Below are 60,948 nucleotides of genomic sequence, written 5' to 3' on the forward strand. Positions count from 1 at the left end.
CTAGAGGCTTGTGAGACTGGGTAGTATGGCCATTTGTGTAGCCTAGAGGCTTGTGAGACTGGGTAGTATGACCATTTGTGTAGCCTAGAGGCTTGTGACACTGGGTAGTATGACCATATGTGAAGCCTAGATGCTTGTGAGACTGGGTAGTATGACCATTTGTGTAGCCTAGAGGCTTGTGAGACTGAGTAGTATGGCCATTTGTGAAGCCTAGAGGCTTGTGAGACTGGGTAGTATGACCATTTATGTAGCCTATAGGCTTGTGAGACTGGGTAGTATGGCCATTTGTGAAGCCTAGAGGCTTGTGACACTGGGTAGTATGACCATTTATGTAGCCTAAAGGCTTGTGAGACTGGGTAGTATGACCATTTGTGAAGCCCAGAGGCTTGTGAGACTGGGTAGTATGACCATTTATGTAGCCTAAAGGCTTGTGAGACTGGGTAGTATGACCATTTATGTAGCCTAAAGGCTTGTGAGACTGGGTAGTATGACCATTTGTGTAGCCTAGAGGCTTGTGAGACTGGGTAGTATGGCCATTTGTGAAGCCTAGAGGCTTGTGAGACTGGGTAGTATGGCCATTTGTGAAGCCTAGAGGCTTGTGAGACTGGGTAGTATGACGATGTGTGAAGCCTAGATGCTTGTGAGACTGGGTAGTATGGCCATTTGTATAGCCTAGAGGCTTGTGAGACTGGGTAGTATGGCCATTTGTGAAGCCTAAAGGCTTGTGAGACTGGGTAGTATGACCATTTGTGAAGCCTAGAGGCTTGTGAGTCTGGGTAGTATGGCCATTTGTGTAGCCTAGAGGCTTGTGAGACTGGGTAGTATGACCATTTGTGTAGCCTAGAGGCTTGTGAGACTGGGTAGTATGGCCATTTGTGTAGCCTAGAGGCTTGTGAGACTGGGTAGTATGACCATTTGTGAAGCCTAGAGGCTTGTGAGACTGTGTAGTATGACCATTTGTGAAGCCTAGAGGCTTGTGAGACTGGGTAGTATGACCATATGTGAAGCCTAGAGGCTTGTGAGACTGGGTAGTATGACCATTTGTGAAGCCTAGAGGCTTGTGAGACTGGGTAGTATGGCCATTTGTGAAGCCTAGAGGCTTGTGAGACTGGGTAGTATGACCATTTGTGTAGCCTAGAGGCTTGTGAGACTGGGTAGTATGACCATTTGTGTAGCTTAGAGGCTTGTGAGACTGGGTAGTATGGCCATTTGTGAAGCCTAGAGGCTTGTGAGACTGGGTAGTATGACCATTTGTGTAGCCTAGAGGCTTGTGAGACTGGGTAGTATGACCATTTGTGAAGCCTAGAGGCTTGTGAGACTGGGCAGTATGGCCATTTGTGTAGCCTAGAGGCTTGTGAGACTGGGCAGTATGGCCATTTGTGTAGCCTAGAGGCTTGTGAGACTGGGTAGTATGACCATTTGTGTAGCTTAGAGGCTTGTGAGACTGGGTAGTATGGCCATTTGTGTAGCCTAGAGGCTTGTGAGACTGGGTAGTATGACCATTTGTGTAGCCTAGAGGCTTGTGAGACTGGGTAGTATGACCATTTGTGTAGCGTAGAGCCTTGTGAGACTGGGTAGTATGGCCATTTGTGTAGCCTAGAAGCTTGTGTATGGCCATTTGTGTAGCCTAGAGGCTTGTGAGACTGGGTAGTATGACCATTTGTGTAGCCTAGAGGCTTGTGAGACTGGGTAGTATGACCATTTGTGTAGCCTAGAGGCTTGTGAGACTGGGTAGTATGACCATTTGTGTAGCCTAGAGCCTTGTGAGACTGGGTAGTATGGCCATTTGTGTAGCCTAGAGGTTTGTGAGACTGGGTAGTATGACCATTTGTGTAGCCTAGAGGCTTGTGACACTGGGTAGTATGACCATATGTGAAGCCTAGATACTTGTGAGTCTGGGTAGTATGGCCATTTGTGAAGCCAAGAGGCTTGTGAGACTGGGTAGTATGACCACTTGTGTAGCCTAGAGGCTTGTGACACTGGTTAGTATGACCATATGTGAAGCCTAGAGGCTTGTGAGACTGGGTAGTATGACCATTTGTGAAGCCTAGAGGCTTGTGAGACTGGTTAGTATGACCATATGTGAAGCCTAGAGGCTTGTGAGACTGGGTAGTATGGCCATTTGTGAAGCCTAGAGGCTTGTGAGACTGGGTAGTATGGCCATTTGTGTAGCCTATAGGCTTGTGAGACTGGGTAGTATGACCATTTGTGAAGCCTAGAGGCTTGTGAGACTGGGTAGTATGGCCATTTGTGAAGCCTAGAGGCTTGTGAGACTGGGCAGTATGGCCATTTATGAAGCCTAGAGGCTTGTGAGACTGGGTAGTATGACCATTTGTGAAGCCTAGAGGCTTGTGAGACTGGGTAGTATGGCCATTTGTGAAGCCTAGAGGCTTGTGAGACTGGGCAGTATGGCCATTTATGAAGCCTAGAGGCTTGTCAGACTGGGTAGTATGGCCATTTGTGAAGCCTAGAGGCTTGTGAGACTGGGTAGTATGACCATTTGTGAAGCCTAGAGGCTTGTGAGACTGGGTAGTATGACCATTTGTGAAGCCTAGAGGCTTGTGAGACTGGGTAGTATGACCATTTGTGAAGCCTAGAGGCTTGTGAGACTGGGTAGTATGACCATTTGTGTAGCTTAGAGGCTTGTGAGACTGGGTAGTATGACCATTTGTGTAGCTTAGAGGCTTGTGAGACTGGGTAGTATGGCCATTTTTGTAGCCTAGAGGCTTGTGACACTGGGTAGTATGGCCATTTGTGTAGCCTAAAGGCTTGTGAGACTGGGTAGTATGACCATTTGTGAAGCCTAAAGGCTTGTGAGACTGGGTAGTATGGCCATTTGTGAAGCCTAGAGGCTTGTGACACTGGGTAGTATGACCATTTATGTAGCCTAAAGGCTTGTGAGACTGGGTAGTATGACCATTTGTGAAGCCCAGAGGCTTGTGAGACTGGGTAGTATGACCATTTATGTAGCCTAAAGGCTTGTGAGACTGGGTAGTATGACCATTTATGTAGCCTAAAGGCTTGTGAGACTGGGTAGTATGACCATTTGTGTAGCCTAGAGGCTTGTGAGACTGGGTAGTATGGCCATTTGTGAAGCCTAGAGGCTTGTGAGACTGGGTAGTATGGCCATTTGTGAAGCCTAGAGGCTTGTGAGACTGGGTAGTATGACGATGTGTGAAGCCTAGATGCTTGTGAGACTGGGTAGTATGGCCATTTGTATAGCCTAGAGGCTTGTGAGACTGGGTAGTATGGCCATTTGTGAAGCCTAAAGGCTTGTGAGACTGGGTAGTATGACCATTTGTGAAGCCTAGAGGCTTGTGAGTCTGGGTAGTATGGCCATTTGTGTAGCCTAGAGGCTTGTGAGACTGGGTAGTATGACCATTTGTGTAGCCTAGAGGCTTGTGAGACTGGGTAGTATGGCCATTTGTGTAGCCTAGAGGCTTGTGAGACTGGGTAGTATGACCATTTGTGAAGCCTAGAGGCTTGTGAGACTGTGTAGTATGACCATTTGTGAAGCCTAGAGGCTTGTGAGACTGGGTAGTATGACCATATGTGAAGCCTAGAGGCTTGTGAGACTGGGTAGTATGACCATTTGTGAAGCCTAGAGGCTTGTGAGACTGGGTAGTATGGCCATTTGTGAAGCCTAGAGGCTTGTGAGACTGGGTAGTATGACCATTTGTGTAGCCTAGAGGCTTGTGAGACTGGGTAGTATGACCATTTGTGTAGCTTAGAGGCTTGTGAGACTGGGTAGTATGGCCATTTGTGAAGCCTAGAGGCTTGTGAGACTGGGTAGTATGACCATTTGTGTAGCCTAGAGGCTTGTGAGACTGGGTAGTATGACCATTTGTGAAGCCTAGAGGCCTGTGAGACTGGGCAGTATGGCCATTTGTGTAGCCTAGAGGCTTGTGAGACTGGGCAGTATGGCCATTTGTGTAGCCTAGAGGCTTGTGAGACTGGGTAGTATGACCATTTGTGTAGCTTAGAGGCTTGTGAGACTGGGTAGTATGGCCATTTGTGTAGCCTAGAGGCTTGTGAGACTGGGTAGTATGACCATTTGTGTAGCCTAGAGGCTTGTGAGACTGGGTAGTATGACCATTTGTGTAGCGTAGAGCCTTGTGAGACTGGGTAGTATGGCCATTTGTGTAGCCTAGAAGCTTGTGTATGGCCATTTGTGTAGCCTAGAGGCTTGTGAGACTGGGTAGTATGACCATTTGTGTAGCCTAGAGGCTTGTGAGACTGGGTAGTATGACCATTTGTGTAGCCTAGAGGCTTGTGAGACTGGGTAGTATGACCATTTGTGTAGCCTAGAGCCTTGTGAGACTGGGTAGTATGGCCATTTGTGTAGCCTAGAGGTTTGTGAGACTGGGTAGTATGACCATTTCTGTAGCCTAGAGGCTTGTGACACTGGGTAGTATGACCATATGTGAAGCCTAGATACTTGTGAGTCTGGGTAGTATGGCCATTTGTGAAGCCAAGAGGCTTGTGAGACTGGGTAGTATGACCACTTGTGTAGCCTAGAGGCTTGTGACACTGGTTAGTATGACCATATGTGAAGCCTAGAGGCTTGTGAGACTGGGTAGTATGACCATTTGTGAAGCCTAGAGGCTTGTGAGACTGGTTAGTATGACCATATGTGAAGCCTAGAGGCTTGTGAGACTGGGTAGTATGGCCATTTGTGAAGCCTAGAGGCTTGTGAGACTGGGTAGTATGGCCATTTGTGTAGCCTATAGGCTTGTGAGACTGGGTAGTATGACCATTTGTGAAGCCTAGAGGCTTGTGAGACTGGGTAGTATGGCCATTTGTGAAGCCTAGAGGCTTGTGAGACTGGGCAGTATGGCCATTTATGAAGCCTAGAGGCTTGTGAGACTGGGTAGTATGACCATTTGTGAAGCCTAGAGGCTTGTGAGACTGGGTAGTATGGCCATTTGTGAAGCCTAGAGGCTTGTGAGACTGGGCAGTATGGCCATTTATGAAGCCTAGAGGCTTGTCAGACTGGGTAGTATGGCCATTTGTGAAGCCTAGAGGCTTGTGAGACTGGGTAGTATGACCATTTGTGAAGCCTAGAGGCTTGTGAGACTGGGTAGTATGACCATTTGTGAAGCCTAGAGGCTTGTGAGACTGGGTAGTATGACCATTTGTGAAGCCTAGAGGCTTGTGAGACTGGGTAGTATGACCATTTGTGTAGCTTAGAGGCTTGTGAGACTGGGTAGTATGACCATTTGTGTAGCTTAGAGGCTTGTGAGACTGGGTAGTATGGCCATTTTTGTAGCCTAGAGGCTTGTGACACTGGGTAGTATGGCCATTTGTGTAGCCTAAAGGCTTGTGAGACTGGGTAGTATGACCATTTGTGAAGCGTAGAGGCTTGTGAGACTGGGTAGTATGGCCATTTGTGTAGCCTAGAGGCTTGTGACACTGGGTAGTATGGCCATTTGTGTAGCCTAGAGGCTTGTGAGACTGGGTAGTATGGCCATTTGTGTAGCCTAGAGGCTTGTGAGACTGGGTAGTATGACCATTTGTGTAGCCTAGAGGCTTGTGAGACTGGGTAGTATGGCCATTTGTGAAGCCTAGAGGCTTGTGAGACTGGGTAGTATGGCCATTTGTGTAGCCTATAGGCTTGTGAGACTGGGTAGTATGACCATTTGTGAAGCCTAGAGGCTTGTGAGACTGGGTAGTATGGCCATTTGTGTAGCCTAGAGGCTTGTGAGACTGGGTAGTATGGCCATTTGTGTAGCCTAGAAGCTTGTGAGACTGGGTAGTATGACCATTTGTGTAGCCTAGAGGCTTGTGAAACTGGGTAGTATGGCCATTTGTGTAGCTTAGAGGCTTGTGAGACTGGGTAGTATGACCATTTGTGTAGCTTAGAGGCTTGTGAGACTGGGTAGTATGGCCATTTTTGTAGCCTAGAGGCTTGTGACACTGGGTAGTATGGCCATTTGTGTAGCCTAAAGGCTTGTGAGACTGGGTAGTATGACCATTTGTGAAGCGTAGAGGCTTGTGAGACTGGGTAGTTTGGCCATTTGTGTAGCCTAGAGGCTTGTGAGACTGGGTAGTATGGCCATTTGTGTAGCCTAGAGGCTTGTGACACTGGGTAGTATGGCCATTTTTGTAGCCTATAGGCTTGTGAGACTGGGTAGTATGGCCATTTGTGTAGCCTATAGGCTTGTGAGACTGGGTAGTATGACCATTTGTGAAGCCTAGAGGCTTGTGAGACTGGGTAGTATGGCCATTTGTGTAGCCTAGAGGCTTGTGAGACTGGGTAGTATGGCCATTTGTGTAGCCTAGAGGCTTGTGAGACTGGGTAGTATGACCATTTGTGTAGCCTAGAGGCTTGTGAGACTGGGTAGTATGGCCATTTGTGTAGTCTATAGACTTGTGAGAATGGGTAGTATGGCCATTTGTGTAGCCTAGAAGCTTGTGAGAATGGGTAGTATGATCATTTGTGTAGCCTAGAGGCTTGTGACACTGGGTAGTATGGCCATTTGTGAAGCCTAGAGGTTTGTGAGACTGGGTAGTATGACCATTTGTGAAGCCTAGAGGTTTGTGAGACTGGGTAGTATGGCCATTTGTGAAGCCTAGAGGCTTGTGAGACTGGGTAGTATGGCCATTTGTGAAGCCTAGAGGCTTGTGAGACTGGGCAGTATGGCCATTTGTGTAGCCTAGAGGCTTGTGAGACTGGGTAGTATGACCATTTGTGAAGCCTAGAGGTATGTGAGACTGGGTAGTATGGCCATTTGTGTAGCCTAGAGGCTTGTGAGACTGGGTAGTATGACCATTTGTGAAGCCTAGAGGTATGTGAGACTGGGTAGTATGGCCATTTGTGAAGCCTAGAGGCTTGTGAGACTGGGTAGTATGGCCATTTGTGAAGCCTAGAGGCTTGTGAGACTGGGTAGTATGGCCATTTGTGTAGCCTAGAGGCTTGTGAGACTGGGTAGTATGACCATTTGTGAAGCCTAGAGGTATGTGAGACTGGGTAGTATGGCCATTTGTGAAGCCTAGAGGCTTGTGAGACTGGGTAGTATGGCCATTTGTGAAGCCTAGAGGCTTGTGAGACTGGGTAGTATGACCATTTGTGTAGCCTAGAGGCTTGTGAGACTGGGTAGTATGACCATTTGTGTAGCCTAGAGGCTTGTGAGACTGGGTAGTTCGGCCATTTGTGAAGCCTAGAGGCTTGTGAGACTGGGTAGTATGACCATTTGTGTAGCCTAGAGGCTTGTGAGACTGGGTAGTATGACCATTTGTGTAGCCTAGAGGCTTGTGAGACTGGGTAGTATGACCATTTGTGTAGCTTAGAGGCTTGTGAGACTGGGTAGTATGACCATTTGTGAAGCCTAGAGGCTTGTGAGACTGGGTAGTATGGCCATTTGTGAAGCCTAGAGGCTTGTGAGACTGGGTAGTATGACCATTTGTGTAGCCTAGAGGCTTGTGAGACTGGGTAGTATGACCATTTGTGTAGCCTAGAGGCTTGTGAGACTGGGTAGTATGACCATTTGTGTAGCTTAGAGGCTTGTGAGACTGGGTAGTATGGCCATTTGTGAAGCCTAGAGGCTTGTGAGACTGGGTAGTATGACCATTTGTGTAGCCTAGAGGCTTGTGAGACTGGGTAGTATGGCCATTTGTGTAGCCTAGAGGCTTGTGAGACTGGGTAGTATGGTAATTTGTGGAGCCTAGAGGCTTGTGAGACTGGGTAGTATGGCCATTTGTGTAGCCTAGAGGCTTGTGAGACTGGGTAGTATGGTCATTTGTGAAGCCTAGAGGCTTGTGAGACTGGGTAGTATGGTCATTTGTGAAGCCTAGAGGCTTGTGAGACTGGGTAGTATGGCCATTTGTGTAGCCTAGAGGCTTGTGAGACTGGGTAGTATGGTCATTTGTGAAGCCTAGAGGCTTGTGAGACTGGGTAGTATGGCCATTTGTGAAGCCTAGAGATATGTGAGAACAAAAAGTAGCATGGTCCATATGTGAGGCCTAGAAGCCTGGAGCTTAGCGCTTGAGTAGACTGAGTAGGATGGACCAGTTTTGGGCCTACAGGCTTGAAAGACTGATTGGGATTGTTCACCTAAAGGTTTGTGTGATCAAAAATGACTATGGTTCATGGGACGGAGTAGGATGATCCAGTGTGGACCTGAGAAGCTTGTGAAACTGAGTAGGATTATCTACAAGGGGTTTCTGAGACTGAGAAGGATAGTCCACGTGAAGAGAGTAATAAAAACTAAGTAGGATGGTCTACGTGTGAAGCCTCAGGTGTTCATTTGTGAAGCCTATAGGCTTGTGAGACTGAGTAGGATGGTCCCTGAGTAGAGCTTTGAGGCCAATACGGTAAGTTGTCCGTTGTGGGCTGCTAGGAGATAGTGGGCTGAAGGCAAGACTGTGTCTTATAGTCTTCAGATTGCATCATATTGGGGACACTTGCAGGAGACCCTCAGGCAGAAGTTGTCACCATGACATCAAACCATACCTAGAGAATTATACAGCCGATGGCTTGCTGACCTGGAGGAATATTCCAGTGTAGGGTTGGAACAGGTTGTTGTCAAATGCTAAAGAACAATGAGACGTCAACAATGTCTGTAGCCTGAAGGTTCCTATTAAGTCAACACGGGGCTGAAGAATTTAGATGCTTATGTGTGTTCAAACTATGGCGCTATTTAGTTTTTAACATAGATGATGTAGATCTATCGTGCTTATTTGTGGACTTGACCTTTCGACTTCCTGATTACTGTCTCTTGGAGAAGTTCAGATGAGTCATCTAATACAGGGTGTAGACCTTTGACCTTATGGTCTCAATGGAGTGAGACACACATTTGTCAAATCAACCAATCTTAAGGACCGTTGTTGGATTGTCCAATAAGTTGGCCATACTGAACCTAATGTTCCTCATTGTGGGTCCTGATGAACTTCTTAATAGTTTTTGACCCTGGTATTATCTCCAGATGAGTTGATCGTTATGATATCCTTTTTGATGGATGAACTATGTATAACTGGACTTTCAACCCAATCTAAAAAACCTAGACAACCAACAATCACCTAAAGACCTAGACAACCAACAATCACCTAAAGACCTAGACAACCAACAATCACCTAAAGACCTAGACAACCAACAATCACCTAAAGATCTAGACAACCAACAATCACCTAAAGACCTAGACAACCAACAATCACCTAAAGACCTAGACAACCAACAATCACCTAAAGACCTAGACAACCAACAATCACCTAAAGACCTAGACAACCAACAATCACCTAAAGACCTAGACAACCAACAATCACCTAAAGACCTAGACAACCAACAATCACTTAAAGACCTAGACAACCAACAATCACGTAAAGACCTAGACAACCAACAATCACCTAAAGACCTAGACAACCAACAATCACCTAAAGACCTAGACAACCAACAATCACCTAAAGACCTAGACAACCAACAATCACCTAAAGACCTAGACAACCAACAATCACTTAAAGACCTAGACAACCAACAATCACGTAAAGACCTAGACAACCAACAATCACCTAAAGACCTAGACAACCAACAATCACCTAAAGACCTAGACAACCAACAATCACCTAAAGACCTAGACAACCAACAATCACCTAAAGACCTAGACAACCAACAATCACCTAAAGACCTAGACAACCAACAATCACCTAAAGACCTAGACAACCAACAATCACCTAAAGACCTAGACAACCAACAATCACCTAAAGACCTAGACAACCAACAATCACCTAAAGACCTAGACAACCAACAATCACCTAAAGACCTAGACAACCAACAATCACCTAAAGACCTAGACAACCAACAATCACCTAAAGACCTAGACAACCAACAATCACCTAAAGACCTAGACAACCAACAATCACCTAAAGACCCTACACTGTAGAACATATGACCAAACTGGTTGGGCTCACTAATAGGTGACTAAATTGTCTCTGAACTTGGGCGGTGAAGGTATGTCTATGGTCTCCAAGAAAAAATAAGGATGTATTGGACCTGACAATGACTATATTGCTGCTCATACCATCAGGAGGACATACAATCTAAGTGTCCCGTGAGCACCTAATGCTGGACTGTTGTGATGGTCCAATATGTATCTCTACAAGTTAGTGATCATTTGAAGATCTTTCCCGAATAGATGGTGGTGACCAAACCATCTGGTTACTGATAAAGAACTTGTTGTCCAAGTCTTCTACATCCATAGGTGGAGCAGCTCTTCATTGGTATTTTAGCAGGTTGAAGACAAATATATTTAGAATGGTTCTTCACCAAAATTGACCCTGAGTTTAAATCCACCCATTTTTCCCAGAGGAGAACCTCATGACTTGTAAGACATCTACAATGTTCATGGTTCTCTCCCAAATACAGCTTATGCTGGAGATACCTTGGTGGCGCTCCCATGGTAAGGTCAATCCTTTGCACTATACTATTCCTTGGACTACTAAGCTGGTGGTGGTGTTATCCTTCAGGTACTTCTCCTTGGTCTTCTGGTTGAGACCAAGTGTAGTATTCATTCCCTCTGGTAGATAGCCGGAGAACCATGTGGATGAGACCAGAGGCCTGAGTACTGTGAAAAGTTGAGTTGTAGAAGTGCCCCATGAGTGGTGACCCTACGTGCCTAAACTTTTACACTTGCTTCATTCTCTCACTTTACGAGCCCGCACCTCTGTTTACCAGGGCTTCTGTCTGGCTCACAGGAGGAATTTTTATAGATGTGGCGGGATGTCCAGCCTGTCATCACGGGACACGTCTCTGATAATATTTTTGTGTTTTTTCGTGGTGTGTTCATATCACATGTCAGGGTGTGGTTGGCCCTTTTGGGCAGACCCCTGAGTTGTGTGGCCATCACCCCCCTCCTGCAGCCTCAGGCGTACATCGAACTTTATTTGGTGAACACTTGGACTTAATTTTAAGTGGTGGCCAGGAACATTTTGTCCTTTCATGACCAACTATCCCTTATTGTACTGTACTTATTGTACCAGAAGTGATAAAAAACAAAGGGCATGTGACTACTGAGCCAAGCGAAGGCCGATTCAAGATGAGAGACAAGTCCAGCATTCAGGTCGAACCTAAAACTCTCTAAAACCCATGATGACATTGGGTGTTAGGAGACAATTTTTTTTAAGTGTCAGGTCCTGCTTTGTAGCAGGTGACTGCACCCTTGATGCCGCCCCTCATTTTGCTGCAGATGTTGCTGCCTGAGGCAATGGGGCAGATTTACTTACCCGGTCCATTCGCGATCCAGCGGCGCGTTCTCTGCGGAGGTTTCGGGTCCGGACGAGATTCACTAAGGTAGTTCCTCCGACGTCCACCAGGTGGCGCTGCTGCGCTGAAGTCCGCCGAGGCCCGCCTGAATGCACTCAAGTTCACCGGCCAATACCTAGTGAAGGTAAGTGCAAGTCTCGCGACCCTTTTTTTTTTTTTTAAATGCGGCGGTTTTTCCGAATCCGTCGGGTTTTCGTTCGGCCACGCCCCCCGATTTCTGTCGCGTGCATGCCAGCGCCGATGCGGCACAATCCGGTCGCGTGCGCCAAAATCCCGGGGCAATACAGGGAAAATCGCCGCAAATCGGAAATATTCGGGTAACACGTCAGGAAAACGCGAATCGGGCCCTTTGTAAATGACCCCCAATAAGTTCAACCCACCTCACAGCTGATGCTCTCCTGGTCCCATCACAGGAACAATGTAGGTACATCATATCTTCTGGTACTACCCTACTGGAAGCTCAAAGCCTGGTGAGCTACCACCAGAATCTGGTATGTATATTTGTAGACCAAAGCCGTCCCCTCCAGGGGTTTTTCTAAATGTCAAAAAAACTAATTTAATACATTTTTAACCATATATATCTGTATACGTTTAAGCTTTGGCGCTTAAAATAAGAACCTGCATCTCAACATTCTTGGCATAAGCTCTCTCTCGAAACCACAAGTCTCCGAGGTCTCTTTAGAAGATACTTGTTGTAAATCAGTATCTGTAAAGTTTATGAGCCATTTTCACACCCAGACCTTCAGATCGGCTTGTGCGGAGCTCCTGGGATCAGAACCGGGGCCACCAGTCCACCCAGTGTCCATCCCCCACAGGAGCTTCTACAGAAGCAGCGCCCCGGGACATGTACTAATCATCTTGTCATCTATTCTGCTGACTTAGAACTAATCAGGGATTACAGGGACTTTTACTAGACCTTCCATTACCTTCAAGGAATATAGAAGTTAATGAGGACCAATCACCAGCTCCACCTCTTTGTCTCCTTTAAAAGGTGTCGATCCTCTGATTCCAGCGCAGTTGGGATTTTTTCTCTAGCCCCTACTAATCCCGAGAAATTATTGCCGTTAGTTCATTCCATTATATGTTTATATGCTAATTAGGTCCTCTATTGTCAGGTGTGTCAGGCTCCTGCTGTGGAGCTCTGGTGCTCAGTATTATTTACATTATCTAGTCCCTGGTGGTCAGTGTTATATACTTTATCCAGTCCCTGGTGGTCAGTGTTATATACATTTTACAGTCCCTGGTGGTCAGTGTTATACACATTATCCAGTCCCTGGTGGTCAGTGTTATATACATTATCCAGTCCCTGGTGGTCAGTGGTATATACATTTTCCAGTCCCTGGTGGTCAGTGATATATACGTTATTTAGTCTCTGGTGGTCAGTGATATATACATTATCCAGTCCCTGGTGATCAGTGGTATATACATTTTCCAGTCCCTGGTGGTCAGTGATATATACGTTATTTAGTCCCTGGTGGTCAGTGATATATACATTTTCCAGTCCCTGGTGGTCAGTGATATATACGTTATTTAGTCTCTGGTGGTCAGTGATATATACATTATCCAGTCCCTGGTGATCAGTGGTATATACATTTTCCAGTCCCTGATGGTCAGTGATATATACGTTATTTAGTCTCTGGTGGTCAGTGATATATACGTTATTTAGTCCCTGGTGGTCCATGTTATATACATTATCCAGTCCCTGGTGATCAGTGGTATATACATTTTCCAGTCCCTGGTGGTCAGTGATATATACGTTATTTAGTCTCTGGTGGTCAGTGATATATACGTTATTTAGTCCCTGGTGGTCCGTGTTATATACATTATCCAGTCCCTGGTGATCAGTGGTATATACATTTTCCAGTCCCTGGTGGTCAGTGATATATACGTTATTTAGTCCCTGGTGGTCAGTGGAATACACATTATCCAGTCCCTGGTGGTCAGTGGAATACACATTATCCAGTCCCTGGTGGTCAGTGATACATATGTTATTTAGTCCCTAGTGGTCAGTGGTATATACATTAGCCAGTCCCTGGTGGTCAGTGGAATACACATTATACAGCCCCTGGTGGTATATACATTATCCAGTTCCTGATGATCAGTGATATACGTTGTATACGTTATTTAGTCCCTGGTGGTCAGTGGAATACACATTATCCAGTCCCTAGTGGTCAGTGAAATATACATTAGCCAGTCCCTGGTGGTCAGTAGTATATACATTATCAGGTCCCTGGTGGTCAGTAATATATACATTATCCAGTTCCTGGTGGTCAGTAGTATATACATTATCCAGTTCCTGGTGGTCAGTAATATATACATTATCCAGTTCCTGGTGGTCAGTAGTATATGCATTATCCAGTCCCTGGTGGTCAGTGTTATACACATTATCCAGTCCCTGGTGGTCAGTAGTATATACATTATCCAGTCCCTGGTGGTCAGTAGTATATGCATTATCCAGTCCCTGGTGGTCATTGTTATACACATTATCCAGTCCCTGGTGGTCAGTGTTATACACATTATCCAGTCCCTGGTGGTCAGTGTTATACACATTATCCAGTCCCTGGTGGTCAGTGTTATACACATTATCCAGTCCCTGGTGGTCAGTGGGATATTCCGTTTTTGGCTCCTAAAGATCTCCGGGTCTGTACAATTTTTTTTTTTTACGCAATATACACCTATTCTTTTCAATATCGTCATCTTCTTGCAAAGGTCACTAGTGATACGTGAACAGTCCCGATTTAGGCCAATTTACCCCATTGCATTGTGGGTAATGGGTCTATAAGTCATTGTCCATAGACTGGAGCAGTGTATTTGCTGAGGCTGCGCCCTGTATATACTGAGGCCCTTATCTCTGTGTATATACCTCTGCTATAGACCTCTTAGGGGCTGTCATCTATTTATAGTGTACGAGCTGGCACATACTGACACCCTTGTGATGCTTTCTCCGCTGTGTAAGTACAAGGTGTGTCTTATTGTGTAAACTTACCTGAGGTCATCACCTCTCTACATGAGCCGCTCAGATTCGGGAGGGGAGCGGCTGGTACTATTCATCTGGAATACTTTGTATCTGCCAACGCTTTGGTGGTTGAGAAGATTCTACTGGAGAACAATACATCAGAATATCAGTGCATTGTCATGTGGTCTACATACCGGCGCGCCATTGTTCTAAAGGACTATAGACAGGGATGACAGGAGCGGGGTCATGACCTCTCGTTAGTAATGGCACCAATTATATATTATAGGATTTACAGTAATTAACAAAGTAACTTGGCCGCCTCCTCTTACTGATAGGACAGAATAAATGGACATTATCTTCAGTTCATAGATGTCAGAATATCTGCAGTTATCCATTTTTATTAAGATGTGCTACTATGTTATGCCAAAATTTGTCAGAAATCTTGAAGATTTTGTGCTGAGCAGCTCCTTGTGGGGGGGACTATAGTATCACAGACAACACAGAGTTCATTCTTCGGGTCTTCTTATGCCACAGTCCTATTTGTTGGAGAACAGATTCATCTTGTACTGCTGAGAATCTCCTATTTAGAGTATTATGTAGTGCTAGATATCTAAATGGCTGAGCAGCTCCTCATGGGTGGGGCTATAGCATCAATGACAACACTAAGTTCATTCTACAAGGACTATGCTATGTTTGAGAACAAGGTTACATTTTACTGTCATGTTATTTAGTGTTAAATATCTACATGGATGTGCAGCTACTCATGGGTGGAGCTATAGCGTCACTGATAACATTGAGTTCAATCTACAAATCTTCTTCTGCTATGGCACTATTTGTTGGAGAACATTATCAGCTTTAACTGCTGGGAATCTCCTAGTTAAGAGTTTATAAAAAGTCTGTCTGCTATATGTTATGTAGCGCTAAGTGTTTGCATGGCTGTGCAGCTCCTGATGGGTGGGGCTACAGCATCACTTCAAGTTCAATCTATTTCAATCGACAAGTTTTCTTCGACTATGGGCCTATTTTTTGAAGAAAAGGATCAGCTTTTACTGCTGAGAATCTCCTATTTTAGAGTCTGTCAAATGTGTTACTTGTTATGTAGTGCTAAATGTCTAAATGGCTGAACAGCTCCTCATGGGTGGGGCTATAGCATCACTGACAACACTAAGTTCATTCTACAAGTCCTATGCTATGCCCCTATTTGTTTGAGAACAGGGTTACATTTTACTGTCATGTTATTTAGTGTTAAATATCTACATGGCTGAGCAGCTCCTCATGGGTGGGGCTATAGCATCACTGACAACATTGAGTTCAATCTACAAATCTTCTTCTGCTATGGCACTATTTGTTGGAGAACAGTATCTGCTTTAACTGCTGGGAATCTCCTATTTTAGGGTCTGTCTGCTATGTGTTATGTAGCACTACGTGTTTGCATGGCTGAGCAGCTCCTGATGGGTGGGGCTACAGCATCACTTCAAGTTCAATCTAGTTCAGTCCACAAGTTTTCTTCTTCTATGGGCCTATTTTTTGAAGAAAAGGATCAGCTTTTCCTGCTGAGAATCTCCTATTTTAGAGTCTGTCAAATGTGTTATATGTTAAGTAGTGCTAAATATGTAAATGGCTGAGCAGTTCCTCATGGGTGGGGCTATAGCATCACTGACATCACTAGCTTAGCATCACTAAGTTCATTATACAAGTCTTCTACTATGCCCCTATTTGTTTGAGAACAGTATTACATTTTACTGATGTGTATCTCCTATTTTAGAATCTGACAAATGTGTTGCGTAGTGCTAAGTGTTTACACTACTGAGCAGCTCCCCGTGGGTGGGGCTCTGGCATCACTAACAACACTGAATACAATTTACATGTTGTCTCTGCTATAGCTTAGTTTGCCAGATTTTACTGCTAGGGTTCTCCTATTTTATATTTTATAATCTTTTGAATATCTATGTGCTTTTTGATGCATACTACTAAGTAGCACCTCATGGGTGGGGCTGTACCATGATTGCTCTTAAACTATATGTCTTGTAATATGAGAGCCCTATATATTAGGCACATCTAGGTTTCTACCATTATAGTTTGTCAGATGTCTATAAGATTTTGGCCAAATCATGTTGCTGCCATTATTAACACTGCTGCAACAGCTCCTTGTGGGCGGGGCTATAACATGACATGTCTTTTAAAGCTGTAGCTCAGTTTGTTAAGAGTACAGGGTCAGATTTTACTGGTAGGATTCTTCCATCCTAGGGTCTGACAAATATCGCAAAGATATGTGCTGCATTGTTCTACGTACAGAGTGGCTCCTAGTGGGCAGGGCTATTACATGATTGACAGTACTGATCTGAATCTACATGTTTTGCAATGTCATAGCTCAGTATGTTGGAAACAAGGCTAACATTTTGCTTTCGGGATTTTCCCATGATATAATCTGTCAGATCTATTGCATCCATGTTTGATTCCCCTGTCTATGGACTGACCCTTTAAGGAACAGTTTTTACCTGCCAGGGTGTGGCTCTAAAAAAAGAAAAACTCCAATGTGTCAGGAGGATGTTTGTGTGCAGTCAGTCATCAGGCTGTTATGGGAACAGGTACAATCCTACAAGATCATCACCTGTACTGACGTCACTTGTACACACAGCAAGTCTCAACATGTGAAGGGTCACAAAGCAAAGACATAGAGAGGCCGTCCAAAAATAATAGTCATCAAACACGTCAGAATGAGACAGCACTCTATATATATCAACGTGACACACAATCATCTAACCTCTTATAAAATGTTTTCAGAAAAAACTTGATTACTTAAAGGAAATCTTTCCACTTACTCATAGATCCAGGCACCGTGACTGTGATAATCTTCTTTCATTTGTTATCCCTGGCCTCCTCCATTCTAAAATCAACTTTTATAATTATGCTAATGGGCATGAAGGGCTCTGTGGGCATTACCTGAGCCCCTCTCTGCTGTAACTTCACAGGCTGTTACACTGTCTCCCCTCCTCATGCTCTCTCACCACTTTACCTTCCTCTGACTGCTGTAATTTCACATGGAAGTGAAATTGGAGGATGGAAGTGCTTCTGCACAGTGTAACAGCCCGTGAAGTTAGAGAGCAGAGGTAACACCCCTCATAGCACTTCTGACTATTTTTAAAAGTTGAAGGATTGTAAATCAAGCACACTGACATACTGGCCTTGTTTTTAGAAAAAAAAGGTTTTAAAAATTATGCAAATGAGCCTAAGGGGCTCTGCGCTCCATTAAAGGGGTTTTCCCACAAACTACAGTTAAAGGGAACCTACCACCACGAATCTACCTATAAAGGTAGATCGGGTGGTAGGTGGATGTAAGGGACGTGAGGATAGCCCTTTTTAGAGCTAATCCTCACGTCCCCGCTAGCGTAGCATAAACTTTATTGCCCTAATATGTTAATTTAATTAAGCGGCTACCGGGGCGTGGAGTAGCCGGACACGAGGCTACACGGCGCGGCTACTCCACGCCCCAGTAGCTGCCGAAGATCAGAGGGTAGGCGGGGGAAAGCAGCTACTGGGGCGTGGAGTAGCCGCGCCGTGTAGCCTCGTGTCCGGCTACTCCACGCCCCGGTAGCCGCTTAATTAAATTAACATATTAGGGCAATAAAGTTTATGCTACGCTAGCGGGGACGTGAGGATTAGCTCTAAAAAGGGCTATCCTCACGTCCCTTACATCCACCTACCACCCGATCTACCTTTATAGGTAGATTCGTGGTGGTAGGTGCCCTTTAAGGGATAGGGCCTCACTTGCTGATCAATGGGGGTCTCAGTGCTGAGACCCCCATAGATTGCTAAAACGAGGAGTCCGATGGGGTCCCACGTACCTCCATCGGAACCCTTGTCGCTCCGTCAGACTTAGGGTAATGTCACACATGGCGTTTTTAGGCCGTTTTGGGGCCGTTTTTAGTTCATAAAAAACGCATGCGTTTTTGTCCATTTTTAATTGCTCAAATTCAGAAAACCGGACAAAAACGCATGCATTTTTAAAAAACGGATGCGTTTTTTACTATCTGAATTATCTGAACTATCTGAACTAAAAACGTCCCAAAAGCGGACTAAAAACGCCATGTGTGACATCACCTTAAGGCTGCGGTCACACGTGGTGTTTTGAACCCGTTTTTGGCCTGTTTTAAGCAGTCGGTCAAAAATGCATGCGTTTTTTGAAAACACATCAGTTTTTGATCGGTTTTAATTAAAATATTTGGGATTTTTAACGGACTGCTTTAAAAAGGGGCCAAAACGCCACATGTGACCACAGCCTAACGGAACAGAGGGCAGCGCATGACCGTTCTGCTCCATTCGTCTCTATGGAGCTGACGGAAATTGCGAACGGACGTCTGCTCCATTAGTCTGACGGAGCGACGAGGGGTCTAATGGAGGTACCTGGGACCCCATCGGACCCCTTTGACACCTATGGAGACTGGATTCCCTCAGTCTCATTTGCATAATTTTCAAAGCCTTTTTTTTGGAAAAGCACTATAAGAAGGGCAGATCCTAGAGGGGGCGCACACCAGTAAGTCAGTGTGCTTGGTTTACAGTCCTTCATCCTGGTGGTAGATGTCCTACAATAACCAATGAAATTAAAGTTAAGGCAGATAATGAATACAAGATGATGATTATAAGGTGATGATTACGGGTTGTTGAGCTCCATCAATCGCCTCTAATCTATTGAGAAGCAGGTGTTACGTTACCATACAGCTCCTCCGCAGGAGAAGTGAGGTATTACATGGTAACCATTGCTATGAATGGGATGTTCCTGTAATGTATAGATCTAGTTAATCTCTCATCATGTTTAAAATTCTATATTGTCGAGAGAGGAATTTTCGTCGTCGCCTACTGAGTAGGAAGGGGGAAGAGCGGTGACAATTAAATAGATATTACTAGTAAAAGTAGACAAAGCCTACAGTATATCAACATATTGCTCACCCAACATAAAGACCCCTTAAATGGGCGAAAGTTGGGGTGTCGTGTACCCCTCCCCCCCGTAAGACACATAGTATCCCCCACCTCCCCTAATTCCTACTTGGGTTGTAGCTAGGCTTTTGTTCCTATTGCTTGTACCCCCACCTCGCTACACAAGGGTCACATGCCTTGCCAGTCCTGCCAGTGAATATATTACCTACACAACAGATATAATCCTGCTGCTATATTTAGTAATATAGGTCTTGTCAGCCAGCTTTCCCAGACCCCTGAATGGCAGATCTGATGCAGCACAGTGTCGGTTATATTACTGTACCACCATATCTGGGAGTAGTGCTCCCTCTAGTGGCCATACTAAGGGACACACCCTGAGAGTTATATAGGATATAATTCGCGATAGAGCGGTATGACCTCCTGCGCCTGCCAATGGGATTCCGTTACCTTGCTCCTTGACCTATCCTGAGAGAGGGATAAGGGCCATACACCATCCTGAGAGAGGGTATAGGGGCATATGCCATCCTGAGAGAGGGATAAGGGCCATACACCATCCTGAGAGAGGATATAGGGGCATACGCCATCCTGAGAGAGGGTATAGGGGCATACACCATCCTGAGAGAGAGTTAAGGGGCATACACCATCCTGAGAGAGGATATAGGGGCATACGCCATCCTGAGAGAGGGTATAGGGGCATACGCCACCCTCAGAGAGGGTATAGGGGCATACGCCACCCTCAGAGAGGGTATAGGGGCATACGCCACCCTGAGAGAGGGCTAAGGGGCATACGCCACCCTGAGAGAGGGCTAAGGGGCATACGCCACCCTGAGAGAGGGCTAATGGGCTTACGCCACCCTGAGAGAGTGCTAATGGGCATGCGCCACCCTGAGAGAGGGCTAATGGGCATGCGCCACCCTGAGAGAGGGCTAATGGGCATGCGCCACTCTGAGAGAGTGCTAAGGGGCATGCGCCACTCTGAGAGAGTGCTAAGGGGCATGCGCCACCCTGAGAGAGTGCTAAGGGGCATGCGCCACCCTGAGAGAGTGCTAAGGGGCATGCGCCACCCTGAGAGAGTGCTAAGGGGCATGCGCCACCCTGAGAGAGTGCTAAGGGGCATGCGCCACCCTGAGAGAGTGCTAAGGGGCATGCGCCACCCTGAGAGAGTGCTAAGGGGCACGCGCCACCCTGAGAGAGTGCTAAGGGGCACGCGCCACCCTGAGAGAGTGCTAAGGGGCACGCGCCACCCTGAGAGAGTGCTAAGGGGCACGCGCCACCCTGAGAGAGTGCTAAGGGGCACGCGCCACCCTGAGAGAGTGCTAAGGGGCACGCGCCACCCTGAGAGAGTGCTAAGGGGCACGCGCCACCCTGAGAGAGGGCTAATGGGCACGCGCCACCCTGAGAGAGTGCTAAGGGGCATGCGCCACCCTGAGAGAGTGCTAAGGGGCATGCGCCACCCTGAGAGAGTGCTAAGGGGCATGCGCCACCCTGAGAGAGTGCTAAGGGGCATGCGCCACCCTGAGAGAGGGCTAAGGGGCACACGCCACCCTGAGAGAGTGCTAAGGGGCATATGCCACCCTGAGAGAGTGCTAAGGGGCATATGCCACCCTGAGAGAGTGCTAAGGGGCATACGCCTCTTTCTATCTACTATTACACCCCATGAAATAACAGTTGTGGATCTTCTTGAATTAAAACTCTGTTATTCCTCCTAGACATTTAAGAAGAGACTGACAACTAGGAGTTACCAGTTGGGGGCGTGTTCCTGCACAGTCTTGTACTATCCTTGATGAATGATTGGATATTTTCGAGACATTTACTTGATGGTTTCCTTTATTTGTTCTTAATTCATATCATATATGTACCTTCTTCTTCCATATGATGTCCATACATCGCTATAGGATACATTCAGCAGTATATACAGTACATATAAGTTACAAGATGCCTGTCAGGTCCAAAATGCCTCCAGTACCTATAAAAGTTCTATATAGGGGTCTTCAATCGGAGCAGATGGATTTAATTGTCATTAAATACCGATAAAGCAATGCAGAGATAATTATCTTTTTATGCATATGCAAATCAGTAAGCAAGTGCACTAGAGGCGGGGCCAGTTTATCAGACCTGACTACAGACAGCAGGTAAACGCACAAAATCATTGCTAAAGGGTGGCGATGGGTGGTGACTTCGTAGTGCACCGAGAGCACTTGTACTTTAAAATCACAAAATCAGGCCCCGCCCCTGGTGCACTTAACAGCTAATTTGCATATCCAGAAAAAGAGAATTATCTCAGCTTTGTGTCCATAAAGGTGTCTCATTAAAGGCCCTTATACTGCACTATTATTGATTTGGGAAATATTTTGGACCTTAGGAAACATATGGAGGTCCTATATTTGTATATGGTGATGACCTTTCCTTCATGCATGTTTTCGTATTCCGGTGGACATGCAGTCATCATGGGTAAGTGCTTGTTGGACAACAGGTCATTCTCCTGTGGTGGCATCTCTTCTCTCATATTGTCGTCGCCTGAGGGACCTCCATGGGCTTCAAAGAGTCGGAAAAGTTGTCAATTTGGACTTTCTTCCCCTCCATTGTGCGACGAGGTCGTTGCATCCCAAGGATCTCCTTCACCATATCCCGAAATCTCCTACTCACAAAGCAATACAGGAAGAAGTTGACGGCGGTGTTGAGCAAAGCCAACATATTCCCAATGTCCATCGCCAAGTGGACCCTCCAGTCCTTGTGGACAGAAGCTACATACATGTGAATGATGATGACGATGGTCCGGGGAGCCCACAGCACCGCAAACACCGTGGTGATGCCTATGAGAATGGCCGTGGTCTTGCCGATTCGGAGTTTGTACCTCTTGGCCTCGGATTTCCTTCTAAGCCTAAGGATGATGATGGAGTTGATGAGGAAGAAGAAAGTGCAAGGAATGAAGTAAATGATGAAACAATGGACCCATTTGAGGACCCGGTCCAGCAAACCTGGTGTTCGAGGGTCTCTCCAGACATCACTCCACCAATAGAAAGGGATGCCGGTGACAAACGATGCTAGAAAGACACTAATGATGACCTTACGTGTCCGTTCTGGGTAGGAGAGGGAGCGATATTGTAAGGGGAGGCACAGGGCCACGTATCGGTCTATTGTGAGGATGACGGTGATCCAGATGGACGCGTGGTTGGAGGAGAACTCAAGGACGCTGACCATGTGGATGAAGGCGTTGGGCACCTTGCGATGGAGGATGGCCGTCTGAAGAATGAAGCCTACAAAGATGATGAAAATCTGAGTCAAGATGTCAGAGGTGGTGAGGGCCAAGAGGTAGAAGTAGGAGGATTTCTTGCTCCTGGACGCCAGCTTTGACAGGGCCACAGCGGTCAAGATGTTCACTGTTGGAAGAGAAGAACATGGAGTAAAGATGACTTCCTTACATACGGTGTTGGCACAACTTCTCAAGCCTCATGTCTCAATGTCTGTGTAGTATGGCCTCCGCTAGTTCAGTGGAGTCTCCAGTAGACTCCACACCCAAGTCTACTAGACATTTTGGGGGTCATTTACTAAGGGCCCGATTCGCGTTTTCCCAACGTGTTACCCGAATATTTCCAATTTGTGTCGATTTTCCCTTTATTGCCCCGGGTCTTTGGCGCACGCAATCGGATTGTGGCGCATCGGCACCAGCATGCACGCGACGGAAATGGGGGGGGGCGTGACCAAACGATAACCCGACGGATTCGGAGAAACCGCCGCACGCGCTTACCTTCACCCGGAATAGGATTGTGAACTCCAGTGCGTTCTGATGCTCTTCAGCGCAGCAGCGACACCTGGTGGACGTCGGAGGAACTGCCTTAGTGAATCGCCGGAAGACCCGAATCCACCGCAGAGAACGCACTGCTGGATCGCGAATGGGCCGGGTAAGTAAATCTGCCCCTTTGAGTCTCGGGGTCAGATCGTCTTATTTTGAACCGTATATGTAATGGCCCTGCCAATGCATGATCCTATTAGATTGGTAACCGGTCATGTAGCCTGATCACCTCTGTGCGCCATCTACTGTCTATAACTGGTAATGCAGCTGCATAGAATCTCTCTTGCTGGGTTCCTGGGTTCAAGCCCCACCCAGGTCAACATCTGCAAAGAGTTTGTATGTTCTCTGCGCGGTTTCCACCCATACTGGTAAGTGGATTAGATTGTGAGCCCCATTGGGGACAGGGACTGATTTGGCAAACTCTGTGCAGCGCTGAGTAATCTGTGTGCGCTATGTATATAAAGAATTATTATTAACTCTCCTTCCAAAGAAAAAGATTCAAAATTTCTCTGTGGGAGGAAGATTCCAGATCTTTCTGTGAATGCTGAAGAACATAATACATCTCTACAAATGGGCCCTGATCTAGTACTGCCTATTTCTTCAACTGCCTTTATCTCTCGTTCTGTAGATCACAGAACTATCGCCTGATGCCATTTGAAAGATGACATTCTTATCTTTGATATGACACCAGCAACATGTTTCTAAGTACTATAGAATCAAAGATAGAGCATCTAAACTTGACTCACCATCTAATATGACTCTTCTCTGCTCATTTTCTCATGATTGTGGAAGATTTTTTTTTTTTTATAGATAAATGGGTGAGTTTTTACATAAAAAAAGGGAATTCTAGAATGGATGTTTAATATTCTACTTGAGGGGGCTGGTAGTTTAATGGGGGAAAATTCTAGTGACAGGTTCTCTGTAACTCCCTGAACTGGATGACGCCTAGAAAGTATTTAGATACACTGCTCACTACAGGAGAAAGAGTAGACATAAACCACAGAGGAACTGCTTTCCTTCATGAAGTGTATTACAAAGTTTACTATTATCATCTGCATCATTCATAATCTTTAAGGGTGTTCAATGAATCTCTTCTATTAGACATGTCTCTGCACATATATGTACCTGTGTCTTTGCCTCCTTTGATAGCTTTAGCCTTTCCCTGTTCTCCCCATGCTGCCCTCTGCATAAATACACAGCTTCCTCTCTCTCCCTGTTGTAGGCCGTCCTCATGGCGTCTCCCACTGTCTTTTATCACTGGCCGTCCTCCCTGACAGAGACAGGAAGAAGGGAGGGAGCAGGATGAGTCATAACTCTCCTGCTGCAGCTCCTTCTCTTCATCAGTGCTCATATATGTAAACATAGTAGCATGGAGAGCCTGCACACAGCACAAAAGTAATGCTGACTCACACGATGAACATTCAGAGATTTCTGCAGTAAAGGCACATTATGTAAAAGAGTGGCCAACCCCTTTAAGAGGCAACTCGTCATGATTTAAGGTCCATCAGATCGGTCCATATAGTGCCAGTCATAGTACATTATGAACATTGAGGAACAATGATAAGAATCCTGACTCCTTGGCAGGTGATGTGCACATTACGGTGTTAGCGTGTCCATGCATTAACATCCAGGCTCCATCCATTTCCTCCTGTCCACCATTGTGGCGTTGGTACACCGAGCATCTGTCGGGCCTGTGATCATAGTCACGTCTGCAGCACTCACTATGGAGATACAGCTATGGGCCGTTCTGGACGTCTTGTAAAGTAAATACGCACAGTGATAACCAATGTCCAAGACCAGGTACCCATGGAAAGATGGCAAACAGCTTGAGGACATCTGTGCACACTTGGCTGCATCGTACACCCATTAGGACCTATTAACGAGGACCATGCTTCTTACCTCCGATATATATGGAAAATTTCACGGACGTAATTAATAATAATCAATCTACCCGAGGCAATGGTCTTCCATCACCCCCCGGTCACTCAGTCCTATACTGCTGATACTTTTGTATAAGTAACAATGTAACAATGTATATGTTACTTATACAACACAATGGGGCAGATTTACTTACCTGGTCCATTCGCGATCCAGCGGCGCGTTCTCTGCGGTGGATTCGGGTCCGGCTGGGGATTCATTAAGGCAGTTCCTCCGCCGTCCACCAGGTGGCGCTGCTGCGCTGAAGAGCATCGGAACGCACTGGAGTACACCGAGCCGGGCTGAGTGAAGGTAAGCGCGTGCCGAGCGACAAATTTTTTTCTTAAAATGCGGCGTTTTTTCCGAATCCGTCGGGTTTTCATTCGGCCACGCCCCCCGATTTCCATTGTGTGCATGCCAGCGCCGATGCCGCAAAATCTGATCGCGTGCACCAAAATTCCGGGGCAATTCAGGAAAAATCGGCGCAAAACGGAAAAATTTGCGTAACCCGCCGGAAAAGCGCGATTCAAGCCCTTAGTAAATGATCCCCAATGTATATATGTTATATGACGTCCCACATCAGTTCTGGGGGTGTAACGGTGGTCCTCATCCACATTAATTATAGCAAACGCAAGAATAAAATTCCAAGTATCCATAAGTTAGACGTTCCCTACTGACCGGGCCCGGGGACATATATATTCACCCCACGCGTCACGGCCAATATATGTAATTTATAGGACAGCTGTCAGTGCTGCATCATATAACTGCATTACAGGAGAAAACTGAATCAGCAAGAACCGCGCGGAGCACGAGTTCTGCATCGCAAACCAGACAAGAAAGGCTTGTCCACGGTTACACCGCCTCAGGCTTGTGCTGTTCTTATACCTAAGTAGATTTGTGCTCAAGATTCATCAAGACGGCTGCATATAGGGCGATGAGAAGATATATAGCGATGTATAACGTCCGTACTATTAGCTTGTATGACGTCATCATCACTGGTAGGTCCCTTGCCAAAAATACGGATGGAATGGGTCTGACACATTCTTTTTGTGGGGTTTTAGATATTAGTAGCAGATCTAAACAATAAAGCAATGTATTCAGTATATCAGAATGCATCCAACTAGAGTAGAATCTATCTGTGCAGACACTGAACCATCAGGGGCTGCAGGGAAATGTGAATTCAGATCTATGAAAAAAAATATATGTATCCGGGGCTGTAAGAAAAAGGGAATTCAGGACCAAAGTTGATATTTGAATCTACAATTAAGCTTCCAGACTGACAACATACAGTCTCTAATGAACTGCGCAGATGCTGAACCATCAGAAGTTGCCAAGAGAGGTGAAGTCATAGCTATAGATCAGTTAGGAGCCTATAATTGAACATAGCAAAGCTTCAAAGGAAATGTACAATCTGTTGTCATGCATTGTGAACCAAACATACCTTGAGAATGCTGTAACAACACTGATGCAGAAATATATCTTGTTTAATCCCTAAAGTGAGTTGTTTTGCTCAAAAAACAATTATAAAATTCTGGACCTTGGAAAAGCTGGGCGCATGCTGCCTGCCGTTGATAAACACATTATGGAGCTTCATGAAATGTCCAGACAGGACTAATCAAACTGAGCTGAATGACTCATACACAGCAGCTGGGGGATGGGGCAGCGATTGATTACTTCTGCCTGTCAGGGACAACACAGTGATTAATAATTGGGATAAGAGGAGAAGCGCTGGAGCAGCTACAGGAGCGACAGAGCCTCATTATCATAATTTTATAAATGTTTTTTCAATAAAACCGCTCGGTTCAGGGATTAAAAAAGATATGTTTCTGCAACATTGTAGCTACTGTATTCTCAAGGTATGTTTGATTCACAATGCATGAAAACAAATGGTAGATTCCTTTCAATATGCCAGTGCCTGACATAAACACTATGGGGCTCATTTACTAAGGGTCCATGGAGTGCATTTTCGGCGGGTTTTCCTAAGATTTCCGATTTGCGCTGCATTTAAAAGAGGTTTTTGGTGCACATGATCGGATTGTGTCGCATCGGCGCCGGTTTGCATGCGACACAAATCGGGGGGCGTTGACTTCGGACAACCCGACGGATTCTGACAAACTGCAGAATTTTAAAAGGAAATTGTGTCGCAAGATCAGCACTCACATGCACCGGGAAGAAGAAGGTGAACTCCGGCGGACCTCAGCGGGGAAGCGACGCATGCAGGAAATTGGACGCACGACCTTAGTGAATCGCGGCAGCTCCAAATCCTTGTTGGACAACGCGCGGCGAGGATCGCGACGGGACGGGTAAGTAAATGTGCCCCTATATTGTGTATTTTCAACAAGATCCTTTCTGTGCAGAGCCTGAAACATAAGGGGTTGCAATAAAAAATGGGGTGCGAAGAGACACGAGGTCAGAGTTACAGTAAAGATTAGAAGTATCATACAGCGCCTAGCATGAATACAACTCATAAATCCACTATATAAAAAGACACTGAACCGTGAGGGACTGCGGGCGGATGTAAAGTCAGAGCTAGGGATGAGAATAAAACTATATCTAAATGAAGTTATATGATATGCACATTACAGTGCCTGGGATAATCACTGGTTGTCTCTCATCAACGACGAATCATCTGTACAGACACTGAACAGTCAGGGGCTGCCGGATAGTGTGAGATCAGCACTGATGATAAGTATATAATAAGCTTTTTTCTTCCAGCAAAATTAAAGTTACGGTAGTTTATGTAAAACACATACATCAGACGTGTTGGAGGGAGGGTAGGGAGCAGTTAGTGGAGGTCACATGCACCTTACAATCATTGTGCCTCCATACTCGAGGCTAAGTGTCCTTATTACCACTCTAAAAGGGGTCAAAAGGGCTTCAACAACTGGTCCGCGCTTCCTCCATAAATTGACAAATAATGTGTCACATATATTCTGCCCCTTCCCCTGAAACATTTTACAGGCATTTATCGAGGGAATTAGGAATAATGCACTAATTAGCGGGTGTCCTCACGTAATCAGCCGCAGGTTACCGGGGCAATGTAGCTGAATGTAATTAATGGTCATTAGACTAACGTTTCCCACGTAGGCAGGAAGATATGGGCGCAGCATCTCACTGATATCTACAAGTGGGGAAGGGAAAATCATGGGACAAGGGAGAAAGAAAACGAAGAAAAAAATACAAAATCTGAAGGAAAGAAACAAAAAATGGAACAAAAAACTAGATAAAAATTGAAAGATTGAAAAGAAAATGTAACAGAAACAATGTAAAAAAGAGAATAAAAAAGAAGGAAGGAATAAGGAGAAAGATGAAATTGATAAAAAATAGAAGAAGATCAAAAGAATCAAAGAAGGAAGTATGCAAAAACAGGAAAAGATCATTTATATAACGGAAAGATAAGATGGAAACATAACACAAATAATAGGAAGAAAAGTCAGAGAAGAAAAATCCAACTAATGACAGACAACAGCAAGAATACAAGGACTGTAGTGACTGTGATGGCGGGTGATGGGGTTATGTCCGTGCCCATTACGGTGCCACTCATCCTGCCTGATAAAAAAAGTCCTGAATGTAGAAGTTTTTTGTGCACAATTTTGGATAGACTCTGTAATTCAACTTTCAACACACATTTAGAAGAAAAAAAGTCTTCCATACCTGACTTATACCCAAGAGACCCCTTGTCACTGTAGGATATTGGAGTGTTTGTTTGTAGTTCAACCAGATGGCGCACTCAGGGTGTAGTATACAATTAGGTTTATTAGGAATCTTAAAACACAACGCGTTTCGGGGTTACAGTACCCCTTTGTCAAGTGTACAAAGACTGTAGAGAACGGACAGTGGTAGAGGGGGAAAGGGGAAGGAAGACGGGGAGTAAACGTTAAAGTTGATGATTGGTTAGCAGCAGAAGTGACAAAACACAGTATTGGTAATTCATTGAACCCAATTGGTTAACACAGAAGTACAAAACATATTATTGATGGAAGTTCCTTGAACCCGATTGAGCTCAATTAGAAAGAAATAAATTGAATAAAAAACATTGAATAAAAAACGTTAATAAACATTATAAATTACAATTAATATGGTATAATAAAAATAGGGTAATATAATTGATAATTCATTGAGCCCAATTGGATGATAAAGCATTAACAATTACAATTAAAATGATATCAATATGATATAATCGAAACAGAGAGGGAAAGTGCTATAATACATAAAACTTATACACAGGGAGTATAAATATCTGTTGGTATATGTTCAGTGGATTGGTCAGTTGAGCGACACATTAAAAATTGGTCAGTAATGAGTACCTAATGGGCTCAACGAATCCCTAGAGAGCACCAATTTTTAAAACTAACCACTTTGTTAATATCACCTTTCTCCTCATTCCTCAAGCTTAGACAAGCATACCGAAGAGGTATACACCTACTTCCAAAACCAACGTTCAAAACAAACCACCTTGTTAAATACCACCATCCTCTCCAAGCCTTGATGAGCATACCTAAGGGGTTTTCTTCATTCTTCATTCTCCAGCATCACCTGCTCTTCCCCCGCGATCGGCACCCAGCGCTGCCTGACAGATGCCATTCGGAGCATGCGCATTACCTTACAGAACTGAGTCGCGCACCGCGCAATGTGTCGGAGCATGCGCACTACTTTACAGTTCGTTGTCGCACGCCTCTTGGCGGACATCTTGTTGGTGTGTCAGCGCTACGGCGCACGCGCCCGTTAATTTGTGGCGCGAGCCTCTCCCCATTCCATACATTTAAATACCCCCACACCACACCATGTTCCCTTATGCTGTGGATGAATTGGACAACATCAACAGCACTGGTAAGCACTTTACAAGCATCCATTTCAACTAAATAACCACACATTCATTCATTCATTACTGACCAATTTTTAATGTGTCGCTCAACTGACCAATCCACTGAACATATACCAACAGATATTTATACTCCCTGTGTATAAGTTTTATGTATTATAGCACTTTCCCTCTCTGTTTCGATTATATCATATTGATATCATTTTAATTGTAATTGTTAATGCTTTATCATCCAATTGGGCTCAATGAATTATCAATTATATTACCCTATTTTTATTATACCATATTAATTGTAATTTATAATGTTTATTAACGTTTTTTATTCAATGTTTTTTATTCAATTTATTTCTTTCTAATTGAGCTCAATCGGGTTCAAGGAACTTCCATCAATAATATGTTTTGTACTTCTGTGTTAACCAATTGGGTTCAATGAATTACCAATACTGTGTTTTGTCACTTCTGCTGCTAACCAATCATCAACTTTAACGTTTACTCCCCGTCTTCCTTCCCCTTTCCCCCTCTACCACTGTCCGTTCTCTACAGTCTTTGTACACTTGACAAAGGGGTACTGTAACCCCGAAACGCGTTGTGTTTTAAGATTCCTAATAAACCTAATTGTATACTACACCCTGAGTGCGCCATCTGGTTGAACTACAAACAAACACTCCAATATCCCAAATAATCCCTGAGTGATACGGCCATACCACACAGGAGATCCTCTACCGGGAGGCAGCACCAGACTATTTGTCATCTAAACCTACTCCTCATAGCGTTGTGCCTATCCTAGCACAACCCTACACGGTGAGCACAATATTTCACCCCTACCTTCATCTTCACAATCAAAAAGGTGTGACACTATTAGCGCTTTCTTCCCCTGTCCTCTCTTGCCATATTCTGTCACAACCCTTGTCACTGTAGACATTGGGGGAATAACTACTGACGGCCTAACCTAAAGATTGGTTATCATTAGCAGATTAGCACCAACTTTTGGCACCATTAAACAATAATTCTAGACCCACAGACCTGGTATCACCTGGTTGCATGTCCCTGTAACTACAAGTCCAGCCTCCTTAGAAAGTACATAGGAGCCAGTTAGGCCAACAATCGCTATTCATGGAAACTCCCTGTAAATTAGTTTTTACTAAAGGGGATCTCCTCTTTTTGGTTTGAGACCGGAAGATGTCTCCAAACAGAGGCAGTGATGGAAATGGAAGAGATAACCAGTTGGGCACATTTGCTTACCCGGTCCTTTCTGGTCTTCCGGTGATTCACCAAGGTCGTGCGCTCGATGTCCACCAAGTGTCGCTGCTGCGCCGGGGTCCGCCGGAGTTCACCATCCTATTCCTGGTACATGTAAGTCTGTGTTAAGCAACACTTTTTTTTTTTTTTTTTTTTAAATAGCACGATTTTTCCGAATCCGTCGGCCATGCCCCCCCGTTTTTTGTCGCATTCAACCTGGCGCCAATGCGACACAATCCAATCGCGTGCGCCAAAAACCCAGGGAAATTTATTGCAAAATGGTAAAATTCGGAAAACCCTGCCGGAAAAACGCGATTCGGACCCTTAGTAAATGTGCCCAAGTGACTTCTAAGGAGCGCAACTATTGGTTTTGATGGAACCAGGACTTTTCTGTGGTTCCACTGATTTCCCAATCATATTACAGTGTAGTAATATTAGTAAGAGACTGGGCTGTGACAACTTCCATGTCTTTTGGTCTGGATAACAAGACCCTTCTACCACCTCTAGGGTTAGGAAGCTGCTAGTAGACTCAGTAGACTGCCAAGTTTGTAAACCACTCATCCATCCAACATGGCACCGGTGTATAGGAGTCTATGGAGTACAAGGTGATAGTATATGGGCATCTAACCCCTAGACTCACCTGGTAAGCCAAAGCCAAGCAGTATGCTGTAATATATGACTGGTATATAGCCAAGCACACACGGTGAAGGGTCTGTTTTTTGGCCTTCATCTTCGACAACCAAGGATGTTTTATTTTCGCTGGTGTTCTGTAGAGGGATCATCTTCAGACATCATAAGTGCAACTCTGAGGAGACAACGATTGAGACGTGAAGGCATTGTCCACAAAATGGATAACTCGTACAATACCTAAGCCTCAGGATGAAACATTGTGGAGGATGTCCACCTTCCATCTACAAATTTGCTAGTCTAGAAACTTGAGTGCCACCATCTACCATCCAGACATGTCTCATCGTCTTTGTGGAAGATCAGGCAACGGAATCATAACCTTTTCAAGTGGAACCTAAGCCAAGATTATCATCTACACACAAGATACATCGGAAGGAATGATGAAGAATCATGACCATCAATGTTCTTTTATGATCAAGGTGGACAATGACCTCAAACGATGGCTGAGGTCATAAAGGAGTACGTAGATAGAAAATGATATCATATGTTCCTCTCCTGTGGGTTATACGTCAGAGACATAAACCAGTAAATGACCAGAAGAACCTGGACATGTTCTCCAGGATACTTGGAGTTACCGGTTATGGATTCCTTACCATGTAAACTTGGGTCTTGGAGATCTGTAGTCACATCTTGAAGTCTATGTTTCCTAGTGCTGTAAATATATAATAAAAAATTCTATTAGTTTCCAAAATTTTCTACCAGTTCCACCTTCTTCGGCAAATGGACAACTCAAAAATAGTTACCAGGGACCTCTGACTACTATTCGGAAGAGGCAACGTATAGAAGAACTGGTGGTTGTGCATCTGTGTGGGTCCCTCAAGAAACGATTATGGGATCTGTTGGAACCAAACTATAGATCGGATGAGTCTTCCCGAGTAGGAGCTTCTAGAAGATCACCCAACTCTACGAAAGCCATAAGTTCTTCATCCGATTGACTATCCATGAGTGATCGACCACCTCTCCACCAGTTACCAGGGACCTCTGACTAGTATTCAGAGAGGCAACGTATAGAAAAACAGGTGGTTGTGCATCTGTGTGGGTCCCTCAGGAAACAATTATGGGATCTGTTGGAACCAAACTATAGACCGGATGAGTCTTCCTGAGTAGGAGCTTCTAGAAGATCACCCAACTCTACGACAGCCATAAGCTCTACATCCGATTGACTATCCAAGAGTGACCGACCACCTCTCCACCAGCTGAGCCCCCCGGTACTCAAAATGCTGGAAGTTCCACATCTCTGTTCAGTGTCTTATCAGTTCTCGGACTCGCAGAGCGCAGAACTCCACACGTTGTTCTAACAGTGTTTGCCTTTCTTCCGCCACCCGCCTGTTTCCCGGTATCTTCACACTACGGGAAGCGATTACATAATTGGCGCGCCTCCATTAATCCCTGACATTACAGGTGAGCCGAATGTGAAAATCAATTGACAGGTAAAAGTAGCTGTAGAGATAGCGCTATAAATATTACCGCCACTTTACTCCAAATTGTACCTATAAATGTGCAGATAAGGCAACATAAAGCCAATACCGGGCGTGTATGAGAGCGGCATGGATGCCTGCCAACCACCCTCCTGCCTCCACCAACCAGGACATAGCCGATAAATGTGGCATTAAAAGCAGAGCGCACAACACTATCTGGTTGGAGGACCACACTGCTCATAGTGCCCCAAATATAGTGCCCCCACAACAATTCTAGATGCATGGTGCCCCCAGCAATGCCCACCAAATAAGGTGCCCTACAACTATGATAGTGCAGTGCTCCCCATAGCAATGCTAGCCACACAGTGCTCCCCATAGCACTACTAGCCACACAGTGCTCCCCATAGCAGTACTAGCCACACAGTGCTCCCCATAGCACTACTAGCCACACAGTGCTCCCCATAGCAGTACTAGCCACACAGTGCTCCCCATAGCAATGCTAGTCACACAGTGCTCCCCATAGCACTACTAGCCACACAGTGCTCCCCATAGCAGTACTAGCCACACAGTGCACCCCATAGCAATGCTAGCCACACAGTGCTCCCCATAGCAGTGCTAGCCACACAGTGCTCCCCACAGCACTACTAGCCACACAGTGCTCCCCATAGCAATGCTAGTCACACAGTGCTCCCCATAGCAATGCTAGTCACACAGTGCTCCCCATAGCACTACTAGCCACACAGTGCTCCCCATAGCACTACTAGCCACACAGTGCTCCCCATAGCAATGCTAGCCACACAGTGCTCCCCACAGCACTACTAGCCACACAGTGCTCCCCATAGCAATTCTAGTCACACAGTGCTCCCCATAGCACTAATAGCCACACAGTGCTCCCCATAGCACTACTAGCCACACAGTGCTCCCCATAGCAATGCTAGCCACACAGTGCTCCCCACAGCACTACTAGCCACACAGTGCTCCCCATAGCAATGCTAGTCACACAGTGCTCCCCATAGCAATGCTAGTCACACAGTGCTCCCCATAGCAATGCTAGCCACACAGTGCTCCCAATAGCAATGCTAGTCACACAGTGCTCCCCATAGCACTACTAGCCACACAGTGCTCCCCATAGCACTACTAGCCACACAGTGCTCCCCATAGCAATGCTAGCCACACAGTGCTCCCCACAGCACTACTAGCCACACAGTGCTCCCCATAGCACTGCTAGTCACACAGTGCTCCCCATAGCAATGCTAGTCACACAGTGCTCCCCATAGCAATGCTAGCCACACAGTGCTCCCCATAGCACTACTAACCACACAGTGCTCCCCATAGCAGTGCTAGTCACACAGTGCTCCCCATAGCAATGCAAGTCACACAGTGCTCCCCATAGCAATGCTAGTCACACAGTGCACCCCATAGCAATGCTAGCTACACAGTGCTCCCCATAGCAATGCTAGCCACACAGTGCTCCCCATAGCAATGCTAGCCACACAGTGCTCCCCATAGCAATGCTAGCCACACAGTGCTCCCCATAGCACTACTAACTACACAGTGCTCCCCATAGCAATGCAAGTCACACAGTGCTCCCCATAGCAATGCTAGCCACACAGTGCTCCCCATAGCAATGCTAGCCACACAGTGCTCCCCATAACAGTACTAGCCACACAGTGCTCCCCATAGCAATGCTAGCCACACAGTGCTCCCCATAGCAATGCTAGTCACACAGTGCTCCCCATAGCAATGCTAATCACACAGTGCTCTCCATAGCAATGCTAATCACACAGTGCTCTCCATAGCAATGCTAGTCACACAGTGCTCCCCATAGCAATGCTAGTGACACAGTGCTCCCCATAGCAATGCTAGCCACACAGTGCTCCCCATAGCAATGCTAGCCACACAGTGCTCCCCATAACAGTACTAGCCACACAGTGCTCCCCATAGCAATGCTAGCCACACAGTGCTCCCCATAGCAATGCTAGTCACACAGTGCTCCCCATAGCAATGCTAATCACACAGTGCTCTCCATAGCAATGCTAATCACACAGTGCTCTCCATAGCAATGCTAGCCACACAGTGCTCTCCATAGCAATGCTAGCCACACAGTGCTCCCCATAGCAATGCTAGCCACACAGTGCTCCCCATAGCAATGCTAGTCACACAGTGCTCCCCATAGCACTACTAGCCACACAGCGCTCCCCATAGCAATGCTAGCCACACGGTGCTCCCCATAGCAATGCTAGCCACACGGTGCTCCGCATAGCAATGCTAGCCACTCAGTGCTCCCCATAGCAATGCTAGCCACACAGTGCTCCCCATAGCAATGCTAGCCACACGGTGCTCCCCATAGCAATACTAGCCACACAGTGCACCCCATAGCAATGCTAGTCACACAGTGCTCCCCATAGCAATACTAGCCACACAGTGCTCCCCATAGCAATGCTAGCCACACAGTGCTCCCCATAGCAATGCTAGCCACACAGTGCTCCCCATAGCAATGCTAGCCACACAGTGCTCCCCATCAGTGCTCCCCATAGCAATGCTAGCCACACAGTGCTCCCCATAGCAATGCTAGCCACACAGTGCTCCCCATAGCAATGCTAGCCACACAGTGCTCCCCATAGCAGTACTAGCCACACAGTGCTCTTCATAGCAATGCTAGCCACACAGTGCTCCCCATAGCAATGCTAGTCACACAGTAGTCCCTATAGCAATGCTAGCCACACAGTGCTCCCCATAGCAATGCTAGCCACACAGTGCTCCCCATAGCAATGCTAGCCACACAGTGCTCTTCATAGCAATTCTAGCCACACAGTGCTCCCCACAGCACTACTAGCCACACAGTGCTCCCCATAGCAGTGCTAGCCACACAGTGCTCCCCATAGCAATGCTAGTCATACAGTGCTCCCCATAGCAATGCAAGTCACACAGTGCTCCCCATAGCAATGCTAGCCACACAGTGCTCCCCATAGCAATGCTAGTCACACAGTGTTCCCCATAGCAATGCTAGTCATACAGTGCTCCCCATAGCAATGCTAGCCACACAGTGCTCCCCATAGCAATGCTAGCCACACAGTGCTCCCCATAGCAATGCTAGCCACACAGTGCACCCCATAGAAATGCTAGTCACACAGTGCTCCCTATAGCAATGCTAGCCACACAGTGTTCCCCATAGCAATGCTAGCCACACAGTGCTCCCCATAGCAATGCTAGCCACACAGTGCACCCCATAGCAATGCTAGTCACACAGTGCTCCCTATAGCAATGCTAGCCACACAGTGTTCCCCATAGCAATGCTAGCCACACAGTGCTCCCCATAGCAATGCTAGTCACACAGTAGTCCCTATAGCAATGCTAGCCACACAGTGCTCCCCATAGCAATGCTAGTCACACATTGCTCCCCATAGCAATGCTAGCCACACAGTGCTCCCCATAGCAATGCTAGCCACACAGTGCTCCCCATAGCAATTCTAGCCACAAAGTTCTCCCCATAGCACTACTAGCCACACAGCGCTCCCCATAGCAATGCTAGCCACACAGTGCTCCCCATAGCAATGCTAGCCACACAGTGCTCCCCATAGCAATGCTAGCCACACAGTGCTCCCCATAGCAGTGCTAGTCACACAGTGCTCCCCATAGCAATGCTAGCCACACAGTGCTCCCCATAGCACTACTAACCACACAGTGCTCCCCATAGCAATGCTAGCCATACAGTGCTCCCCACAGCACTACTAGCCACACAGTGCTCCCCATAGCAATGCTAGTCACACAGTGCTCCCCATAGCAATGCTAATCACACAGTGCTCCCCATAGCAATGCTAGCCACACAGTGCTCCCCATAGCAATGCTAGTCACACAGTAGTCCCTATAGCAATGCTAGCCACACAGTGCTCCCCATAGCAATGCTAGTCACACATTGCTCCCCATAGCAATGCTAGCCACACAGTGTTCCCCATAGCAATGCTAGCCACACAGTGCTCCCCACAGCACTACTAGCCACACAGTGCTCCCCATAGCAATGCTAGTCACACAGTGCTCCCCATAGCAATGCTAATCACACAGTGCTCCCCATAGCAATGCTAGCCACACAGTGCTCTCCATAGCAATGCTAGTCACACAGTGCTCGCCATAGCAATGCTAGTCACACAGTGCTCCCCATAGCAGTGCTAGCCACACAGTGCTCCCCATAGCAATGCTAGTCACACATTGCTCCCCATAGCAATGCTAGCCACACAGTGCTCCCCATAGCAATGCTAGCCACACATTGCTCCCCATAGCATTACTAGCCACACAGTGCTCCCCATAGCAATGCTAGTCACACATTGCTCCCCATAGCAATGCTAGCCACACAGTGCTCCCCATAGCAATGCTAGCCACACGGTGCTCCCCATAGCAATTCTAGCCACACAGTGCTCCCCATAGCAATGCTAGCCACACAGTGCTCCCCATAGCAATGCTAGCCACACAGTGCTCCCCATAGCACTACTAGCCACACAGCGCTCCCCATAGCAATGCTAGCCACACAGTGCTCCCCATAGCAATGCTAGCCACACAGTGCTCCCCATAGCAATGCTAGCCACACAGTGCTCCCCATAGCAATGCTAGCCACACAGTGCTCCCCATAGCAATGCTAGCCACACAGTGCTCCCCATAGCACTACTAACCACACAGTGCTCCCCATAGCAATGCTAGCCATACAGTGCTCCCCATAGCAATGCTAGTCACACAGTGCTCCCCATAGCAGTGCTAGTCACACAGTGCTCCCCATAGCAATGCTAGTCACACAGTGCTCCCCATAGCAATGCTAGTCACACAGTGCTCCCCATAGCACTACTAGTCACACAGTGCTCCCCATAGCAATGCTAGCCACACAGTGCTCCCCATAGCAATGCTAGCCACACAGTGCTCCCCATAGCAATGCTAGTCACACAGTGCTCCCCATAGCAATGCTAGCCACACAGTGCTCCCCATAGCAATGCTAGCCACACAGTGCTCCCCATAGCAATGCTAGCCACACAGTGCTCCCCATAGCAATGCTAGCCACACAGTGCTCCCCATAGCAATGCTAGCCACACATTGCTCCCCATAGCAGTACTAGCCACACAGTGCTCCCCATAGCAATGCTAGTCACACATTGCTCCCCATAGCAATGCTAGCCACACAGTGCTCCCCATAGCAATGCTAGCCACACGGTGCTCCCCATAGCAATTCTAGCCACACAGTGCTCCCCATAGCAATGCTAGCCACACAGTGCTCCCCATAGCAATGCTAGCCACACAGTGCTCCCCATAGCAATGCTAGCCACACAGTGCTCCCCATAGCAATGCTAGCCACACATTGCTCCCCATAGCAATGCTAGCCACACAGTGCTCCCCATAGCAATGCTAGCCACACATTGCTCCCCATAGCAGTACTAGCCACACAGTGCTCCCCATAGCAATGCTAGCCACACAGTGCTCCCCATAGCAATGCTAGCCACACAGTGCTCCCCATAGCAATGCTAGCCACACAGTGCTCCCCATAGCAATGCTAGCCACACAGTGCTCCCCATAGCACTACTAGCCACACAGCGCTCCCCATAGCAGTGCTAGTCACACAGTGCTCCCCATAGCAATTCTAGCCACACAGTGCTCCCCATAGCAATGCTAATCACACAGTGCACCCCATAGCAATGCTAGTCACACAGTGCTCCCCATAGCAATGCTAGCCACACAGTGCTCCCCATAGCACTACTAGCCACACAGCGCTCCCCATAGCAATGCTAGCCACACAGCGCTCCCCATAGCAGTACTAGCCACACAGTGCTCCCCATAGCAATGCTAGCCACACAGTGCTCCCCATAGCAATGCTAGCCACACAGTGTTCCCCATAGCAGTACTAGCCACACAGTGCTCCCCATAGCAATGCTAGCCATACAGTGCTCCCCATAGCAATGCTAGTCACACAGTGCTCCCCATAGCAATGCTAGTCACACAGTGCTCCCCATAGCAATGCTAGCCACACAGTGCTCCCCATAGCAATGCTAATCACACAGTGCACCCCATAGCAATGCTAGTCACACAGTGCTTCCCATAGCAATGCTAGCCACACAGTGCTTCCCATAGCAATGCTAGCCACACAGTGCTCCCCATACCAATGCTAGCCACACAGTGCTCCCCACAGCAATGCTAGCCACACAGTGCTCCCCATAGCAATGCTAGCCACACAGTGCTCCCCATAGCAGTACTAGCCACACAGTGCTCCCCATAGCAATGCTAGCCACGCAGGGCTCCCCATAGCAATGCTAGTCACACAGTGCTCCCCATAGCAATGCTAGCCACACAGTGCTCTTTATAGCAGTGCTAGCCACACATTGGTCACTTAAAGGGACTTTTCGATAGTGCTTTCTTGGAAGGGATCTCTGGTAATATTCTGACACCCCCAGTGATCTCCTGGCGTAGGTGGACGAGTAAATCATCTCTTCAATAATCTATGAACATTAACCCTTGTGGTAAAATATCTGCTCCATAGTCAGATTACCAAGGGGGTTGCCCCCATAGCCAGTGGTGTGATAACTTGCCCTATTTACAACCTATCAAGAGAACAATGAAAGTTACTTCCAATTTTACATTCCAGAATTTTCTACAACAAACTTTTCTAATTAACGGAAACCCCTCAGTATATTACAGGCCGCCCCCCGCAGCTCTGGATTCCTTTCCTCCATGTAGGAATTGCTCATTAGGTGGAAGAGTCGATGATAGAGAAAGTCTTAAGATGGTCGTTCATTTCTGAGAAACTTCTAATTAAGCCTAATTTGTCTATAGCTCCACATTATGTTCTAGATTGGAGGGTCCTAGGAGGGGGCGCCATGTGGAGCGAATGGAAAGAAAATGTATGATCCTCATTACGGGAATGTTCACATGACTGACCAGATAGTAGGATTTTTCTGTTCTACAACGTGTGTGTTGATATAAGGGGCAGTGATGGAAATAATGAAGTATCCTACAGAAAATTCTGAAACAGGAAAGTTTTATGGTGAAAAATGCCTCAAATTCCTCTTAAAGGGGAACATCATACCAAAGAAATGTCCCTATCTGATGGTACCATCAGGTAGGGCTGGAAAATCTGGGCGGAGTCATATATAGATCTGTGTGTAAATTCAGCAGAATATGTCTTTTATTGATGAAAATTCCGCCTGCATTTGAGCCCAGAGGGCGGTCCTACTCAGTGATTGACTCCGCCCTCTAGACCTAAGGAAAGATTTAAGTGAAGATATTACAAGTTATACTAAAAATTTTCCTATAAAGTTATATATCAAACTGCTCAGCATCTCTTGCTCTTTCACATGATATGATTGTGTACTCAACATGAAGAATTCCTCTAAAATTGACCTATTAGGATCTTAATCTACTGATGTCCGAATCAACCTCCGTCATGGATGATGTTTGTAGTGTGTCCTACTGTGATGATTTCTGACGCCAAAATATAATGAGGGGCACACACTGTATTTCACAATATAGTGGTTGGGGGCACAGTAGATGGCAGTGTATAGCATGGCATACAATATTGGGCACTACATGGGAGCACACTATGCCAGCTACCATATAAAAGGCCATATTATGGGGGCAGATATAACTCTCGTGGTTATCCCAAGAAGTGATCAGGGTGTAGGTCTGGTTTCCATCTTTCCCTGAATATCCCGTTCACCAGGGACCGCAGGGTTAACTCCGCCGCACAGCCCTGCACTTGACTGATCTCATTAAAGCCAAAACACAAATTATTATCGACCGCTGCGAGTAAATAAAGACATTAGCAATAATTGATGCTGTTAATATGTGTGTTCTCCGCTCCAGAAGCGGCCCGCAGGGAGGGGGCAGCAATACATTTCATGTCTGGTAGGTGTGACCGGGATCTGGGGGGGCTGCTAACCCTTTCCACTCTGATATGGGGTGATGTTTGACAGGTCCATCCTTCGGACATTTATCTTTAATGTACATAGTTGTGTTATAAACCGCCAAGATAACAGACTAAATAATACCGCCATAGAGGTCCCAAATATATATAACAACATTGCAGTATAGTCCTCATATAACAACTCCATAAATACCTAGATAATCCATATACAGACTAAATAATACCGCTACAGAGTTCCCAAATAATAACTAACAATACTACAGTATAGTCCTCATATAATACCACCATTAATACCTAAATAAGCCATATACAGACTAAATAATACCACTAAAGAGTTCTCAAATAATATATAACAACATTGCAGTATAGTCCTCATATAATACCTCCATAAATAGCTAGATAAGCCATATGCAGACTAAATAATACCGCTATAGAGTTTCCAAATAATATATAACAACAATGCAGGATAGTCCCTGTATAATACCACTATAAATACCTAGATAATCCATATACAGACTAAATAATACCGCTATAGAGTTTCCAAATAATAACTAACAACACTGCAGGATAGTCCCTGTATAATACCACTATAAATACCTAGATAATCCATATACAGACTAAATAATACCGCTATAGAGGTCCCAAATATATATAACAACATTGCAGTATAGTCCTCATATAACAACTCCATAAATACCTAGATAAGCTACAAACAGACTAAATAATACCGCTATAGAGTTCCAAATAATATATAACAACACTGCAGGATAGTCCTCATATAATACCACTATAAATACCTAGATAATCCATATACAGACTAAATAATACCGCTATAGAGTTCCAAATAATATATAACAACTCTGCTGGATAGTCCCCATATAATACCACTATAAATACCTAGATAATCCATATACAGACTAAATAATACCGCTATAGAGTTCCAAATAATATATAACAACTCTGCTGGATAGTCCCCATATAATACCACTATAAATACCTAGATAATCCATATACAGACTAAATAATACCGCTACAGAGGTCCCAAATATATATAACAACATTGCAGTATAGTCCTCATATAACACCGCCATAAATACCTAGACAAGCCATTTACAGACTAAATAATAGCGCTACAGAGTTCTCAAATAATAAATAACAAAACTGCAGGATAGTCCCCATATAATACCACCATTAATACCTAAATAAGCCATATATAGACTAAATAATACCGCTATAGAGTTTCCAAATAATAACTAACAACACTGCAGTATAGTCCCTGTATAATACCACCATTAATACCTAAATAAGCCATATACAGACTAAATAATACCACGAAAGAGTTCTCAAATAATAAATAACAACACTGCAGTATAGTCCTCATATAATACCTCCATAAATACCTAGATAATCCGTTTACAGACTAAATAATACTGCTATAGAGTTTCCAAATAATAATTAACAACACTGCAGTATAGTCCCTGTATAATACCACCATAAATACCTAGATAATCCATATACAGACTAAATAATACCGCTATAGAGTTCCCAAATAATATATAACAACACTGCAGGATAGTTCCCATATAATACCTTTAGAAATACCAAGATAAGCCATTTACATACTAAATAATACCGCTATAGAGTTCTCAAATAATATATAACGACACTGCAGATAGCATACTGACACTATAATACTACTATATAGTTCCCAGCTAATACCACTGCATTGTTCCCGAATAATACCCCTATAAAGTTCCCAAATAAACCACTTTAGAGGAGAGCTCCAAAAAGAATACAACGATCTAGTTTCCAAATAATACAGCTATATAGCTCCCAGCTAATGCTGCTTTATAGTTCCCATATAATACCACTATATAGTTCGCAAATAATACCGCTATATAGTACTTATATAATACTGCTACTGCCCAAATAACACCACTACATACCGGTAGTTCCAAGATAATAGTGATTTATAATTCACAAATCATATTTCTGTATAGTTCACAAATAATACCGTGATATAGTACCTAAATAATACCACTATATAGTGCCCAAATAGAACTGCTATATAGTACCCATATAATACCATTTTATAGTGGTTATATATTTACTACATGGCAGCACTGTGTAAGAACTTTATGGCATTATTTGGGCAATATATACCACCGTTATTGGGGTGCAGTATAGATATGCAAGAATAATTTTAATAATTGCCACCCATCTTTCCCAGGTCCCAGAATGACAAATATGTCTATACGGGACAAGGAATATTCCACCAGATTTGTCTTTCAGAAGTAAGAAAACAACATCTTTTGGATCTATGTCTATAATGACAACAGTGGTAGTCACCCAGCTTTTCCAGATCCGGATTAGAGCTTAGCTATGCAGCCATAGGGCATATATTCAGGTGTTATTGTTATTCAGCAAACCTGGGAAATCAGTGGAGAACCTAGAATATTGACCCTATTGTCTGTTATCCAGCTTTCCCACACTCCTGAATGATTATGAAATAGGAAACATGGTACATTACTGAGTGTTAAGAGAGATTTCATGCAGGTGTGAGACATAGGGAACCTCTTTGAGACCTAAAGTAATCACCCAACTTTCCCAGACCCCTGAACGAAAAATAATGCAGTAACAGGAGAAATACTACAGTATTTGCAGACAGGAATGTCATTCTGGAGTAAGAAAAGCTGTATTAATGACCACATTGGTTGCCACCCAACTTTTTCAGACTCCTGAGTGGCAAATATGCTTGTTATGCACAACTATAAGCCAGATATGTCATGTAGATGCATGATTACCTCTCTGAGACCTATAGTAATTACTATATTATAAGTCACTCATCTTTCCGAGAGTCCTGAATGACAGATATACTAGTTATGTAGGTATAGGACATATACTACCACATTTTTTAGCCACGTTGCCATTCAGGATTAAGAAAAGCTGTGTGACAATACCTGTCGCATCTGTGATAATGCCCTCATTGGTTCGTCACACAGCTTTACAAGACATCGATAGAACCAAGAAGTCAAAGGTTTCTGGGTTGTATCTGTTTTCGGGAAAGCTGGGTGACCACCAATTTGGTCCCATAAGGGGTTGTTATCAGATTCCAGACAATGTGACGGCCATTTATCAGGTCTATAAATAGCACCGCCATAACGTTCCCATATTCCCTACTGTGTGCAGTATAATGATCACGGAGGCAGCGCGGGATATATCTCCTGTCACCGCCGCTCCTATTAATGCCGAGTGTGCAGGAATAGACTCCGCTCACATATCTCGGAAAACTGACGTTCCGTGAAATTTTAGAGATTCACGTGACAACTAGACCGCCGAAATCATCCCACAGCGATCAATAACATCGATCCCACTGCAAGTGCACATGTATATAAAGTACCGTACCCAGGGATGTGGGGGAACCTGAGCTCAACTTAAGTGGGGCCACGCAAAGAGTAAGCTGGAAAATACTGCCGTTTCACAGGATGTTACACTGTCCTTTTTCCTTTATAGATATAGCACTCACAGATTACTTAGCGCTGCACAGAGCTTGCCAAATCAGTTCCTGTCCCCATGGGGCTCACAAGAAACCTTCAAGTATGTTTTTGGAGTGTGGGAGGAAACTGGAGGACCCGGAGGAAACCCACACAAGTACTGTCTTACCCTACCCCTGCTCACTCACGTCTTCGAAGGTAATCAAACACAGTGGGAGGGGGGAAGTACTTTTGTACAGTGTAACAGCCTGTGAAGCCACAGCTCTGGTAACGCCTCCCGGAGACTCATTAGCATGATTTTAAAAGTTGATTTCAGAAGGAAGGAGACCATGGATAACAGATATAAGAATATTACCGCAGTCACGGTGCCTGGATCTATGAGTAATGTCCCTTTCCTGAATATTCCTGCTATCCAGCTCTCCAGTAAAGAGGGCATAAAAGTGCTAACATTCAGTGAGCTCTAGTAATAGTGTATATATAATTATCCATAAAATGCCTAAAACATTTACTGCCACAGGGTGCTAAAGTAAAAAAAAAATAGTAATACTACCATATAGCGCTCAAATACTACTACAATATAGTGCTCAAATGCTATTGCCATATAGCGCACAAATACTACTACCATATAGTGCTCAAATACTACTACCATATAGTGCTCAAATACTACTACCATATAGCGCTCAAATACTACTACCATATAGCGCTCAAATACTACTACCATATAGCGCTCAAATACTTCTACCATATAGCGCTCAAATACTACTACCATATAGCGCACAAATACTTCTACCATACAGCGCTCAAATACTACTACCATATACCGCTCAAATATGACTACCATATAGCGCTCAAATGCTATTGCCATATAGCGCACAAATACTTCTACCATATAGTGCTCAAATACTACTACCATATAGTGCTCAAATACGACTACCATATAGCGCTCAAATACTACTACCATATAGCGCTCAAATACTACTACCATATAGTGCTCAAATACGACTACCATATAGCGCTCAAATGCTATTGCCATATAGCGCACAAATACTACTAACATATAGCGCTCAAATACGACTACCATATAGTGCTCAAATACGACAACCATATAGTGCTCAAATACTATTGCCATATAGCGCTCAAATACTAATACCATATAGTGCTCAAATACTACTACCATATAGCGCTCAAATACTACTATCATATAGCGTCAAATACTACTACCATATAGTGCTCAAATACTACTACCATATAGCGCACAAATACTTCTACCATATATCACTCATATACGACCACCATATAGCGCTCAAATACTACTACCATATAGCGCTCAAATACTACTGCCATATAGCGTCAAATACTACTACCATATAGTGCTCAAATACTACTACCATATAGCGCTCAAATACGACTACCATATAGCGCTCAAATACTTCTATCATATAGCGCTCAAATACTACTACCATATAGTGCTCAAATACTACTACCATATAGCGCTCAAATACTACTACCATATAGCGCTCAAATACTTCTATCATATAGCGCTCAAATACTACTGCCATATAGCGCTCAAATACGACTGCCATATAGCGCTCAAATAATACTGCCATATAGCGCACAAATACTACTACCATATAGTGCTCAAATACTACTACCATATAGCGCTCAAATACTACTACCATATAGCGCTCAAATAATACTGCCATACAGTGCACAAATACCACTACCATATAATGCTCAAGTAATAGGCCCTGAATAATGCTCCCATGCTGTGCTTCAGTACCATTACTAGTAAATACCGCCATACAGTGATCCTGTCACAATGGCAATAATATTTCTATAGTAATAAGGTCAGAAATATATTTTTTAAATAATATTTTTTGTTTCACTACAATGAAACAGGAACATTAATACCATGAGTCCGTGTGGTGACCGCTCTTGTCAGTGTCCTTCGGAGAATCCATAGGAGACAAGTCCATGGTTCTCATACTGAGAGGATTTCCTTATACTTCTTACACATTACAGTAACAATGGACATCAGTTCTCAATCCACAGATGACAATTGGGATGAGGGGACAGGGATACAATGTGGTCACATCTCCCCACCACATCTCCTCTGTGCTGGAGCACTGTATAGCAGTATTATTTAGCATTTTATAACAGCAAATTGCCTCAAGGTGTTCTTACAACAGTGTGTATATAATACTGCCATATACTGCTTTAATTACAGCGTTTATATAATACTGCCATATACTGCTTTAATAACTGTGTATATAATACTGCCATATACTGCTTTAATAACAGTGTTTATATAATACTGCCATATACTGCTTTAATAACTGTGTATATAATACTGCCATATACTGCTTTAATAACAGTGTATATATAATACTGCCATATACTGCTTTAATAATGGTGTGTACATAATGCTGTTATACCATGCTCCTATAACAAGTGAATATATAATACTGCCATACAGTGCCAAATATAGTGTATAAATAATATTGCCATTCAGTGCTCTTATGATGGTGTGTGTATATAATACTCCCATACAGTGCACCTATATCAGTGTACATATAATAACGTTATACAGTGCTCTAATAAAAGAGTTTATATAATATTGCCATAAAGGACCCCAATAACAGTGTTTATATAATACTTCCATACAGTGCTTCAATAACAGTGTGTAAATAATGCCACCATACAGTGCCTCTATATCAGTCTGTATATAATACTCTCATACAGTGCTAAATATAGTGCATGAATAATATTGCCATTCAGTGCTCTCATGATGGTGTGTGTATATAATACTCCCATACAGTGCACCTATATCAGGTTATATATAGAGTTCTCTTATAATGGTGTGCAAATAATACTGCCACACGGTACTACAATAACAGTGTTTATTAAACTTTCATACAGTGTGTAAATAATACCGCCATATAGTGCACAAATCATTTAAACGACCCTGGAACTAATGGTTGGCGACTGAAAAGGAGGTGGAGACTATATGCAAATTAGTGGATTCCTTCTTCTCAAATTGGTTGGGAGCGATCTCCTAATGACTTTTCTTAATCAGGGAGCCAGAATGATTAATATTATACTGTACCTTATCCTGTATGTGATGTCACTGGATAGTGTGACTATATAATGATACAATATTACAGAGACGTAGATAATCCCAAACATAACTACTCAACACATCACATCTACATCTCCTGAGCTCCACTATGGATGGATATAAGGACGATAGATGATAGATAGAGGAAGGTAGATAGATAGGTACATAATAAAGATTGATGGACAGATGAAAAATAATAAACAAAGAAGGCAGGTAGATATGAGATAGATAGATAGATAGATAGATAGATAGATAGATAGATAGATAGATAGATAGATATGAGATAGATAGATATATAGATAGATAGATAGATAGATAGATAGATAGATAGATAGATATGAGATAGATAGATAGATAGATATGAGATAGATAGATAGATAGATAGATAGATAGATATGAGATAGATAGATATGAGATAGATAGATATGAGATAGATAGACAGACAGATAGATATGAGATAGATAGATAGGAGATAGATAGATATGAGATAGATAGATAGATAGATAGATAGATATGAGATAGATAGATAGATATGAGATAGATAGATAGATAGATATGAGATAGATAGATAGATAGGAGATAGATAGATAGATAGATAGATAGATAGATAGATAGATAGATATGAGATAGATAGATAGATAGATAGATATGAGATAGATAGATAGATATGAGACAGATAGATAGATAGATAGATAGATAGATATGAGATAGATAGATAGATATGAGATAGATAGATAGATAAATATGAGATAGATAGATAGATAGATAGATAGATAGATAGATAGATATGAGATAGATAGATAGATAGATAGATATGAGATAGATAGATAGATAGATAGATAGGAGATAGATAGTTTTAAAATAGTTTGATTCATACATACAGAAGTATATATAGATTAGATAATCCCCCATGCCCCCCATGATTAGTTTGTGCCCCTCTTGTTGGTGGTCCCGGGCACAGGCTCCTCTTACCTTGTGGCTGGTGACACCCTGTGCCCGCTGTGCCATGGGCTGCTGTGTGGCTGGAGGTGCAGGTTATCAGAGCAGCACATTATTTCCAGGCATGCTGAGCGCAGAGAGGCAGCAGGACGAGGCGGCGGGGGGTAGTGACAGGAGAGGTGTGTGACACGCAGGAGGTGTGTTCCTCCATCACACATGTACAGACTGCTCTGCCCTCATATAGAACATTGTACAGACAGTCCATGACCCTCCACATCATCTACACCGTGTACCTCAAGACACCTCTTATTCTGGGGAGCAATGTGACCATATAGGGGCTATCACCCAGCTTTACCGGTGCCCTGAATGTTACATATATCCATCTCTCGCTGTGGAGGACCCGACATATCCATGAATTATATTGGTGAGACACTGAGGAGCGGCAAGTGAATTGTTACTAATAGGGGAACACTACAGGGTCACTGTGACTGGCACTGGGTGACCTTGTTAGGGCATCTCTTAGGTCGGTATATTTGCTATTTTCAAGAACTATTGTTTTTTTCTCACCACAGGTATCTGCTTTACCATTCAACTCCTTAGATGCCACGGTCAATAGTAAACATGGCATATAAGTGGTGAGACAAAATTACAAAAATTATAAAATTTCTACCTGCTCTGATCTAGGGCTTCATTAGTCTCTGCCTTCCCTGACCTTGGCTTGTCCCTGACTCTTCTCTGTATGACCCCCCCTGATGATTCATTCAGGAATCCCTAGGTCAGGTAGTGACCTGGTGACCCTGTCATCCAGACCTCTGTAAAAGGGGTTAAAGGGTGAAAACCGATGGGGTCAGTTAACCCAATACACCAAACCAGACCAGATAGATGGCATAGTAGGTCCACAACCCGCTGCCCACAGCACCAACCCATTCGGGCCACATTGTGACATGTATGTTTTACAATATTTCCCCTGAAACACCCATTCCCCCTATAAATATATCTCTCTAATGTAGCTGACAACCAATATGGCCGCCATTACAGCTCTTACAAGGTTGTCACAGGTCTTCCCGACACTCCATGACAATAGAGGAGATTTATCAGAAGTGTCTGAGGTCAAATTGTTCTAGTTGCTCATGGAAACCAATCAGAGCTCAGCTTTCATTTTATAAACAGCTGTGGGGAGATAAAAGCTGAGCTATGATTGGTTTCCTTGAGCAACTAGAACAATTTGACCTCAGACACTTCTGATAAATCTCCTCAATTAAGTCATATCATCATAATAACTACTCAGGACCCAAAAAACTGGACGACAAAGTGGACGAGTCCTCGAAATTGATAGAAAGCAGCTCCAGAATGACTCTACCTCCCTGCTCCTGATTGGTTGTCATGGAAGCGGCACGGTCCCGGATAACGAAGGCCTCGTCTATGATAGACTTCACGTTTTATTATTATATACCGATTCCCCCTCCCCCCCGGCAGATAATATCCTACATCTGTGTGTTGACATTGTGCTGATTATTGCCTTAATGACTGAATGATAAACACCGAATTGCCTTTAATTACTGTTCTCCTAGGAAATCGGAAACGTCATCCTTGTTTTTTTGTTTTTTTTTTGCAATCCCAGAGGAGACGACCGGCCCATGAATTAATCTGTCACAGTCATCAAGCTATAAAGTCACAAAATAGTGTAGAATGGAAATCTGTAAGATCAACAGGTGTCTCCATGGTTACAGACTACAAACAAAGCCAGTGTAGTCTGTATCTAGGGTAATACTCCCAACTATCTGGTCCTCTGCGTCAGGATTCTGGTAGATGATCAGGGTTTCCACTCAGAGGGTTGTAGTACATAATGGGGCAAATTTACTTACCCGGTCCCGTCGCAATCCCCGATTCGGACGGTCCGACGAAGATGAAGTCCGGCGCGATTCACGGAGCTCATGCGCCCGAGTTCCTGTATGTGTTGCTTCTGCGCCGAGGTCCGCCGGAGTTCGCCTTCTTCATGGTGCTTGTAAGTGTGTGTCTTGCAACACAATTCGAAATGTTAAATCCCGCACGTAGTCCGAATCCGTCGGGTTGTCCGACGACCCGCCCCCCGATTTGTGTCGTGTGCAAGCCGCCGCAGGTGCGCCAAAACCAATCGCGTGCGCCAAAAAACCCTTGTTAAATGCGCCGCAAAACGGAAATTGTCGGGAAACCAGACGAAACGTTACGCTACGTGCGCTACGTGGACACTTAGTAAATGAGCCCCAATATTTGCCATATTGGGGTCACATGTCCAAGACATCTATGATTCTATATACAAGCTATATGATGCGGCATACACTACATATAGATTCCAGACCCTATATATAAAAGATACACAGGGGGGGATTTATCAGAAGTTTCTGAGGTAAAACTGTTCTAGTTGCCCATGAAAACCAATCAGAGCTCAGCTTTCATTTTATAACCAGCTGTGGGAAAATGAAAGCTGAGCTCTGATTGGTTTTCATGGGCAACTAGAGCAGTTTTACCTCAGAAACTTCTGATAAATCTCCCCCATAGGATGTTTTTCTCGCTGATCTAAAATGGGAAACGCGGGACAGACTATTTGATAATGTTATGTCTGTGGAAGCTTCTAATTATTGGTAACATCGAATTTAATTAGACACATTTGAATACAAACCTGAAACACGCTGCTTCTTTGTGTTGCATCATGGGAAAGTCTAAAGAAATCAGCCAAGATATCAGGAAGAGAATTGTGGACTTGCACAAGTCTGGTTCATCCTTGACTGCAATTTCCAGAAACCTGAATGTGCCTTGTTCATGTGTACAAACAATTATACGGAAGTACAAACAAGATGGGAATGTTCAGCCATCATACCGAAAATGCCTTAAAAATTCTCTCTCTCTCATTATTCTGGCATTAGGTAAATATAAATAATATTGTTAATTGTAATGGCCCAAAACGGGCAAGGTTTATCCTGATTTTATGTCAGACATGTCAGACATCCTATGTGTCTTTTTATACAGTGTATGCAAACGTTTCCCCTATTTATCTGGCCATATTCTATACCTGTATCTATCACAATGGTTCTTGCTCCATTGTAAATCTCCTTTCTTTCCTGGTGGCCGGATGACTTTTGATCCTGGTGGCCGGATGACTTTTGATCCTGGTGGTCGGATGACTTTTGGTCCTGGTGGTCGGATGAGTTTTGATCCTGGTGGTCGGATGAGTTTTGATCCTGGTGGTCGGATGACTTTTCATCCTGGTGGTCGGATGACTTTTGATCCTGGTGGTCGGATGACTTTTCATCCTGGTGGTCGGATGACTTTTGATCCTGGTGGTCGGATGACTTTTGATCCTGGTGGCCGGATGACTTTTGATCCTGGTGGTCGGATGACTTTTGGTCCTGGTGGTCGGATGACTTTTGATCCTGGTGGTCGGATGACTTTTGATCCTGGTGGCCGGATGACTTTTGATCCTGGTGGTCGGATGAGTTTTGATCCTGGTGGTCGGATGACTTTTCATCCTGGTGGTCGGATGACTTTTGATCCTGGTGGTCGGATGACTTTTCATCCTGGTGGTCGGATGACTTTTGATCCTGGTGGTCGGATGACTTTTGGTCCTGGTGGTCGGATGACTTTTGATCCTGGTGGTCGGATGACTTTTGATCCTGGTGGTCGGACGACTTTTGATCCTGGTGGTCGGACGACTTTTGATCCTGGTGGCCGGATGACTTTTGATCCTGGTGATCGGACGACTTTTGATCCTGGTGGTCGGATGACTTTTGATCCTGGTGGCCGGATGACTTTTGGTCCTGGTGGTCGGATGACTTTTGATCCTGGTGGCCGGATGACTTTTGGTCCTGGTGGTCGGATGACTTTTGATCCTGGTGGCCGGATGACTTTTGATCCTGGTGGCCGGATGACTTTTGATCCTGGTGGTCGGATGACTTTTGATCCTGGTGGCCGGATGACTTTTGATCCTGGTGGTCGGATGAGTTTTGATCCTGGTGGTCGGATGACTTTTGATCCTGGTGGTCGGATGACTTTTGATCCTGGTGGTCGGATGACTTTTGATCCTGGTGGTCGGATGACTTTTGATCCTGGTGGTCGGATGACTTTTCATCCTGGTGGTCGGATGACTTTTGATCCTGGTGGCCGGATGACTTTTGATCCTGGTGGCCGGATGACTTTTGATCCTGGTGGTCGGATGAGTTTTGATCCTGGTGGTCGGATGACTTTTCATCCTGGTGGTCGGATGACTTTTGATCCTGGTGGTCGGATGACTTTTCATCCTGGTGGTCGGATGACTTTTGATCCTGGTGGTCGGATGACTTTTGGTCCTGGTGGTCGGATGACTTTTGATCCTGGTGGTCGGATGACTTTTGATCCTGGTGGTCGGATGACTTTTGATCCTGGTGGTCGGATGACTTTTGATCCTGGTGGTCGGATGACTTTTGATCCTGGTGGCCGGATGACTTTTGATCCTGGTGGTCGGATAAGTTTTGATCCTGGTGGTCGGATGACTTTTGATCCTGGTGGTCGGATGACTTTTGATCCTGGTGGTCGGATGACTTTTCATCCTGGTGGTCGGATGACTTTTCATCCTGGTGGCCGGATGACTTTTGATCCTGGTGGCCGGATGACTTTTGATCCTGGTGGCCGGATGACTTTTGATCCTGGTGGCCGGATGACTTTTGATCCTGGTGGCCGGATGACTTTTGATCCTGGTGGCCGGATGACTTTTGATCCTGGTGGTCGGATGACTTTTGATCCTGGTGGTCGGATTACTTTTGGTCCTGGTGGCCGGATGACTTTTGATCCTGGTGGCCGGATGACTTTTGGTCCTGGTGGTCGGATGACTTTTGATCCTGGTGGCCGGATGACTTTTGATCCTGGTGGTCGGATGACTTTTGATCCTGGTGGTCGGATGACTTTTGATCCTGGTGGTCGGATGACTTTTGATCCTGGTGGCCGGATGACTTTTGGTCCTGGTGGTCGGATGACTTTTGATCCTGGTGGCCGGATGACTTTTGATCCTGGTGGTCGGATGACTTTTGATCCTGGTGGTCGGATGACTTTTGATCCTGGTGGCCGGATGACTTTTGATCCTGGTGATCGGACGACTTTTGATCCTGGTGGCCGGATGACTTTTGGTCCTGGTGGTCGGATGACTTTTGATACTGGTGGCCGGATGACTTTTGGTCCTGGTGGTCGGATGACTTTTGATCCTGGTGGTCGGATGACTTTTGATCCTGGTGGGACTTTTGGTCCTGGTGGTCGGATGACTTTTGATCCTGGTGGCCGGATGACTTTTGGTCCTGGTGGTCGGATGACTTTTGATCCTGGTGGCCGGATGACTTTTGATCCTGGTGGTCGGATGACTTTTGGTCCTGGTGGTCGGATGACTTTTGATCCTGGTGGCCGGATGACTTTTGGTCCTGGTGGTCGGATGACTTTTGATCCTGGTGGCCGGATGACTTTTGATCCTGGTGGTCGGATGACTTTTGTGAAGAGAACCCAAGAGGGACAGGGGTACCGGCGCTGAGAAAGTCCTCAGGAATCCGATACACACGGTTCCATTGACAAAGTTTATATCAAATAAAAATATGATAAAATCAATTGCTACGCGTTTTGGCTCCGTACAGGAGCCATCGTCAGGCCATTTGGCCTTTCTTACAGGGCAGTTCTCTAAGTGTCCCTGTGTCCGTCTTCCTACCTTCACACATATACATCGATATATTAAACATGTCACTTCTGAGGATACATGGTGTTGTTGGTGCTGTGAAGTTATAGGGGACACTTCTTGGTAGGCACTATAGGAGAGGGACTGTGTGGTTGGCTCTGTATAGGTGGCACTGTGAGGTTGGTACTGAGTAGTCAGCACTTTATTGGTGGCACTGTGTGGTCAGCACTATATGGGTGGCACTATGTGGTCAGCACTATATGGGTGGCACTGTGTGGTCAGCACTATATGGGTGGCACTGTGTGGTCAGCACTATATGGGTGGCACTGTGTGGTCAGCACTATATGGGTGGCACTGTGTGGTCAGCACTATATGGGTGGTACTGTGATTGGGACATTGAGCGGGTGAATTTATTGTGGAGGTTCTGTGTAGTTGGCAGCTTTATGGGGTCACTCTAAAGATTTCTCAGATTGACCGGCGCTGTTATAGGAGAACCATGGGTCAGGATTTATTATGGCGATACTATGTGGTTGACATTTTTATAGGGCACTGTTATGGAAATCACTGTTTGGCACTGTTATGGGGTCACTGTGCATTGTGTGGTGTGGGACTGGCTGGACCTATTATACATGTTATAGGGAACCGTTCAGGAGCCAAAAGAGCCGGCTCTTCTTAGTGGGTGGAGCCTAATGAGCCAGATCACTAAGAAGAGACGTAATTGCCATCACTATCTGCTACATTTCCATTATTGGCTGATAACGCTTCTTCTCGTCTCTGCATGTAGTATCTGTCCCTGTAGTGGAGGAGATGGGAGATTGGTCCTACATGTGCCCAGAGAACAGAGGTCGGAGATGTCCGTGCCTTAGGCGTCCAGTATAATGGAGGGCAGTAGGTCAATAATCCACATCCCATCCGGACCATTAAGAAGAGCTGATAACGCTCGGGGAGACATCTGGGCCCAGCGATGGGAGAAGTCCGACTCCTTATCTGCCACCATCTGCACTAAAACATTTAGGTCACATCATTACACATCAGGGATTTCCATCACAACATGACAAAGGTCATTTACCCTAAACCCCCTCATAATCGCTCCAGACTACACGCAGACTACGGCCCCGCAGCCCCTTCCCATATACAGAGGATTGCGAATGTATTCACACCCCCAGAACTTTCCCTCAAATTATAATGTTACAGCCACAAACTATGTGATAGAACAACACAAAGTATCACAAAGTATCACAAAGTATCACAAAGTATCACAAAGTATCACAAAGTATCAAGTACTTGTAACGTGTAAAGAAAACGACACCTGCTTTTGCACATTTTTTGTTAGCGAAAAAACTATGGCGTAACCTCCCCTCCCGTACTGTGATACCCCTAAATAAACTCCATGGGGGCACATTTACTAAGGGTCCGTTGGACACATTTCCGTCGGGTTTCCCGACTATTTCTGATTTGCCCTGAATTGCCCCGGGTTTTTGGCACACGCGATCGGATTGTGTCACATCGGCGCCGGCTTTCATGCGACACAAACTGGGGGGGGGGGGCGTGGCAGTCGGACAACCCAACTGAGTTGGACAAGCCACGGAATTTAAAAATGAAATTGTGGCGAAAGATCAGCACTTACATGCACCGGGAAGAAGAAGGTGAACTCTTGCGGACCTGAGCAGGGAAGCGACACATGCAGGAAATTGGACGCACGATCTTAGTGAATCGCGGCTGCTCCGAATCCTCATCGGACATTCCGGATCGGCGGCGTCAACGGGACGGGTAAGTAAATGTGCCCCATGGTGTCCAATTTCTATTAGAAGTCTTCTCATTAGTAGATAGAGATCTGTATGTCATTTATTCCCAGTGTAACGGCAGATGTTCTGGGAAGGTCTCAGAGGTTTGCTAGAGAACATTAGTGAACACACAACATCACGAAAACCAAGGAAAACACGAGTTGTGGCACAGAGAATTGCAGGGTTTGGTGGCTCATCATAGTAAAAACTATTAGTCTCTACAAAAAGAAGTCCTGTCCGATGTCGGGAAAACAGGAAGCATGTGGAAGGCTCTGCTGAGAGGAGCCAAACTTGTACCTATGTCTCAAGTCCATAGGTACAATCATAGGTATGTACGTAGTCCATAGGTACAGTCATAGGTATGTACGTGGTCCATAGGTACAATCATAGGTATGTACGTAGTCCATAGGTACAGTCATAGGTATGTACGTAGTCCACAGGTACAATCATAGGTATGTACGTGGTCCACAGGTACAGTCATAGGTATGTACGTGGTCCACAGGTACAGTCATAGGTATGTACGTAGTCCACAGGTACAATCATAGGTATGTACGTGGTCCATAGGTACAGTCATAGGTATGTACGTGGTCCATAGGTACAATCATAGGTATGTACGTGGTCCATAGGTACAGTCATAGGTATGTACGTGGTCCATAGGTACAATCATAGGTATGTACGTAGTCCATAGGTACAGTCATAGGTATGTACGTGGTCCATAGGTACAGTCATAGGTATGTACGTGGTCCATAGGTACAGTCATAGGTATGTACGTGGTCCATAGGTACAGTCATAGGTATGTACGTGGTCCATAGGTACAATCATAGGTATGTACGTAGTCCATAGGTACAGTCATAGGTATGTACGTGGTCCATAGGTACAGTCATAGGTATGTACGTAGTCCATAGGTACAGTCATAGGTATGTACGTGGTCCATAGGTACAGTCATAGGTATGTACGTGGTCCATAGGTACAGTCATAGGTATGTAGGTAGTCCATAGGTACAATCATAGGTATGTACGTAGTCCATAGGTACAATCATAGGTATGTACGTGGTCCATAGGTACAGTCATAGGTATGTACGTGGTCCATAGGTACAGTCATAGGTATGTACGTAGTCCATAGGTACAGTCATAGGTATGTACGTGGTCCATAGGTACAATCATAGGTATGTACGTAGTCCATAGGTACAATCATAGGTATGTACGTAGTCCATAGGTACAGTCATAGGTATGTACGTAGTCCATAGGTACAATCATAGGTATGTAGGTAGTCCATAGGTACAATCATAGGTATGTACGTGGTCCATAGGTACAGTCATAGGTATGTACGTGGTCCATAGGTACAATCATAGGTATGTAGGTAGTCCATAGGTACACTCATAGGTATGTACGTAGTCCATAGGTACAATCATAGGTATGTACGTGGTCCATAGGTACAATCATAGGTATGTAGGTAGTCCATAGGTACAGTCATAGGTATGTACGTAGTCCATAGGTACAATCATAGGTATGTACGTGGTCCATAGGTACAATCATAGGTATGTACGTGGTCCATAGGTACAATCATAGGTATGTACGTGGTCCATAGGTACAATCATAGGTATGTAGGTAGTCCATAGGTACAGTCATAGGTATGTACGTAGTCCATAGGTACAATCATAGGTATGTACGTGGTCCATAGGTACAATCATAGGTATGTACGTGGTCCATAGGTACAATCATAGGTATGTACGTGGTCCATAGGTACAATCATAGGTATGTATGTAGTCCATAGGTACAGTCATAGGTATGTACGTGGTCCATAGGTACAATCATAGGTATGTACGTGGTCCATAGGTACAATCATAGGTATGTATGTAGTCCATAGGTACAGTCATAGGTATGTACGTGGTCCATAGGTACAATCATAGGTATGTAGGTAGTCCATAGGTACAGTCATAGGTATGTACGTAGTCCATAGGTACAATCATAGGTATGTACGTGGTCCATAGGTACAATCATAGGTATGTACGTGGTCCATAGGTACAATCATAGGTATGTACGTGGTCCATAGGTACAATCATAGGTATGTATGTAGTCCATAGGTACAGTCATAGGTATGTACGTGGTCCATAGGTACAATCATAGGTATGTAGGTAGTCCATAGGTACAGTCATAGGTATGTACGTAGTCCATAGGTACAATCATAGGTATGTACGTGGTCCATAGGTACAGTCATAGGTATGTACGTGGTCCATAGGTACAATCATAGGTATGTACGTGGTCCATAGGTACAGTCATAGGTATGTACGTAGTCCACAGGTACAATCATAGGTATGTACGTGGTCCATAGGTACAGTCATAGGTATGTACGTGGTCCATAGGTACAATCATAGGTATGTACGTGGTCCATAGGTACAGTCATAGGTATGTACGTGGTCCATAGGTACAATCATAGGTATGTACGTAGTCCATAGGTACAGTCATAGGTATGTACGTGGTCCATAGGTACAGTCATAGGTATGTACGTGGTCCATAGGTACAGTCATAGGTATGTACGTGGTCCATAGGTACAGTCATAGGTATGTACGTGGTCCATAGGTACAGTCATAGGTATGTAGGTAGTCCATAGGTACAATCATAGGTATGTACGTAGTCCATAGGTACAATCATAGGTATGTACGTGGTCCATAGGTACAGTCATAGGTATGTACGTGGTCCATAGGTACAGTCATAGGTATGTACGTAGTCCATAGGTACAATCATAGGTATGTAGGTAGTCCATAGGTACAATCATAGGTATGTAGGTAGTCCATAGGTACAATCATAGGTATGTACGTAGTCCATAGGTACAGTCATAGGTATGTACGTGGTCCATAGGTACAATCATAGGTATGTACGTGGTCCATAGGTACAATCATAGGTATGTACGTAGTCCATAGGTACAATCATAGGTATGTACGTAGTCCATAGGTACAGTCATAGGTATGTACGTAGTCCATAGGTACAATCATAGGTATGTAGGTAGTCCATAGGTACAATCATAGGTATGTAGGTAGTCCATAGGTACAATCATAGGTATGTACGTGGTCCATAGGTACAGTCATAGGTATGTACGTGGTCCATAGGTACAATCATAGGTATGTAGGTAGTCCATAGGTACAGTCATAGGTATGTACGTAGTCCATAGGTACAATCATAGGTATGTACGTGGTCCATAGGTACAATCATAGGTATGTAGGTAGTCCATAGGTACAGTCATAGGTATGTACGTAGTCCATAGGTACAATCATAGGTATGTACGTGGTCCATAGGTACAATCATAGGTATGTAGGTAGTCCATAGGTACAGTCATAGGTATGTACGTAGTCCATAGGTACAATCATAGGTATGTACGTGGTCCATAGGTACAATCATAGGTATGTAGGTAGTCCATAGGTACAGTCATAGGTATGTACGTGGTCCATAGGTACAATCATAGGTATGTACGTGGTCCATAGGTACAATCATAGGTATGTACGTGGTCCATAGGTACAATCATAGGTATGTACGTAGTCCATAGGTACAGTCATAGGTATGTACGTGGTCCATAGGTACAATCATAGGTATGTACGTGGTCCATAGGTACAATCATAGGTATGTACGTGGTCCATAGGTACAATCATAGGTATGTACGTGGTCCATAGGTACAATCATAGGTATGTACGTAGTCCATAGGTACAATCATAGGTATGTACGTAGTCCATAGGTACAGTCATAGGTATGTACGTGGTCCATAGGTACAATCATAGGTATGTACGTGGTCCATAGGTACAATCATAGGTATGTACCTGGTCCATAGGTACAGTCGTTTCTCTTTGTTCTCTTTCTCTTTTTTGCACCACATTTGTCTTTATAGTCTCAGCTCTTTGTCCAAATCTTTATTTTTAGACTTTTTGGGCCACACCGTATACAGGCGCACAATCCACGCTTTACTTAATTCCCGGCGCAGAGCCAGAAAGTGAAATTTCTCCGTACCTTGGGTCGGCGCAGTGGCGTTCCTGCCCCCTGCCTATAGTCTGCACCCATTTTGACGCAATGGTTATGGCGCAATTCTACACCGGAGCCTCCTGATAGATCCTGTGAGTGCCGGGGTGCAGGGTGTGGGGTGCACTCTGCGCCAGCTTATGATAGGTGCGCCCCTTTAGTATTGTCTAGCAAAATTGTCTTTCCTGCTCAGGACTGGAGTGTTTTTGCGCAATTATTTGCATCTTTTTAGGCGCGCATTAATGTTAGATCAGACAGAATCATCTGGAACACAAATACAAAGACAAATTAGGCGCAAACCATGAAAAGTGCTACACGGCGACCTCCAGCGCACTGCGGGGAAACGGCGCAAAAAATGTGAAAACACCCAAAAAGTCACTAAAATACAACCAAAAAAACCTGCATCATGCGCCTTCATGTTGCGTATCTGTATCTAGCCACGTCGTCTGCATCCCCAGCACAAGCGCTGTCTTGGTGCTGCAGGTCTACGACGCATGTGAATATTCCTGCTGTTCTATAATTCCCGGGATCGGTCTCTCCCGTGTGACATCTCACCTTCTCTTGGATGAAATTTTCACCCCCGTTGCGCCTCTTCCCTGAGTTAATGAAAGTAGTAAATCCCTGCGGTGATATTGTGTGCCGCCAGACGTGGATCACAGATAACGCTGTATCTCCATGCTCCATGATCAGAGGGAGGGAGTGTATATAGAGCCAGAGCCGTGTGCTGAACTGCTTCTTGGGCGAATGACTATTATTTAATAATATCTGCTCCCTGGAAAGCTGGGTTTCAAGCAAAATGACTAACACTGAAAAGATAGAGCACTTGCTCTTAGTAGATAAGTAGCCACATCACCCCCCCCCCCCACCACCACCCCGGTAGAAAGCTAGCAACAGCACATTGACCCCAGTGGATAGGTAGCAACAGCACATTGACCCCAGTAGATAGGAAGCCACAGCACATTGACCCCAGTAGATAGGTAGCCACAGCACATTGACCCCAGTAGATAGGTAGCCACAGCACATTGACCCC

The 60,948-nt window shown here is 44.9% G+C and overlaps 1 protein-coding gene across 5 annotated transcripts; it reads right to left on the bottom strand.

Moving 5' to 3' along the window:
- Window positions 1–20,970: 20,970 nt before the first annotated feature.
- On the bottom strand, window positions 20,971–49,594 carry GPR142 (G protein-coupled receptor 142). 5 transcript variants are annotated; one of them, XM_072113718.1, is made up of 6 exons: window positions 49,511–49,594; window positions 32,197–32,255; window positions 31,557–31,721; window positions 24,064–24,208; window positions 21,898–22,525; window positions 20,971–21,783 (listed from the first exon to the last, which is right to left on the bottom strand). In XM_072113718.1, exons 3-6 carry the CDS (start codon window positions 31,644–31,646, stop codon window positions 21,648–21,650), a joined length of 999 nt encoding a protein of 332 aa, XP_071969819.1. In that variant the 5' UTR covers window positions 31,647–31,721; window positions 32,197–32,255; window positions 49,511–49,594; the 3' UTR covers window positions 20,971–21,647. The 5 variants fall into 5 exon arrangements, with proteins under 5 accessions (XP_071969819.1, XP_071969820.1, XP_071969821.1 ...); XM_072113719.1 differs by having other exon boundaries at window positions 20,971–22,525; XM_072113720.1 differs by lacking the exon at window positions 49,511–49,594 and adding an exon at window positions 48,499–49,497 and having other exon boundaries at window positions 20,971–22,525.
- Window positions 49,595–60,948: the final 11,354 nt, after the last annotated feature.

This window comes from Engystomops pustulosus, chromosome 6, assembly GCF_040894005.1.
Source record: "Engystomops pustulosus chromosome 6, aEngPut4.maternal, whole genome shotgun sequence".
Taxonomy (NCBI): domain Eukaryota; kingdom Metazoa; phylum Chordata; class Amphibia; order Anura; family Leptodactylidae; genus Engystomops; species Engystomops pustulosus.

Coding starts and splice junctions, on each gene's coding strand:
- GPR142 (XM_072113719.1), bottom strand. CDS start 31,646: ATGAAGGCCAAAAAACAGACCCTTCACCGTGTGTGCTTGGCTATATAC. Junction 24,209..31,556: donor GCTTGGCTTTGGCTTACCAG/GTGAGTCTAGGG, acceptor TGTCTCTGTCAG/GGAGGACGGCCAGTGATAAA. Junction 22,526..24,063: donor CAAAGGAGGCAAAGACACAG/GTACATATATGT, acceptor CTCTTCCAACAG/TGAACATCTTGACCGCTGTG.